Genomic DNA, 60,948 nt, shown 5'->3' with positions numbered 1-60,948 from the left:
TATACCCCCTTTTTCTTGAAAACTCACATCCTCAGGTAGCCTCTGAAAAATCAGAGGCAAACGAGTTTTTGACAGAGGGGGAACTGGAAAAGAAAGGGCTCTTGGGGTTGAAAAAAAATGTGAAATATTAGCTGCATACGTGTTTATCTCACAGTTTTGTTTTTAAACAGACAGACGTGGTTTATATTTGTGAAAATGCAAAGCTGCTCCTGCTTTGAAGCTGCAGGGCCTTTGGCCTTTCCTTCTCTTCCTCTGACACACTATGTTGAAGGTCTTAGGTTTATTAAAATATATTAAGAGATGATTTTGGACCCTGGCATGTGTTGGCGATATGGTGCGAATGGTGTGTGGACCTGTCTGGATGAAATGTCATTACCTGGCTGGATGAAACCACTGAGTCCCACAGCCCAAGTAGTCCCTTCCAGGGACAGTGTGTGAAAGACCACTGCCTGACTTAATCTGTGTCAGTTGTCCTATCAACACCTCTTGGTTTCAGGGAAATTTTCAGGAAACGTCACCAAATGACAGCAGACTGGTCCTGGAGCAGATACAGAACTGGTTGAACAAAAGGAATACAATGTGAGTATTTATGTGGAAGATTGCTGGATCAAACTGAAAACTGTTGCATTTGTTTTTCTGAAGCACCAAATCTCTCTCTTTTTGCATATGAATTATATTTAAATGATATAGCATAGCTTCACGGAGAGCTACTGAGAACACAGTGCTCAGCAGTGCAAGGCTGATACACTGGATCAGCTCCTCTGCCCCAGCACGGGCATGCTCCAAATGCTGAACAGATCTGGGGAGAGAGACATGGCTTTCTGATGTTTCTTCAGCATACCTGCCTTGGGGCATCCACAATTCCCTCTTCTCTTGCTGTCTTGGACTCACTCTTCTTCACATCCCAAAATGTGTAAATAGTAGAGGAAGGAGCTGGTAGGAGCATAGAAAGAGCTAAATTCTGGTCTGTTATTTTTGTTGCGTCTTCTGAAAGACTTGTACTATCTTCTTGTGAAGGAGCCCTTTTTTAAAGACCCAGCTTTGCAGCACATAACATTCAGCGCATGATTTATTACATACTGAACTGATTTTATAAATAAATTCAATAAAAAGATGCATTCATCATTATAAACACACTGATTACAAGGCCCAACATAAACAGCAGAGAGTGGGAAGGAGGCCTGTATCTCAGTCTGACTTTGTATGTAGGCTTTCCAATGACAGGCTCTTGCTGGTTATTTGACAGAAGCCATCAACAGGCATCCTTAGAGGTGAATATTTAATGTAGGATTCATTTTAGCGTTTGATTCAGTGGCAATTATTCCTCCAACATTAACAGTGAAATGACACTAATGCACTCTGTGTTTTGCTGTTTTCAGAGACTACGCCTGGGTCACACGATGCGGAAAAGGGAGAAAGGAAGCACTGGAACAAGAGCAACCAACAATTTGTATACAGTTAAAACTTACAGTCTGGTACTTCTGAACCAGGCGTCTCTCTTTTTCACTCACTTTTTCACTTCTACAGATATTAATCCCTCACTTGACCCTCATACTTGTGAATTCTGGTATATCTTGTGCCTGGAAATCAGCCTTCTGAACATACCAGAGTTGATAGATGAAACCTGAACTACACAAAAGTGTTTTGTCATTTACCTTGTACTGTTGAACCTATGAACCTAAGAACATGCATAACTGCATATTCTCCCTAGAAACATGATAATTATATTGAGCCAGACTCTTTTATATTTCTGGCTGAATTTATGCCCACAGAATACCATACAGAAACTAACAACAAAGAGCCACTTAATTTGTAATAGAATCTTTCTACTTAGGTACATTGATAAAAAAGTAGAAGGTTTGAAAACTTGTTGGAAGACTCATAGAAAGAAAAGGAAATTGTGGCGATGCTGGATCTAGAAAAGATGGGAATGGAGAAGAATAGGCTACCTTTGAAATCACTTTTGTCAGCTGAGATGGGCAAAGTAGCTGGATTTTCTAGCTTGTTTTGAGCCAATTCCTCCACTCATAGGCTACATCTGCTTCAGGTTCGTTTGTGCATAGTGAACAGGTTGCATTTCTCAAAAGAGCAAAGTTGGGCATCAGCTTGTAATTTTGGAGGTTGCCATGGTTTCAATATTTTTATCTTCTCTGCAAGTCATTAAGATTGCATTGCTGTCTTCAGAGTGATTACACCTGAAAAACAGGACTTCCTTGCTTATAGAAGTCAGTGGTCTAGCACACACATATAAAAACAAGGGAACTGTGTAAATATTGCAGCCCAGAGCAAAACTGGTTATCAAATGGGCAAATAGCAACAATTCTGAGTGAAAGATACATATTTCTTAAAGGGCCCATGAGTCAATACGCAAATTATTACAGATTTATAATGTAGGAAAAATGTGGAGTGAACTTTTCAAAGCAGCAGCTTGATTAGGGAAAACCACTGAAAAAGTTATTCCAATTAGCAAAGCCATTTGCCAGGAACAGAAAACATCTCAGAGAAAACATCAGTGGGTTCAGTAGCAAGCTAGCCTCTCTCTTTGGAGGAAGACAGCTCAACCTTCTGGAGCCTGACCTGGCCCATCCAGAGTGAACGTCTTTGCTGAAATACATCTCTGAGGTCCAACTGTTCCAAGAACAACTCGGGTTTACTCTTGCGGGATTAAATTCAAGATATATGGTGAAGTACTCACTGTTCTCTCCAGTCAGAGCCAACTCTGGTCATATCCTTTAAAGAGTCTGGAATTAATTGCATAGTCTCTCCAGACACGACATTATTTATCTGCTTGGGTGAAGTTTTGTTTATCCCATAAATTAAAACCTTCGAGTGAAAAATCCGAGCTGCCTCTTGGCTTGGAGAGGAAAGAAGGGAAGGAAACTGGGGTTGTGTGGAGGAGGCTACATAACACCAAGCAGGCGGGAGCAGTGACTGCTTTAAGTGAGATGATCCTCTTTGGCAGGGCAGGACAATGCTGGCCTGTCTGCATGTCCTGGTTTTGGCTGGAATAAAGTTAATTTTCTTCTTAGTAGCTGGTGTAGCACTGTGTTTTGGATTCAGAATGAGAATAATGTTGATAACACACTGATGTTTTAGTTGTTGCTAAGCAGTGTTTATACTAAGTCAAGGACTTCAGCTTTTCATACTGCCCTGCCAGCGGAGGCTGGGGATGCACAAGAAACTGGGAGGGGACACAGCTGTGATAGCAGCTGGCCCAAACGGGTATTCCATACCATACCACATCATGCCCAGTATATAAACTGGGGGGAGTTGGCTGGGGGGCACTGTGGCTTGGCGACTGGCTGGGCATCGGTCAGTGGGTGATGAGCAATGGTATTGTGCATCACTTGTTTTGTATATTCTAGTAGTAGTAGTAGTAGTATTTTCCCTTCCTTTTCTGTCCTATTAAACTGTCTTTATCTGAACTCACAAGTTTTACTTTTTTTTCCCCCAATTCTCTCCCCCATCCCACTGGGGGAGGGCAGGGAGTGAGTGAGCAGCTGTGTGGTGCTTAATTACCGGCTGGGGTTAAACCACACCGGCTGTGCCTGAGCAGGATGGAAGCCTTCCTGGGGCCTCTGTAAAGAGAAGATTTTGCTTTCAGCACTGCCTGGTATAGGTGACTCCTTCCTACCTGTGCAGACTCCTCAGTTGTTTTCTAGGGCTTGTGCTACATAGATGTTTTCACTTTGCCGGGGAGGAGTACTCATGTCTGAGAGCTTTTTGCCAAAAGGAGTTGTGAGAGCTGTGGTGAAGACAGAGTAAGTAGAAAACCATGGGAAATTGGAAGGGAATACACCAGACCTTCTAACATGGCAGCGGGAAGCCAAGCCACTCTGGCTGCAGTGCTAAACGTTGATAGTGCCTCCCTCTATGGGGTGAAATTAAAAGCCACATTTGTTCTGGAGCAGAGGAATCACAAACACACGTGTGCTTTTACACTGGGATGTATTTGTACCTTGAATCCAGATTTGTGCTTTTATTAAAATTAAGGGTACTTTAAGTGTCTTTTTAAATGCTCTCTTTGATCAGCTCTTCCTTCAAGCAAGATCTGTGAGGCTGAGATGTAAGACCTTTATGCCTGGGATATTGCATGTAGCTTTTCAATTACTGTTACATTTCTGGCTTTCTTTTCTCTCCCTCTTTTTAAATTTTTTTTTTCCCCTCCAGAAATCCAGTTATTCAGCAGCTAAAGTAAACCCATTTATTTAGCCATTAAACACCCCATATCCCTCTCACTTACCACAGTTTTAAAATGCTAGTTTACACCCACAACTGCACAAAATAGAGCCACGTATCACCTTCTAAACAGAAAAAACCCAACGTTTCAAATCACAGCTCCATGCACTTTAGGAGCTGAACACTTTCCAAAAAGACTGTGAGAGCTAAAGTGTCTCTCCTTCTGAATCTCCATGAAGAAACAGGTGGCTTTTCATGTATTGTTTAATTACAAGAAAGCTATGATGCAAAGCTTATACTTACGTCCCTCCTGGGAAAAAAAAAAAAAAAAAGGTAAGTCTCTAGCACCAGGAGTCATCATGAGCATGAGCTCTGCAGGCAGCCGCCTGGTGCCAGAGAGGCCGAGCTCAGGGCTTCTGCTGGCTCACGTGCTTTGTTGACTGATCTCTCGTTCCTGTAGAGTGCACTTATCATGTTGAATCAACATCTCAGAGAGAAAGGAGGTCTCAGAGTTAAATAAGGTCCCAATGAACTGAACGCGTTAAAAATGCAAGATCTGGAGCTTCAGTCTCAACTGATGTTTCAAAAGGGAAGCAAATGTCACGACTCAGAATTTAGGATGAAACAAGTGGTCTTCTTTTTTGCCAAGCAGGCCAAGAGCTTTATCCATTCTCAGGAACTCTCAGTTCATCCTCAGTGTGCAGTATTTTGCAGGTAGTAAATTAAGTGGCTACAAATATGTGAACTATTGTGGTGAGGTCTGCAGGTCACACAGAGGCAAAGCCCCCTTTTCAGGGAGAGAGTATCTAAGAGATGTTTTAATGCAGGGTCCTCAAGAATATCACTACAGCACAACTCAGAAATATAGGGACAGATTACTTCAATTATGGTGGAAGTGTTGTGTGGGAAGACAATAATTTCTTATTTCTGCCATTAATATAACCTACATTTACCATCAGAGAGCTTTCTTCCTTCGGCCATTGATCTCTCTGAGGTGACAGGTTCTCAGGTGAAACACTGTTTATCATAGCTGTGAAAAGTATTTGCTGCTAGATATCATCCATATACAAGTGACATACAAGTTCATGCTGTGCATCAGCTGCTCTACTGTCTGCAGATGTTTAGGCAGGGAGAGGGTACCAAAATGTGCAAATAGCAGCATTCTGGAGGCATGCACTTTAAATCCATCAGCAGACAGATCAGCAGTTGTCTAACATGGCCTGGACTTAATCTTATCACTGTCATTTCTTCCGAATTTGAGACACATGAAAAAACCCCAACAACAACAACAAAAAGTGGAAGACTCTGGTCACAGTGAGATTCCTGTTCTTTGCACAGAAATGGGACAATCATTAAACACTGAATGGACTAAAGCACTGGGTGAGTCACATCACATTGTGACCATACCCTCCATTGTCCTTATTCCAGCAGAGGGAAAGTGAACAGAATTACAATTTGTGGCTTGACTGATAAATTTCAGGGTGAACCAGATATGTACATCCTGTTCTGAATCATCCAATAGTGTCCACCTCCAAACAGGGAGCTGACAAGATGGATCAAGACTATTTCTTGATGTAGCATTTCTCCTGTCCATTTTACTAAACAGCATGATTGTCACTGTTAACAACATTCACACATCTTCATCTCAGAGAGACAAGAATTTGTAGACTGCTGAAGGTGCCATTTCACAAAGGATTTGATAAGAGATAAAAGGTTTATTCCCGTCTTTAAATGTCCTGAGCAAACCTCTGACTGCACTTGCTGAACTGAATCACCAGATTCCCTGCCAACTTCCCACCATGGGGTAATGGGATGTTACAAATTTAGAGGAGGTAAAAGCCACCTAAGGACTCCAGATATGTGTCAAAAAGCCTGATTTGCACAATGGTAGAGCAGCATCTGGATATTGCTACTCTTCATAACATTGGCGTGAGGCTTATGCATGGACTCAGGACAGAGCTGAGGCTCAACACACACCAGGATCCTGGGCAGCAAAGCCTTCCCATGGGAAAATACACCATCCCTGTAGTGAAGATAACAAGTGACTGTGTTAGGCAGCTGAGCAAATTCAACTCTGCTCTGTAACACTGCCAGAGTCACAGAAGCATAGCTGAAATAATGCAATGCACCTTCAGTAACACCTTAAGCTAATTTGGCTGGAGCCTCCAGCATGTGATGGCACTCTGGGGCAGTTAAGGTTATTTCACCAGTCACTCCCTACCTTAAAATATTTCGACTTAAGTGTAGCTTCATTTCTGACTTTGCTAGGTGTGTGGTGTTTGGTTTGGTGTTTTAACTTAAATATACTGTCACAAATACTGTAATGATACTCAACCTTGGTTTTGTCTCACAGCAATATAACCAAACCCGAACGATATTTTTCAGGCTTACAGCCAATCAGATGAAGTGCAATGTAAACATGCTGAAACTAACTTTAACTAGCTATCCTGGGAACCAGTAGTAAAATTTAGTGGCATCTATGCAGGGCTTAATGAGGGCTAATTTACTTAAATTTGCATAACTGTACTTCTCCACAGAAGTTCATGACACAAAATTAACATAACAATGAAGGAAAAAAAGGAACACAAAATATGTCAGACCAAAGGAGAAAAAACACAGCTGCATATCTCTCCTAGTTACAGTTAAACATTTAGCTTCTTGTAAGCATCCTTTAACAAAGCAATCGGGAGGAAGAAATTAGAAGATGAGGGAGAAGGAGTTAGTGAAGGAGGAGCCCATGTAAAAGGCTGCAGGATCTGAAGTTCACAGGTGAATGGTGTTACCATTCCTTTCAGTAGGTTTATCAAATAGTGATTTTTAATAAATTACTCTTTCCAAAAGGACTGCAATTAAAAAAATAAATTCAAGTGGTGAAATAACAATGTGGGAATTATGTACATTCATTTCTAATCTAAGGTAAGCATTAGGTGAACTTTTAATAGTTTTAAAGGGGTTTAGGGGGATACACAAGGTTGATATGTCCCAACCTCTGTGATAAATAGATCTCCTCAAACTTGCAACCGGAATATTACAACATCCCATCGTTGGCACCTCTCAATTCAAAAGCAGCCCAGGGCCAAATAAATGATAGCAATGACTTAGCCTTGACATTTTTCTTTTCATTTTACAATAATGACACATAAGAATGTTTCCACTGTAACATTTAAGTCAAGTGAAAAGCACATTTTAAATGTCTGATATCTTTTTTTTGAGAGAGATATGATTATTGATTTTTTTTAAAGAGCAACATTTCCTGAGCAAACAGTTGCAGTCATGAAGCAGAAATCAGGGAGAATGTCAGCAGTTCAGATTTGCAATGTGAGATCTCAGCTTCTCTTGTCACCTGCCCATTTCCAATTCCAGCACTGAGTCCTTTTTAGGAGGATGACATAAGCCTCATTCTTCTTTCGTCTAACCCAGTGTTGCACTATTATTGCTCCATTAACGCCGCTTTTGATCTATGCCTGTGTAAACAGAACACATTTACCATAGCATTAACAATAAATAAATAAATCCGAAGGGGAAACCCTTCACTGACATGATCCCATCTAAGAGGAAAGGGCATTGAATCATCCCATTGCATCAGGACCTACGAAGGGAGTGCATGGCCAGGCCAATGCCGCAAACCTTGATTTGCAGAATCTAGCAGATCCCTAAATCTATGCACTTTCAACAGCACTTGAGTTTGAAAGTATTTGTGAAAGACACTACATAACAAACTGCCTGGGGCTTAAGAGAGTTATACAGACAGAAAAATAGCCAAAGCCTTGCACACCCAGGTGCTGCCATGAAACTCAACCCACCTGCACAGAGCCTTTCCCTCTTCTTTTTCCAGCCCTGCAGATCTGGTCTTAAGCTGTCAGGCCTTAAGCACAGCTCAGAACAGCTTGGGGGATGATCAACACGGGTCTGGTTTTATTACCACTAGTATTGTTTTGCTGCTGTGGGTTATCCCCACCTGGACCTCAGTACTCTGGTAGATGCTCAGATGCCTCCTGTGTTTTATGTTGGCCTGAATACGCTGGCCTGGAGGAATCCCACTTGCCCCCAGGATTCAGTTTCAAGCCCCATTTATGCTTCCAGAGCAGTCCAAAGGAGACTAAAAGTTGCTGGTATGCTCTCTGCAGAGTTTGCTGTTGAAATCTCTATTGCCAGTATTTGAATTTGAGCTTCTGTATAATCTGAGGATTTAACTTAATGGTTCCAGAGTTAAGTTATGCTCTCAAGCTGTGACACGACTCCAGAGACACCATCTCTACACTGTGGCTTTTTGTACCTCTGAAAAGGATTCAGTAGATAGAGGCCACAAAACGTCAGGTAAGAATTGAGGCTAAATGTATGCAATAAGGTGTAACTGCCCTAAATCATTTGCCTAGAGTTACTAAAAGGGAGGAGAGAGCAAACAGCAGTAAAGCCAGTGATGTAAAGTCTACAGTTTGTCACCTGAGGGAAAAAGTTAGCTAGAACAGACACAACTATTAAAGCAGCTGTACATTACCCCGGCTTGGTTTTTATAAAGGCAGAACTCACTGTCAGCTCTACTGGACTCATTACGGCTTTACTGTTTATCTAGAGAAGGTGTTGAGGGGAGTGAGGATGATAAATAGTTGGAAACAGCTGAAGACAGTTTTCCGTAGCCATTCAGGCATCCATTTCCTTCAGTTGGGTACTGGGCAGAGAGACAGGTTGTGTGTACCTCCAGTTGCTCCCTTAACTATCGGCTGGCTGGGGGAAGAGGTTGGGTGGTTTTATGACTCAGGTTTTTGGTTTGAGAAGTGCTCTCCAGAAGACTCTTAGGTAATTGTTTGGGTTTGGGTTTTTTTTGTTTGGTTGGGTTTTTGTTTTTTGGTTTTGTTTTGTCTTTTTTTTCAGAAGTAAACAACTGCAGCTTATCTGGGAGATGACATTCATTCTTAGAAAGTAATTTGCCTTCCTACATTTTTCAGTTAAGTAATTATGCACACATTTATTATTATATTTCAATGGATTGCTGACAACCAATTCCCTAGGTGTCAAATTCTCAGCTCTGTGCTAAGAAAGTGCACAAGTGTGAGCATTTTAAGTATTCTCAACATGAGATTTAAATAAAGGATAAGACCTGTGTTGGCCTTTTGCAGAGAGGTAAAATTTCAACAGATGACTCCTGCACTGAATTCATTAGCCATTGTTCGGGATCTGTCATTCCTCATCAATCACATGGGATTTCTGTTTCATTTAGACTTAGACGGACCTTTCAAGACAGTTGCACAAAAGCACCTTCACTTTGCCATAAAAAAGCATGAGCAAATAATTTTGTTTTGAAATGTTTCTGCAAACCAGATCTAACTTATCTCAATTCTTTTCTCCTCTCCAAAACCCAGGTATTATTAAAGGAAGCTTGAAAGTTTTTAATTGGAAGGAATAAAGTTTCTTTACTTTCCAGTGGTGCCTTAAGACAATAATCATGTACCATGACCTCTTTCATCTATACACTCAAGTTTTTAGAATTCTGTCAATACACTGGTGATGATGGGGCTAAATAAATTATTTCTCTTTCCACTTCTGTGAGCCAAGGGTTTGGCATGATGTTACAGGTGGGCCTGTCTAAGAGGCTGTCTTGTGTATCCCAGCTGCTCCCTGCCCTCAGCTGTGTGGTCCCAGCCTCCCTGACATACATGCTCAGGCTTGGCTGACCTCTTGGTGAGCTACTTCACAGAGTTAAAGCAGGGGAAAATTATCCTCCTTCTCAAAGAAAGTGATCAGTATTTGCTAATTTATGTCCCTAATTAATGTCCTAAATTTATGGCCCTTTACCAGTGCAAAAGAAAGGGTGGAATTGTGCATATGGGATGGAAAGTGTAAAAGGGAATTACCTCTTTCAAGAGCAGCTGGAAATTATATTGGTTTAACTGCAATTTTAAATCTCCTTTAATATTCATGATTAAAAATAATAATATTCAATATTAAAATACTTTAAATTTTTGGCTCATCCATGAGATCTAGATCCATGGTAATTAAAATTCTCAAATGGTTCTTTGTCCAAATATTTGGTTATGTCCAAGTCTTCTGGGTGTCAGACAACAGACAAGCTCAGGTGAATTAATCTCCCCCATCCTATATTAATCATCATACCTAGTGCAGTCCTCTCAGCTGGAACAAACATAGATCAAAGAGAAAAATAAGGGCTGTCCCTCCTGCAAAGAATATAGGAGACATAGACACCACATCCTATCAGTTGCAGATTATAAATACAGAGGAGGGAAATCAAACACACAAGGGATAACATGGAGGGCAGAGAAATGAGTTATGATGCTGGCATCTGATGGAAGAGCTGCCTGGAAAAAAGGGCCAAAAGAAGAGGGGTGTATGCAAATCAATGGTAAGTTTTTAGAGCCGTTTTCACAGTCAGTATTGTCTTCAACCTACAGAGCTCTGCTAACTCCATTGGGATAGGTTTTGATGTAAGGCATTATGTGGCAGAACACTGATGTATGCTCATAAATGAATAGAAATACAAGTATTTACATTTCTCAGCAGAAGTGTGGGAGCGTTCAGGGAAGACCAATTAAATAGATCTTAATTTAGAGACTACCTTCACCAGTCTGGAATCCAGCTCTGCTTGTGGCGAGTAACAGAATTCAATTGAAACATAATCAGCAGAATGAGCATTGCTAACATTTGAGAGTTAATTAGGGTAATAATTACTGAAGAAACAGATTTGCTGCATCGAGAAGTTGCTATGGTATTCCCATATATATTTGAGAAAGCAATTAAAAAATCCTCTGATGTAGACCGAATAGCCACAAATGAGTGGAAATTTAAATGGGCAATGTGTCAGAAAATCAGGGCAATCCAGTGCCACTCCAGCCCAACTGTTTCTTCCTTCCTAAGATCTTTTTCTCTTCAAATCAGTCCCAGTTGCTGATGAGGCTTCAGACTGCCTAAATGTACCACACACAGAGACCCAGGGGTGAAGGATGCGGTTATCCTCCGTTCATAGGTTAGTTGGAGGGGATGATTTTGACTGTCAGGGAGATGTCAGGACAGGGGTTGAGGAGTATTTGATAGGGAGAAAGAAAAAAGTCTTTAGAAGGAAATGGCAGCATCAAGGTCTGGTCGCACTCACTTGCGTAGGAGAAAGTTCAAGAGACTGTGGAGAACCTGACTGACAGGTTGGATAACTTCTGTCACATGTGACAAAAAAAAAATCTAGAATTCATTTTTGACCAGAATAGGTTTTAAATAGAAATTAACAGCAAGCAATGATGAGGAGATCTCTGAGACAAAGGCTGACATCTAGGATAGGGTGCAGAGAGACAGGTCTGAAATTAGAGAAAAAAACCCTGAATTCAAAGCCACTAGCTGAACAGAGCAGAATGGATCTACACAGACTGTAGAGTAGGGAGAGGGAAAGAGCAGGAAAGCCACAGAAGGGCAAAATTGCAGCAAAGAGCATTGAGAAGCCAAAGAGGATTTAAACTGAGGGGGTTTAGCCAGGTAAATGCTACAATGATCTTGTAAGAATGGCTCTTTAAGAGCCAGATTGCAGCCAACTCGGGATAGCCTTGAAGCAGGGAGATGGGAAGCCAAGTTTCTAGGCAGCTTGTTTGTTGCACACAGAAGATGGATGGAGAGGCTGGCAGGATCAAGGGCTTCTTATTTATATTTAGTTGGACTAAGAGATAAAAGGCTAAGTAGGTTGACTAAGCAATGGCCATGCCTAGTGACAGTGGTAGTGATATTCCCCACGTGGACAGGCCCCACACAAACACACTTTTAGCAGAGCTGGATCTACTTCACCTTCAACATAATCCTGTCGTTAGAAACAGGGAGATTATGCAGGAACATTACTGTTAGAGGCACTACTTCAGCTAAAATCTGTCTCTCCAGGTATCTCCATTCTGTGCCTAAAATTGCTGCGAGAGAAGTAAGAAGCTGTAACAAAACTTGTAATTATTCCTCTCTCTACCTTCACGCATCCTGGCTTCTACATCCAAAGCAAGAGAGAAAGAACAGAGAATTTGGAAGATGAGAATAAGATACATCTTTGCTTCTCAGGATATTTTTTCTGTTCTGCCTGATTTTGTTGCTGTGACGTTAGGGAAGAAACAGTCTCCTCACAGAAGGACTGTGACCCAAATTCCCTGTGCAGTTTTTCCAATGTATTTCAAGAGAGAAACAGGAGAGTCTATGATTTGTGCATCTAAACATTTTAAGAGCAAAATATTGATTGTAAGCAAGACAAAAGGACTGTTTCTTAGCACAATGCCTCTGGCTCTAACTTTTAGGATTTTTCTCTGTTGACAATGAGCTGCTATGGCTAATAGCTGCAGATAATCACAAGGAAAAGAGCTAAACCACCTTCAAGAAGATCAGCCATCATCTAATTGCAACATGCACTCAAAAGGCTGAGAAGCTACTAAATCTCCCACTTCATTAATAAAATACTGTCCTGAATAACTTGAAAATGTTCATATTTGCAAATACCTGTGGTAGATGTGAGGTAACCAATCGTTTCTAGGCATATATTGTAGAATATTTCAATAAACTTACTCACTGCTACAAACATCAATTCACTCAACAAAAATTCCTGCTGTGTTTAAGGCTGAAAAAGTGGTACATGACGTCCTGCTTCCCACTCCATGCAGGCAAGCAGCAGCCACAGTGCAAGTCAGCCGAAGGAAAATCTGTGCGGTGAAGCAAGAATCATGCAGGACCGCAAAGGGAAAATCAGATCCTGCACCACATTCAGCCCATGGATCACTACCTGCAGAGATCTGCGTGAGCAGCCTTTCCATGCAATAAAAGGAAAAATGGGTGATGGAGCGAGCTCTAACCTGTATTTTTCAACAATTTGTGCTGGACAGCAGAGATTGTCAGAGGGGGCTTTAGTTTATTTGCACACTGTTTCCAAAACATTGTAAGTGACCAGCAAGCAGTAGACTCAGCTGTAGGATGTGATATTAGGTGCTATTATATAGCATAACATGTTGGATGCATACTTGCTACAAATTACTTTTTTTTAATATGTCCTTTAAAGAGTAACTAGAATATTAGATATTATACACAGTGGAGATGCAGAAATGCATAATGCAGTGCTCTTTCAGTGGCAGAAAATTGAGTGGAAAAAGGGTTTGTGCTATCAGATCTCTTGGTAATGTGTGGAAGAATGAACTATATTTTAACAAAATGAAGAATTTATGTAAAATGATAATGTCTTGTGTTTTCATCCTAAATGTGAAACAAAGTGCGAGACCTTCATGAAACCTTCATAAAGTTCCTTTTTTCAGGGCCTGTGTTCACAAACTTGAATGACAGTTCAAGCTTAAACTTTCTAAATCTTGCTTTCATTTGTACAGTCAAAAATCTCAGTGGAAACCTAATGTCATGCAAATTTCTGATAAAAGTGGGGCCCTTTTTTTGGTTGTTGTTTTGACCTCACCTAAAGAATAATTAAATAATTATTCCTCTCTATTTCTCCCAGTGTTTAAGTGCTGACACTGTACAAATTATTCTCAACAAAAAAAAGACCCAAAAGCCCCAAATCGAAGCAGATGGTAAAACCATCTGAAAAACAAATTCTTTATAAGATCAAGACAACAGTTGACAAATCCTAGTAGGATAAATTACTCTTACCCTAATAAACTAGGTCCTTAAGGAAATAATACACAGAATTAGTTCTCCCATTTGTCTTCTGATTCACAGTTTTCCCCACCTGGAAGATAAGAAAAACCTGTATTTCGGTGGTGCCCCATAAATCCGTCACCCTTTCCGCAGGGGCCGGGAGGAAGATGAGCAACCTGCAAACTCCCAAAGCAGCAACATCCCCCACCAGCCCCACCTTTGCGGTGTCCCAGGGTCTCTCCCTGCTCCGGGAACTCTCTTCTCCCATTTAAGCTTTACAACTTCACCACCTAGTGGAAGTCCAGGTCTTTTCTTTCCCCAAATAACATCTCGGCTCTAGAGAAATTTTATACTCATGACAATAGGTGAGTGGCAGTTTTGGGGGGGGGGGGGGGGGGGAATAAAATACAGAGAATCACCGTGCCTTAATTTTTGTTATTTGTTTCGGTTTGCCAGACTATGGTGGTTTGAGATATTTGGCGAGAGAGTGCTGAGAAATGGAAGAGAAAATATAGGAAGAATGCAGCGTTAGGGAGATAATACAAAAAGATAATATGAAGACAAACACAGAGCACGATAGTACTGCTTGTTAAGCTCAAATTAAACTCCCAGGTGGCTTTCCTAAATGAGAATCCTTAAATGCAGGGCTGGGGATCAGCAGAGGACCTGAAACCCCTCGGTCCTCTTAGGATCAGGGCAAGTCTTCCCCTCCTCTCCTTTTTTTGGTGGCAGGGTCCAGCATCAGCCAGATAACAGCAGTGAAGCTTTTGCCCCCACCGGGCTCTTCTCCGCAGTAGCTGTACCAAGAGCTGCTGAGTAATCCTGTGGGGTCCAAAGCCAAGGCTCAATGCAAAACCCCAGCACTCTGAACTCACAGGGAGGGGAGGGGGAAGGATAGAAAAGAAGAGCTGCTGGTGGATTGGATGCTTTCTTTAATCCTAGGTGTTTTGCAGAGATTACTACAGCTAAACTAGGATACGTGTCTGCACAGAACATCTTCTTCCACTTATTTTCCCTCTGGCTGTTTTGCTAAAGATGTAGAACGGCAAATGAACAGGCTCCTGGAGAACTGAGAATACCTTTAAATAAACTTTTAAAATGAATATTTCATTTTAAACTCATACCTAGATGTATGATTGCTTTCTATTATATATTTACATATATATTCTTTCCTCAGTTGTTTTCTGATCTGGCTTTAGTGAGTGTGTTTTTCTGATCATGTTACACTTTATTGCTGTCCTTCTGATGGAATACTCTGGGAACCTGTTACTTTAAGATCTGCTCTGTAAGAAGGGAGCAGCAGCTATATAAAGGAGCTTTGCACCTGCACTCTCCTCAAAAATGGTTTTTGCTGTTGTTTGGAGTTTGTATGTTTGTGATTTAAAAGTGCTTGCAGTTCTCTTCGAAAGTCGTCTTAGCCAACAGATTGAATGACTCTGCTTCAAGTGCTGATAAATTATCTGTCAATCTTTAGGAGAAAAGGCTCAAAATTGCTAGACCAATCTTTATCAATTCAAAGGTGTCAGAGCTTAAAAGACACATTTCCTTCGGCAGAAATTGAACTACTGCTAAGTACAACACGCTCTCTTCCTCTCCGTGAACTGAAGCCTGTGCAGCTGGATAACTGCAGCCATCCTTGGGGCAGTGGCAAAGGACCACTCATGTCTTCTCACACTCACAGGTGCTACCTCGGCCCCCGGGGAAAGAGTACGTACGGTTCCCGGAGCAGAAAGATGAGCTCGGAGTTGAGGTGGAAGTTGGCTAGATGGCAGCAAAGCCCCAGCCAGCAGCAGCAGTGGTTGCATGGCAAGCATCTTCCTAGGGAGACGATTCCCCAGGGACACACCAGTCAGCTGCTAGAGGGACAAATGACATAAAAACTGAAAACTGAAACTGTCTGAAATTTGATACATTTGGGAATGCTAAATACAGGGACAAAGACTTTTGGTTTCTGTTCCAGTTCAACATAAATTCCCAGCTCTCACCAGGTTATTGCTGACAGCAAAGTTGGAGAAGTTGCATGGTAGCAATGGAAGGAAAACAAATGGAAAGTCTGTTTATATCAGATACTATGTTTTACTTGTACTTCTACAAGATGAATCCCATTTAAATTTTTCACAGCCCTTTACAGAAAAGTAGATTAACGGACTATATCCTTGGCCTGACACAGACAGGTAAAATACAACCCAACTGTCATGGTTTTTAACCCCAGCCAGCAACCAACCCCCACGCAGTCGCTCGCTCACCTCCCTCACAGTGGGATGGGGGAGAGAATCAGAAGGGTAAAAGTGAGAAAACTCATGGGTTGAGATAAAGGCAGTTTAATAGGTAAAGCAAAAGCTGCGCACACAGGCAAAGCAAACCAAGGAATTCATTCGCCACTTCCCATGGGCAGGCAGGTGTTCAGCCATCTCCAGGAAAGCCGGGCTCCGTCACGCCTAACGGTGACTTGGGAAGATAAACGTCATCACTATGAACATCCCCCTCTTCCTTCTTCCCCCAGCTTTATACACTGAGCATGACGTCATATGGCCTGGAATATCCCTCGGGTCAGTTGGGGTCAGCTGTCCCGGCTGTGTCCCCTCTCAACTCCTTGTGCCCCCCCAGCCTGCTCACTGGTGGGGTGGGGTGAGGAGCAGAAAAAGCCTTGGCTCTGGGTAAGCACTGCTGAGCAGTAGCGAAAACATCTTGGCATTATCAACACTGTTTTCAGCACAAATCCAAAACATAGCCCCATACTAGTTACTAGGAAGAAAATCAACTCTATCCCAGCCAAAACCAGCACACAAACCCAGCTGGGATTCTCTGCGTGACTCTGCCACTGAGTCGCTATGGAAACATGGGAAGATCCTGGATTTCTTCTCTTCCCAGCTCTCACCTGCAGCTCCCAGCTCTTTGTCAAGCACTTTGACACGCCGAATTACTGGCATTACACAAGTGACAGTGAGTAATTGCAATAGACTTGATGGTCTTTAATGAGGCATAATCTGTTCAGCAGTGAAAATGAATCAACCAGATCTGAAATTTCAAATTTAATCATCTGTAGAAGCAGTTTAGCCCAGCAAATCAGTTCTGGTCCACTCTTGTTTGTTCCTATGGAGAATAAATCTGTACAAATTAAAAAATAAAAGAGGGCGTTTCAGAGTGGTATGAGAAAAACTTCGCTTAACATTTTTATGCAGCAGTATCTGAGACTACATGAATTTTCTACTTGAACATGGCTATAAAATCATTAACAATTTTTTAAGAAAAATTCTGCTGAAATTTCCTGAATCCCAAAGGTACTGAATAAATATGTGAGAAACGAAAACAAGTTATATTCTGAGTGTGAAACTAAGCACTCTGTTGTCAACTGCATACAGATTACATAGGGCCCAACAGGGGATTAAAACTTACAGTGGTGGCGTAAGTTTTAATAAAGGGCTGAAAAACACTGTTTAAGAACAGAATTGATTTTTAAGATGTGGATTAAGAACATGTATTTTTTATGAGCCTGTTCATATGTAAGTTGTAGTTGTGTTCATGAAGGCATGAAAATGTAAGGATAAAAGAGAGGTTTGATTTACAGGAAGAAACAACTTTTATTAGATCAAACAGATAAGTGTTCAAGCACTACAGCTCTTCTTTAAACATGTAGATCTTGTTGGTTCTTCTTAAATATTGCAGTGTGGCATGTTAATATTACCAGCTGTTTGTGTATAACCTCAAATCATCTAGCTGCAACTCTCCACCTCCCCTGTGACAGCCATGTTTATGATATGCAAATGCACTGGTAGCTAGAAGTAGAGAAAGTTTCCTAGTAAACAAACTGGTCTATCCATGAATATTCACACATGTGCTGCTGCCTTTAATGGAAACACCATTTTAAAAGCATCTTTGGTCTTCTTTAGACACTGTACATGTTGAGATGCATTTCTAGATGCAGCTGCCAAAGTATTTAAATAAAAAAATGCAAAGGGAGACAATTGACTGACCGTTGGTCAATAAACACAGAAAAATGACAGTTCTGGTCAAGAAAACCAGAAAAGCCACCGATGATAACATGTCCCTCAGCTAGGATTATGCAGCATTCCTGACAAGCAAAAGCTAGAGCATTTATGCGATTGGGGATTTTTGTGATGCAACCAGCTAGGAAATATGTAAGGCTACTGATGTTTTCATATATATATATATATGCCTACCAAAACTATCAGAGGATAAAAGTCAAGGAGACTTAAGAACTGACTGAGATTTAGCCACGATCAGTACAGATAGGATTCAGACCTGTAGGCACTGGGCTTTGTACTGCACTGCTAGTTCCTGACTTACTGAGAACAAAATTGCTTTGCTATTTTTAAATAACACTGTCTTTTGCCAACTGTTTAATCTATTAGACTCTGATTTTCTCCTTGTGGAGCTTTAAATACTGAGAGTTTTGTTAAAGATAAGGCCAGTAAAGATAATGTTTAAACTTATTATTTTAACATATGAAAACACATAGGTATTCCTTACTGGGCATTCCTATTGGGTATAGTATTTGTATGTCACTGAAAATAATCAAACTGTATTATTTTAATCAAAGAATAGGAGCAGATGATGTAAAAAAAGCACCAGGAGCCAAACCTTGTCTTATGTCAAGAGATTGAGATTTGGCTCAGTATTCGTAAACCAAGTCAATGGGGATGCATTTGACAATGTTTTCAAACAACCCAGTAAGCTCCAATTTAATACGAATAAAGCCACTGGGATCAAAAGTGATGAAGGAGAGGTTAAATATTTGGAACAGACCTTGCTACATTGAGAACAACTGCCCATTCATTTAAAATCAGTATAAAAACAGTGGGCCCAGTTGTAATTTCATTTGCTTTGGATTAACTCTGGAATAACTCCACAGAGGTCAACGGAATGATACTGTTATTAAAAAAAGGACAAGAGATCAGGATCACGTTGAGCTATGTTCTGCTTTAAATACTCTTCTACCATTCCATCTGTGAGCAGGATGATCTGCATTTTTGGTAAAGGAATTTACAATGTTTTAAAGGTTTTGTGTACCATTAAGCATGAACATAATAAACCAATATTAAACAATACTAATCTTGCAGACTGGGGTAATTTTAAGCCATGTATGAGGGAAATAGTACTTTCTCCTTAGAAGAATTTTGAGGATTTAGACAAGGTGTTTCTAGTGTAAAGGTTTTGTTTGGGCTTTTTTTTTTTTTTTAATGTATGTAAAAATAACTTTGTTTTAGTTTCAGACGACATCCCTATACTTTCACACAGTGATTGCTCTTCTGAAGCAATCTTTAAGTCAGTCAAACCATGCAAACAAGCAACAACCTACTTCTGAATTGTGCACCTTGTCTAACCATTCATGGTTACATCCACAAAGGCTGACAAAAGGATGCTAAAGCAGCTTCATTTTTAACAGAGCTTAATGATCACTTCGTACAGAACTGATGGCAGGAAGGGGGTGATTTGTTAAAGTGAGATAAAGCCCCTGAAGTACTTGCCAAACAGATGGAATTTGTGTTTGTTTGAAATTTTCAGGATGAGGTAAGTTTATCTGAAGAGCGAAGACTGATTTGCCAATTTGCCTCAACATATAATAGAAACACAATCAAGGTAGAGAACAGTGAACTCAAGCCCTTTTGTAAAAAGGCGCTAATCATTAGCACTAGTTATCTGTGGTATGAATAATTCACAGATGCACAAGATGTTTGCATTAAAAATAAAGACACTACTTCTCTTCTTCCCTCTCCAAGATTGTCCCATATTCTTTTCTTTATCCCCTCTAAAGGTGGCAGAGCTCACTCAAGTGAACCTGCCAACGACATCCCAGAAAAGCAGTCAGCAGTATTTGGGAAGATGGAGCGGCAGACAAACCTCAGTGCTATTACCCAGCTTGGAAGTGGGCCACTGAGTGCTATACAAAGGATAAAGCCAATTGTAAAGCCTAAGTCAGCGTCCAAAAGGTCAGGAAGAAATCGCTCTTGTGTTAAGTAGTGTGAAATTGTTGAGGTATTTTATGACCATTGGAATCCTCCAGAGCTAGGAAAAGTAACAACAACAAAAAATCTCTGGTAGATTCATATTCCAGAGCAATTTTTTATCTCTATGTAAAAAGGTTTAATACCACTTTGCAACATCATATAAATATTTACTTGGTTCTCAGATTCAACCCTTGATTAGCATGCATATAGTCCCTTAACATAAGCAATGAATTTAACTCTCTGTGGAATTCATTGGCAACAAAACCAATCTTTGAAATATTCTCAGATGCAGAAAAATTCATTTTAAATTCAACTACAGAATGACTGTAATGAGCAGCAGTACTGGAGATAAAGCTTCAAAATTATACTGTTCAGCCTCATTTCCTTTTCACAGCACACACAAGAAAAAACAGCTGATATTAAGGAAAAAAAATTGCATTTGCGAAGGTTGTAGTCTACTACCAGAATACATCAAAGTTTATGAGAACTCTCATAAGAAACAAATTTTGTAGAGGTCCCACTTTTGATAGTGATTTCATTTGGAGTGCGGATTAATTTTTGAGAAATACCATTCTGATCACACAGTTCTAGGTTTCTCTTTTTCATGCTTCATTTGAAGAAAATATTCGAAAATATGACTTCTCTGAGCAAATCAATTGCAACTCTGTCTAGTCAATTAAAATCCCTTCAACTGTAACCTCTCTTTTAATCAATAGACATCAAGAGGAAACAATTTGTTTGGATGCCACTGAACCATAAAGTTTATTTTCCAAGCAAACATTTTGCTGCAAGTGAAATATGTGCGTCAGAGGTCAGCTTCTTTAAAAACAATTTACCTATTTCCTTCTTTCTGTCCATAAGTGGAATAGCATTTATTTCATTAGCTAGGGCAATCTACAAATGAAACAGGAGGAATTACTCCTCTGATTGCAAATCACATGACTGTTAATGCCATTTTTTCTGTCTGAGCTCAGTCCTGTGATTACACTTACTACTAAGTGCTGAGGATCCCATTGACTCAGGGTCATATTCAGCACCTACTTTTCTTCCACCGTGTAAGAGGGTGTAAAAGTTTCCACCTGGAAGAGGAAGGGACATCTCTGTGTGGAGAAAACTCAACCTGAAGAAGTTTGTCTCAGTCACTTCAGTGTGAAGGGGAGAAAAAAATAAGAGTAAGTTGGGTTCTCAACTGCATCCCTGATTTAGTCTAATTGCATTGACCTCAATAGACACATACATGTTTACTCCATCTGAGGCTTTAGCTTGTGATTTATAAGCAGAAACAAAATTGTCCCAACAGCCTTTTATTCAAAATTGTAGATTGTGCAACTCAGTTCTGCAAACACGCTAATGAACTACACAATCCCTGAAGAATACATTTACGAATTCACTGCCTTTGCTAAAAAGTGACTAATTTTTCATCCACTGTAAACTCTCCAGATGTTTTTGTCCAGCTGCACAACCCCTCAATTTGGAAACAGGCTGCCATCAGCCTTTTGATCATTTCCCTGAGAAAACCATCTGCTCTCTGTTTTCCCCTTCTTCTGCTCTTTGTCTCCACAGGCTTCCCTGAAGGCTTCCCTCAGCACGGTGTTATTTTGAGCCTTGAGTCTAAGGAGGATATATGGTAATTTCATCTACTCTCAAAAACTGGTCAGGCAGGATCTGTTTTCCCTGATGTAACTTCATAAAAGCCACAGGGATGTCTTCCCAGAGAGCCATGCAGACATCTGTGTTTTCTATCTTGCTTTTCCTACTTTCATGCCTCAGATTTGTGCACACTTCTATACCCACAGGACCCCTAGAGACATAAAATGAGAACCGGCACATTATGGTCTCCACTGAACTCACCACCACCAAAGGGGACACCCCAGCATTGCCCATTAGTTAATAAGAATCAGGTGAGTTACTGGAGCTGAAATAACTCTAATTTTGTCTCTCCAGAGACTGATGGCTATGGAAACACACTCTTGAGGAGCCCCCTCTTGTCAGAATTTGGTTCACCCTCATCTGAAAAAGCCTCAATGAGCTTGCAAGCCAAATTTCAGCGAATAAACTGCAAGGTCCACTCAGCTCCCAAAGGGTAGCTAAATGGATGAGAGTTGAGAAATCACTTAGCAGGGGAGGTTCTGGCAATACCTGAAATATAGTTTCTTGTTTGCGTTACACTGCAGTTTCTGTATTTCAATAAGTAATCTGCATGCCTCTGAGGGGTGCAAGGGATATATACATATATATATATATATAAAATTGCTAAATAGCACTCTGAGGAAAACTCACATAAAAGATGCCCAATGTGTTCACACAAAACCTCTCCCTGCTATTTGTAAAGATCTTTATCGTGACCATCATTTTTACTGTGATCTGTGGAGATGAAGATAAACTGAATATTTTTTATTTTAACAGAATGCAGGAGGAAACGAGGTGACTGCTGAAATTCTGAGCAGGCTTCTGGGACAATAATCGGGGAATGCTGCTAGTCAGGCTACCTTGAAGTCTGCAAGGAGTCTTGTACAAGTTTATAGCAGGACTTCTGCAGCAAGATCCTGATCCCACCAGCAGCAATGGGAATTTTGCTACTAACTTCAGAGGAAGCAACTATGACATGAAGGTTTGCACAGATTAGGTGCATTCAGGAAAGCTCCTTTGCACGTGTCCCACTAGCAAGTCTCAGTGCTTTGATTTAAGAAGTTTCTTTTTAAATCAGAGGCATAATAATCATCACCATGTACAGAAACAAATTTTATCATAGGGGTCATCTGGACAAAATATGAAAGGCAAAGAAGAAAAGCCATAAAACACTCAACTGAAAGCCCCAAAATCTCACTAGCAAAAGTTCCAGCTTCTGCCTTCTGCGTAATTCTTGGTTTCTTTTCAACCTTCCACCCGTCCGCCTCATCCTTGAAAACTGTCATCAGCCATTTGGCCACAGCTCAGTCTTTTAATGCCATTGTTGACAATGCTACACCCATATTGATTGTTGCTTTTAATTAGCATGGAGTGCACGGGGAGGAATGAAATTAGTTTGTTCAGTTTCATTACACTCACAGCATTATGTGATCCAAGTGTCAATAAATTATCATTCTTCTTATTAAACAACAACAACTCTCTTTATTATCTAAATTACAAAAGACTGCATCACTTGGTTGCAAAAGAGAACTTGCACATTAATAAAGGGATGTAACAGCAATCTCTCAGCAAGGTTGAATAGGAAAATGTTAATCATCTCCTCATAAAGCATTACTCTTGGCATATTTTATTTCAATCTTGGAATGAGCTATTCACATTTGACCTCCTTGACAACATAAGTTTAAAGAAGCGATAACACCATGTGACAGAGCAATCCATTTGTAAATAGTTTATTAAAATCATGTAGGTATATACTAATTAAAAGTTACATAGAGTCACTGTCTATGACTGCCTTAGACAGATGGATTTGAAACAAAACAACTCATCAAGCCACTGTGTTTTATGGATATTTTTGCCTGCTGAAGTGGTGCCCAGGTTTAACTTCTGGTAAACACAACGGTCCCATCATTAACTCTGGCATTCCAGTATGAACTGAGAGACAGCTAGAAAATACCAGCCAGTAATTCCTTCTCCAAGGGCTTCCTCCTTACTCCCACCAAAATGCCAGGTGAGTTCTGGGGGAGCCAGACTATCCTGAAAGAGTAGGATTCATGCCTGCGCGTTGGTGTTGATCCATGCCTTGGGACAGGGCACGGGCTCCGCACTCACAGAGGAAAGGGCTGTGAACTGAGGAGGCAGAAGAGGAAGAGGGACAGCGAAAAAAGAATGGGTGGGAACTGTAAGCAAGTCTCAGGGAGAGAACCCATAAGAACTGGGTCTAGCTGAAAGCGAGACCCTCTTTACACATGTCAGTATTAACTTAAGCCACTAGACAGTTTTCTCTCTGGAGGCACAGTGTTGGATGGTTTTTGACTGTCTGATGCAGACCCAGTTATGTTTGTTTTAAATCAGGACACTACTATTGAAAGCTACCTGTGAAACAATCCTGCAGACAACATTTCTAGTTTTCTTACTAGAAAACACCACCTCTTTGCCCCACAAAATCTGCAGCCAAAGTGATGCAGTAAGTATCTTCTGGTGGTCGGTGTACGTGACTTCCCTGTTTCCCAAGATTCAGAGTACCATGGTGCCATTTCATAGATGAATAAACCTCTTTCTTTGCTAGCTAAATAAATAGTTTCCCATATCATTCTTTTCATTATTAACTCCATTTTTATTTAGAAGATGGTTCAAAGGTCAATATACTTTTCAAAATTAAATGTACATATTACTTGCTGCCATATAACAAACCAAAGGTCAACTAATATTCACATATTTATATTACTTTGGAAAACATCTCTATTTCCAGTATCAGTATTGAAATAATATACTTGTAAATGAGTTTACATTTTCCTTTTCTTTAAAGAACTGTGTTAAATTAATTGTGTTTCATGTAAACAACATTTTCAAAATTAATTACAAATAAGGTGGAAGAGAAATAGAATTAACCAGCTCATTGGGAGTGGAATTGTCCCTGGAATAGGGCTTTAAGAATCAAAAAATGACACAATAGATTAATAATGCCTGTTATAAGTGAGTTTCCATGTTCTCAGTAACATATGATTAATCAACATAATTGCAAGTCGTACTGTGAGTAATGTAGAAGTTTAATTTGTATAGGCTTGGTGATGAAGTCAAATGAGTCTTTCACCTTTGTTCAAAGCCTTTGTTTCAGACACAGGGTTAAATATGATTGTCTCATCCTATTCCCTCTTGGGACACATCAAAAAAACTGCCAGTAAATCTGGAAAAGTTACTGGTACCTACTCAGGAGAAGTACTCAGTGATCAATCTGTCTGTGAGGGTATCACCCTGGAGTGGGGCAGAATTGCATGTCCTAATGAAGACAAACATCACCAGTTAGAAACAGAATTATTCCAAAAATACACCTAGGGTATCACAAATGTTGTTACAGACATTCAGGAGTCATAAGGCATTTCCTATATTTTCACCAAAATTTTAAATCCATGTGGAAGACAGGACTACACCCCTAACTCCATTTGTAAATGTAGTATTCAAAAAGACAGTCTGGGATGAGTCCGTTCTGTTTCAGATACTGCAGAAATTGTGGTACTGTCCAACAGAGAGGCATACAAATGCTATAAACAGGAGATAAATATTTATTCTATAAATATCAATGTCCAAATGTTAATGCAGATACTTACCCCTCATCTGAGCTGTAGCTTTCAAAAAATAACTTATATTAGTGAATAGTGAATTCATCTTGAAAAACTGCCTCATAAGACTGGATGAACCTTCCTTCTCACCCTGGATTGATATATTTAAAACCAGACTGCATTCAGTATGGCTAATTTTCTTCAGGGGAAAAAGGTACCCTGGCAGGAGCAGGGACTGACAGATCTCTCAATGCTTTGCCTTCTGAGTGCTTGCTATGCGAGTCCTTTGGTGGCATTGGCACCAAAGGCAGGAAAGCACATGCATATGTATGTGCACACACACACAAATGTGTATTGGAAGTGACTTGGAAAAAAAAAAAAAAAAGAAACCTGCACGGAAAATTGTTAGGAGAGAAAAAATTCAAAGCCAATGTTTTCTGCCAAAACTAAGAAAGTAATTCTGTTCCAGCAGGCTACTGGGTTACTGTTTTTAAACGCCGGGCACTCCGGTTGGAGCAAGCAGCCCATGATGCTCAGTAGCTTCCTTCCATGGAGCAGGAGAGTGTGGACGTGAAGCAGATGAATGACAGCTCTTGTCAGGCAGCACAGCAGCACTTCCAAATGGCAATACTGACTGAAGTTTCATTACCATTTTCCTTTTCTGAGGAAAATCTGTTTTGGGAGAACATTGAAGGAAAGACAGCAGAAACAAACCTCAAAGTGGAAATATTTCAGGGAAAAATAATTTGCTGAGAAATAGCTTCCTACATAAGAGCTGATATTTTTCAACCACTCCAACTATCTGCTGGTGAGTGAGTTTGTAATGCTCATCCAGCTAGGCAGTAGTAAGTCAGGTGATGCATTATCAGAAAGGCAGGTAGTACAGGCTCATACTGCAGCATGGACAGGTAACATAATTCAGAAACTGTGATGATCCAAAGCAACAGAACAAGTCCCACAGTCTCATCTTTAAAAAATAAGAGATATCTCTCATCTCAAAACTTTATTAAATTTATTATACAGCAACACACATCAGACAGATTTATAAAAAGAAAACCAGCTCCCTGAAGATTAAGATAAATTCAACTAAGAGAAAAAAATAATTTTTTTCATGTTCAGGCATAAAATCTGATAAAAGTTCAGGCTTTACAGATTTGTAATTGGTTGAGAAAACACCTGTAGAACAGTCATGCTGTTCATATCCAAAGGAAGAAAGTTAACTACTGAAATACACTCAGCAACTTGACTACATTAAAGCACGACCAGATCTGTTGTAATTAATTTTTCTTGTCATTTAATAAGGAAAACAAAGCTATATTAAAATAAGTTTCATCAAAGTTCATGAATTAAAATGCTGTGCATTCTAAACAGTCTGTGGTTTGAGATCTTTCTGTAATAAATAACAAGGAATGTGCTTGCACTTACGGTGTTTGGGCCAGCATAATTGCTATAAAAATAATTACCAGCAATTTTCCTCTTGCATTAGATCAGTTGATGAAGATGAATAACAAAACCCTTTTCTTCTCTTTGTAGTTCCACACACACAAAACAATAGCACTGAAATTCAAATCAAATGGGCAGATACAACCTCTATGGGAGGATCAACTGATAATACATGATATTTTTTTTTAAATAGCTGTGGTAAGTGTTTATGGTAGATTGAAGTCCAGTGGGACTGGAAAGGTATATAAATGTTCATTTCTAGCTCCTGTCTGCATTTTGATTTTATAGGCATTTCAGATGACATTGAGTGGAGAGAAACATTTGTCCTAGTTAGTTAGTTCCTTCTTCAGACTGGTGGAGTACAGATTCACATTGCTGCTATTTGACGCCTACCTATTCTCAGGAGGAAAAAAAGTTTCACATTAAACTCCAGCCCAACTGGCTGGCATGTTCTTGTGCCATCTGTATTAAAACTCAGCAAGGAAAAAAACTAAACATATAGTCCAAATACTACTACTTGGCAGGGAGTTGGAGGTGGATGGCTGTAGGTGGAAGGGGTATTCAGGTAGTGAGGAGAATTACCTGGTCTCCAAACATGAGAAACTTTCCAAGCTGGGATATTATGAGAAACCAAATGACCTTTTGGAAAGAGCCTTCAATAGGCCCCATTACACTTATTGCTCCTGCTCTGAATCAGTAGTGCTCAGCACTCAGAACATCCAGCTTCCTAGGGAGCTGCTTGGCAAAGGAAATACCTGTTTAGAGGTATTATTGCAAAAATCTGTGATGTCTTGAAAGGGAAACACTTCTTCGCAAAGCATTTTTGTACACAATGGCTTCAAATTGGCATTTCAGGAATCCCCAATTGTCTTTGAAGAGCCCAGAGCACCAGTGGGGATCAATAAGGCTCTTCTAATGGGGAGTGGGTCCTGAACTGAAGCCAGCTTGGATGGAAGAAAAGTTTTGCATTGATTTCAGCAAATGCTGAATCAGACTCATAGCATTCAGGTACCTATTCCTCACAGCTGGGAAGGAGCGAGGTGAATACAGTTGCAAGCAGTTGTCCAAGGACTACAACCGCCTGGAAGCTGGGAAAGGGAGATTATTTTTGCTGTTTTCGTTACGTGGGCACAAGTAGCACGGAAAGCCCCAAGAGCTTCTCTCCTGGAAGTTACAACAGTGCAACGCATAGGATCTCACCTGACCTGGCTTTAGATGTGCTATTTCAGAGATTGCTGGGGCCACAGAGGTTTCGGATTTGCTTGGGATCCCGAGCTGCTCACCACCACGGCATACACGGTCACTACATTTTCACTCTGTTGGTAAGCACCAAGGGCAGACAGAAAGGCAGGACACAGCTGCTGGTATTTCCTATCTACACTACAGGATGAGTGTCTTGGCTTGTATTTGCACAATAAACCAGCGGTCACTCTAGTTGTCTCCTCCCAGATAATGTGCAACGTTTAGAAATGCTGTCATTCCTGGGAATAAGCTATAGCATTGACTGAGCACCTGAGTCCTTGCGTAAAGTGTTTCCCTACTGCGGAGGGAAATATTGGCTTTATAAAAGTTGCTGATGGTTCAAAACCTCTCCTTGTCAGATCTGCAGCCAGCAGTGTATATCTGAGCCATTTTGCTCCGGGGAAAGAACAGATTTTTATAGAAATGTTCTTCCTCATCCAAAATACAGAGAGGAAAAAAAACACCAAAAGAAACAGATGGAAAAGTACAAGTATTGGATAATTAGGAGTCACAGGGCAAGAGAAAGCCAAAACAATTTCTCCTGTTTCTATCAAGTGGATAACATCCACATGTAACAAAGGAAGTAAAACAAAAGAAACAGAAAGTCATTTCAAGTAATAATCTAAAAAGAAAAAATGTATATATTATATCACGTGACTCATAGAAGCCGCGATGATATACATGGAAAACGTATAAAGTCTTGAATCTCATATTAAATACACCTTCTAGATACATGTGCGAAGCTTTCAGAAATGTAACCTAAATTTATTTAATTGACCTCCAATCTGCAACTGGGTTTACCAAGTATGTAAAGGCTCATGTTTGTTTAGAAACGTAGTGTTTGAAAGACAGGAGTAGATACTTTGCTCTATTTTTTTGCTCTCCAAGTTATGGAGAAGACTTAATGAGGACCCAGACTTTAAAGAAAATGAGCATCTAGGTTCACTTCGGGTTTCACTTTTACACTTGGGGATTAAGCCTCAGAATAATCCTTTTTTTTTTTTTCAAAGAAGTGAAAATGATCCAGGGACCAGATTTGAAAACACTGCCTGTTCTTTTCAATTCCACACTTGTTTGCAGATGTAGACTAGGTCACTGGGACATGATTTACAGGTGCAATTATGGCACTTAATAAGCTGGATTGCATTCTAAAAATGCTGCCAGCACAGAAAAGCAAGCCCAATTAAGACCAGACTCCAAATCTGGCCCTTCTCCTTAGATTCTTGTGCTGTTTTTACATATAATTTCAAATGCATTCTTCATTAGCCACTTAGGCCATAAAGGATTCGAGGTAGGAAAGGCTGGGTTAGTCTGCACCAGAGGATTGCAGAGTCCCAGCTGGCATAGAAAAAAAGGAAATTATGCCTGTGCACACCTAAAGATTAACAATAAACTAAATCTCCCTCAAATACCTTTAGCCTTTGAGGAGCGGCAGGTCAAAATCTCCTCTCAGCAGCTAGCTCTGTCATTACCGTAAACCACACACTATCCTAACTCTAATCCCTCAGAATTTGGGAATTATTCAGACTGTAACGCTTTTCAAACTGTTTTCATATGGAAGTGAAGCTTATGCAGTCACACTATGCGTATGTGAACTTCCACGTGCATGCATATGTGTCTGCCTCCTAGAAACCTTTGAAGCCCTTGGCTAATATTAAACCAATTTTGACAAGAATTTGGAAGGCAGAAGGGTATTTCTTTTTTTTCCCTGATTTTGTGCAAACAGGTTACCCAGTAGTCTTCAGTAATACCATCACTGGAGGAAAAATTGTACCGAGGCACCAGATAAAGCATAGAGGAGACATGACAGAAATGTCTTTACCATGGGGAATATGTCAGCCAAAACTCTGTGCAATAGGCTCCTTAACATGAACCTGTGAGATGCAGACCCAACAGCCCCGACGCCTGTGGAGCCAGCCCAGCCCCACGGTTCTCTGCAAGCAGCAAGTTTTTCTTGTGGAAAGCTCTGTACCCAACTCTTCCCCCAATGCCCTTCCAGTAGGCCTGAAGCTCTTGTGAGCAAAAAAGACACCTGAGAGCACGGCACAGGCTTTGAACTTTGGTGTGTCACCAGAAGCTCCCCTGAAACACAAGTGCTGGCAGCACCACGGCTGACCAGCACAGACCAGCTCTCCCAGGGCCCACTGGTCCTTACGGCCAGTCTTACAGTCCTCAAACTACATTATACTTTTCTTATTAATCCCGTTCACTGGGTCAAAAGTTTTAATAAAGAAGCACAACCAGCACCACTCCAGAGCGCTTTGGAAAACCAAAGACAGAGACAGTCAATGCTTATCATCACGAATCACACACCAGCACTGTTCGTTTTGGAGATGAGCTCCAGTTATCCAGAAACTGTTACTAGTGCGTGACTCAGTTTTTTTAAAGTGTGCTCATATTTCTCAATATATGGGGAAAGAACATTTAAAATCCATTCAAGAGGCCCCCAAATTATCACTGTTTCCAAAGCTCTACCCAGCCAGAATTGCTGTGGACAGCAAAGACAAGAGACATTAATAACAATTACTGCTCAATTAGCTGCTGTCAAATCTGGCCACCAGGCTGTTTGCTGCTAGAGACAAATACATACATTTCTTCTTTCCTACTGTGTATTTGAACTATTAACTTGACATTTACATTCATTTGTACCTTAATTTATTCATGCCTCTTCTTTTTTATGGTGGGAAGAATAGGCATGTGTGCGGGAATTGCTTTTATTCAAATGTCAAATGTCAAATTTTGCCTGCTTTCTTAAGAGCCAGAAGGCTCACAGATATACTGTGGATAATTCAGCAAGCAACTCCGCACAAACCCTTTGTCATTAAAGGTTTAGCTGCAGCAGGGTGTTTTCAAAGAAGCCTATTTGTTAATATCTTCTCTTTTGTGTGAGTAACACTGCAAAGTCCTTAATGTTTAATTTCTTTGCATCTAAGGGGTATTACTCATGGTGACAAAAGCTTCATTTTCACTAAGGGCCTAAGCTAGGCAAGATGTGGTCAGACTTAAGTAGAGCAAATCACTACCTTCCAAAAATACAGAAATGCAATAGGAAATGGGGGGAAAATAACAGGCAGACTTTTTAAAATTAATATGCCTGTAGTTTTTAATGCTGTGATGGTCACCGTTGTATCTGAGCGTGTTCCAACAGTCCATAGAGGAATACAACTGCACATAACTGTGTTATGTGCCTCTTCTCTCCCTAGAGAGAAAGAGGTGTGATCTGAGGGGCATCGAAGTTTGCATTTGACTTTTAAAAATATACTTGTTTTCTATGACTTAATGTTTGTGAAACTAAGTCAGAGCCATCTCTTGCCCTTGGAGTAAAAAATACCAAGATCTGTCATGATTCTTGAGGTCTTAACGCATTATGGCTTATAAAAATCTCTGACACAAAGAGGGTTTTTTGGTGTGACAGAAGTGCTTTGCCCAGTCGTAGATTTTCTGAGCAGGGCAATACTTTGAAGATAAAGCTCAAGTTCTAGATATTTTATAGAAGCCAATGCAGATATTCTTGATAATCCCACAGATGCCTCTGTCAAGTTCAGTGTTAGGTGGAGTCTCTCAAAAACTTTCTCCTGAAAAGACATCACACTGCCCTACCCATGTGCAAACCATCGAAGACCTGAGCAACAGCAGCAAAGTCATTAGCTGAGAGGATGAGAGAGAGTGTCATCAGTGTGTTTGGAAGTTGAATATATATTGCTGTTTTAAAATGGTTAAAACATGAGACATAGGCATGAAGGTCTGTTTCCAGCATTCATTTCTCCCACTGTAAGTGTAGCCTGTTGCAACATAGCACCTGATAACTATCTCTCAGTTTGTGTCCAGAGGGTGGATTTGGAAGAAGCTAAGTAAAATAGTCCTTCCAGTTATACTAAAATAAACAAAAGGCAAGGACAAGGGGCCAGAGGAATGAAATCTCAATTATCTGCTACTCCTAAATACTTCCTGCTAGAACAATTTGTAAGTTGACAAACTTAATTAGCTTCTTTACCAATATTTTCCAGATGTTCACATTTTTGTTAGACTACTTAAAACAGATGTTTTCCATATTTAATCATATGACTGTGGCAAATTTTTAGAGTCACCAACAGACCAATAGGCTATGAAAACTAAGCTCATCCAAGCAGCTAATGCACAGACCAGTGCAATATATCAATGAGCTAATCTCTAGAAAATGTAACTGTGAACTGTAATGAAGTCATACATATGTGACTATGGAAACAAATAACTTAGTAGTTGAACAGTAAAATAAGTAAAGGCTCGAAAGTTCAGACGTATACAAATGGTGTCAGTGGCAAAAGCTCACAGATTTTAATGCTGTCAGCTTTATAAAAAAATCATAGGCTTTACAATGGATCTTTGGAGAGCAATAAAATATTTCCTTTTGAGACACTGAACACTTGAGGCAATAAATAAATAAATAAATAAAATAAAAATTTTCCCTGTGATGGTTGATGATGGGAGAGAGATTTGACACCCAAGCTAGAGAGAGAGAGAGTGTGCAGGTGCCATTTTCTTCTTTTGATAAACATAGTATATCCAAAATGGCAGTATCTTGTATTATTTTTTACCTTTCAGACAATGGAAGTAGAAGAGGTGTCAGACAAGACATGACTATTTCCAAGTAACAACAAGAAGCTATGAGCAGTTGCGAAAATAATTGCTGGCATGAATTCAAACTTCCTTCCGTTAAATGTTTCACTAATTAACATTATAGGTAAAGATTAATCCACCATTCCTTCTGTTGCTGACAAACATAAGAAAGCAAAAAACCAATGAAGGTTGTGCTGTCTCTATTTTGAAGTCACATGCAAGCTTTAGGTCAGATTGTATGGGGAGAATTCCCAAACTAAAAAGAGCAGGAATGTAAATCAGAAGTCTCCACACATCAACAGAATTTAATGTTTTCTTTCTCATCCATTGAACTGCATCATTAGCCTCTTTGAGTATCCCTACCTGTCTTTCCCAGCTCACTGTTTCAAGCACAGGCTCATACCCCAAGCTTGTGCTCATCAAGATGTATCACATGCTGAGACATATGAAGTCCATTTAGACTGCACAGAGAAACCCAAACTGGCTACACGCAAATTAGCCCCTGGACCAGAATTTATAAAGACATGTGAAAGGTTCTTTGAAAGGCAGCACAGACCCAGTAGAGCCAGAGCCATCTGAATAGAAGTGATGAATTAGGGTAGGCTACACCAGCTGGGGTCATCTTCATCATATCATGAGCCTATGGATCCTTTCTTCCTCTCTGCCTTTCTGTTGTGCAAAACCAAAGTTCTGTTGTGTTCCCTCAAACCTCCACAACGGAAGACAAAAATACAAATAGTACATCAAGCTCTCAAGCATGGACCAAGATTTAAAAAAAAAAAAACTTTTGAATTTTCAGTCTTTTTGAATTCTTGTGAAGTTACAGCCTTACAAAGGTGATCATGAAAACATTGTTGCAGGGTGTGGTGCTACATTTTACCCTGGAAATCGGAGGGAAGGAAGAGGAGAGACACAGAAGAAAAATATTTCTTTCATTTGAAAAAGCCATAAATTTTGAGTGTGCTATTGAAAAGGACTCAATTTTCTTTTGAAAGGGCATCATCATCTCCATCAAAATTGGTAGCAGTTAACAGAAAATGTTAAAAAAATTTATTTCATCTATCACTAACAAAATGTGCCACGTTCTGCAAGCATTGTCATTTTCCAAACAAAGAGTGAACTTTTCCACCTCCTCTAGGTGAAAACAGTTAACAAAACCCGAAGGCTAATGATATGCAAATTGCCTCCGTGGAAGAGTTGTTCATTTGCAATTCTTTCTCAAAACACCTTTGTTAAAGAGATCTAGAAAACAAGGTCTTCCCCTACTGTACAGTCTTTGGAGAAACAGGTCTTTTTCTTGTGCATACTAATATTCCTCCTACTATCTCTGGAACACTTCCACTGCAAAGCTGCTTACCAACTGAGTGATTTAATGATTATTTCAATCCAAAATATAGTGTCCACCCTTTTGAATATATCATTAGAATTTATCAAGCAACCTGCAGACATGATGGTCAGACCACTCTGCCAAATGAAATTACACTCCACAGCAGAACAAGTTTTGAAGTATAAGGTTAAAGAGCTGCACAGAAAATCTGGTTTCAGCGACAGGTTACAGTGGCCTGTAAGGGGTGGCAAGTAGACTGAAGAAAACAATGTTTAAATAGAAGCTATTTGATGGCATCACTGCATCCTTTAATACCATCTGCAGCCCCTTCTATAATCTGCATTGTGTTATTCTCTTGAAATGAAAGCCACAAATAACTCTGAAGAGCAAATCATAAATGCATTTTGCTGCAGTCCCACGAGCAGCTGGTGGCCTTTGAAACCTGCACTCAGCAGCCCTTCCAAAAGGTGTAGCTCTGCTGATCCAAAAGAGGAGGCTGATTTTTTAAATGTAGCATCCCCACCCTGCGTCTCCTTTTATCACCATTTATGAAGGTTCTGACAGTCATATTTAATTAGGAAAGAACAGGAACAAGAGATGGTTAATTTGTCCTCATCTCCTTCACTTCAAACACTGTGGGACATGCGTCCAAGTGGTCACTCTTTTCGAGTGTGTGTCAAAAACAAAAAGAAAGAAAAAAGCACACAATCAAAACCAGTGTGAACTGTCCTGGCTTGGCTTATCTATGTACCAGTTTCATCAATATTTTATACTAACTAGTCCCTCCTATAGCATATTCTTGAGAAAAACCCAAACCATAGTTCTATAATACATAACACTTAAGAACCAGGGTCCCATGGGCTCTACCTATATCAAATACTCACTATGGCTACAGATGTAAACTATGAAATACCAGCCCTGGTCAACACTTGAGACAGAAATGTAACTCAGATGCATTTGCTAGAAAAGACAGCAAGAGGAATTCTCCCCATACAGCATCATCTAAGCCCGCAGATGGAGGCTGCTGTGGGGAGTCCAGTTTGCAGTGAATTCCCAGCAGTTAAGGACCAACATTCCCTGTTTGCCTTAGAAACTTCTTCTTCTATGCGCATGTATACTTGGAAGTGCGTGTATGCAAACCTGCACGTGTACCAACGAACAGATCTTCCCCGCCTGTGTTGCAGTGAGACGGTGCCCACCTTTGCCTTGCTGCAAAGGTCTCCCTGGAGCAGAACCGCCTGCACAAATACTCTCTGCAGACTAGGTGCAACATGTTCATCACATCCTCTGCTCCCCCCATGCGCATTAACGGTGCTGTGCTTTGCTGAAAAGGACACTCTGTTCCCCTCTGTGTGATTTACCTCTGCCAGTAACTGGTGCTAGACTTTTTATTTAGCTGTCTGTGTGTCTTGTGAAACATTTGGGGAATTTTGAGGCACTACAAAAGTGTTTAGAGCCCATTTTACAATCCTGCTGGTGCCATCTACTGCTGAATTTCGGCTCTAACAAAGTATGCTTTCAGAAGAGGAGCTGGGGGTCTTACCTGCTCCTGAGAACAGTGTAACTGCCCCTCCGTATCATTTTTAACACTCAATCAGAATGGCAGCACAAATCACACTTCTGCACCCTGCTAACTGGCAGAAGCTAAGCACCTCCAGGGACAAACCCTTAAATGCTGCTTATGGCTAGGTAACTAAAGCAGGTAAAAGTCTTCCAGTTGTGAAAACACTGATTCAGAAGAACAACACTGATGGAAGATTTGCCCATAGAGCAGACCTGCAAGACCCTTTCTTTCCTCTCCAGGATGTCAGCACACTTCCTGCATTTTTCTTTGTGTTCCTAATCTGGTAAAAATCTGTTTGTAGAGATCAATTTTTTCACAGCCAACCAGAATGACAGGTCTCCTCTGAGTCAGGTCACTGCACTTCGGTCATTGCAAGAGCCACCTGTGTGTGCAAGGGACAGGCTGGTTCAAGTCAGCCAACTCGGGGAGGTTCAGCTACTGGACTCTGGCCCAGGACAACAAGGGCTCACTGCTGGGAGCCAGGACAAGAGACAGGCATTTACAGAACTCGTTATGCTATCACATCTGAGGCTGAACAAAAGACACAAAATACACCCACCATGAACTAAAGCATAGGCAGTTCCAGAGCCAACTCCCTCCGTTCCCTAGCGCTTGCAGCATAAGCCAGAAAGACTTACATACAGCCTCACTGTCCTCCCACCTAAACGTGCTCCCCATCTCGCAGTTCACAGGGAGGGAAGCTGTCACAATATCAGGCAATTTCTGTCCTAGCTGCTTCTAGACTTTTATAGCATCTGTAGTTCCCAGGGAAGAGCACAATCCTTCACGCAATGGATTGGAGGGGAAAAGAATTGCATTTACAACATAAATGCCACCTATTACTCCTTGAGGAGCAACAGTGTCCTTTGTGAATCTGTTTTGTGAGCCAGGAGCACAGGAAGACTAGTGGGATCAAACCAGAATTATTTCACCCTTCTACCTATTAAATTTGCAGTCTGTACTTGCACAATATAGAAAACCAGATGAAGGTTTGACTGTTGTATGAACAAGATTAACGTGGCTGCTTAAAATAGCAGGGAACTAGATTAGACCTATTAGGCTAGAAGACTTTACATCTCATATGTAACTAGAAATGGCTTTATAAGCCTTCTTCCTGAATGTAAACATTCCTGATTGCTTTCAATCCTCTATCTTTCCATGCCACCCTCCAAGAAATACAATTCCTGAGGCCTCAAAGCGCACTAAAAGGACTGATCCAAACCCACCTGAAGTGCAGGCAGGTAGCTGCTGAAATGCTCGCACCAGTCAACAGCACAACTGCTTCAGGTCTTTCAGACTGGCTGGAAGCTAAATTGCCAACAATGCTTATGGTGAATGCATTTGAAAAGGAAGCCCTTAATGACTCTTGCTGAAGAGACAGAGAATCTCTACATCCTAAGGAGATGAATTTTCATACCTTGTTTCCTTGTGTTTATAGCTACACATTGCAGGAGAAAGAGAGCAAAGTATGAAGAAGAACTGTCTGGCAGGCCAGCAGGCTTGGAGGTGCAGACGGGAAAGGATGCTTTGCTCCAGCACCCTTCTAGTGTGAGAGAGGCAGGAGCATAGGCAGTGCCCTAACCCAGCTGAAATTCCCAGGCTGCTTCATTTTGGGTTGAGTTCAGCAGTCTCCACCTTCCATCCTCAACCGTTGGCTGTTTCTCCTTATCTGTTCCCACCAGCAAAGGAGCAAAGGGAGCTGAGACACCGTGGCTCTGATGCCACAAATGCGTACTGCAAATACTTGTGTCTTATACATTTAAATAATCTTGCTTTGCCCGGGGCTCTGCAAACACTGCCTTAGACAACAAGCAAGTGAAATTGGAACAGACGAAATAAATTATCTGTTGTTGACAAAGCCACCCACCATGGGCTGGTTCAGGTGGGCTGAATGATGCTGAGAACTTAATTGTCTATAAAACTAAACATCAGATAATTGAGGCTGCTTAAATTAATTTCAGAACAACAAAAAAGATCAGCTTCCAAACAAAATCCCGGTGTTTTCAATAACAATTTTGCAGCTGATACACCCTCTAGTGGCAAACAGCCTTTTCTCTTATTGTAATATCAAACCAGATGTGAGCTTTTCCTTTTTCCTACAAACATGTCTCTGCCCCTGGGGATTAGGGTTACACCGTTCCAGAAGGAACATTCCTGATGTGCTGTAGTTCACATATTGCTTTTGTTATACTGCTCTAGATTAGTTTTGCTAGCGAATATCAACAAAAACGCAAGCAGGCAACTTGGAGCAAAAGGCTCAAACCCAAAAATAAATGAAAAAGGATTACTTTGCTGCACCACACTGTAGCTCTTCCAGCCCAATAGTAAGTAGCCCAGTAGGAGCCTTTTTACTAAGCTGTGCAATGTATTAAACTTGATCTCATTTTTAGATCTCCTGAACTATGCAAGAGCTATGTTTATTACTCTGTAACAGCACAGTCAAGTGCCGAACCAAAGGCAAACATCACAGCCAGCTTATTTAGTTCCAACAAAAGTCAAACTTGCAGCCAGAACTCCTCTTCCTCCCCATCTGACCTAAATCTGTACACTGTGGCACGTCTCTGAAGCAAGTCATGCTTGCTGTTTAAAGAACGAGATCATTGGTTTTAGAAGTCAATGAGAGTCTTTGGTACATTCACCTCTACCAGCATTCCTCTCCAAATGAATAGCCCAAACCTCCAGGCTAATAACACTAATGTTTGTAAGAGTCTACCCCTTTTGTGAATTTAAGGCTTCTTCTGCCACTTGGGATTTTTTTCCTCCCTTTCTATCATGTCCATACCATCTTCCATACAAGAATATTTATAAATTATTTTCTAATGGAAGCCTATGAGGTTTTTTAAAAGAGTAATCTGCGTGTTCTGGGCTTCATACATTGATCCCAGAAAGAAAGTCTTTATAGGGACAGTGGAAAAGCCATTTTCAAAAGGAATGCAGTAGGTGCTCACAGAGCCTACAACCCTATAGAAGTCCCTCAGAAAAATTCCTTTACTCACTCCACAGCTTGCTCAACAGACAAAGCCCACAGCAGTGCATCCAACTAGAGCCAGTCCCCACTTTCTTGCTTAGGAAAGTGTCTCCCCTGCTGCCTTCCTCTTATCCCCATCCCCGGCTGACCCTGATTCTGGCCTCCTGGGCAGGCAAAGAAACTGCTCTTCAGGGTCCCAGTTTCTCAAGGCCTCTGTTGTGACCCCTTAAAAAAAAAATCTAAGCACCTAAAAGTCTGATGGTGCAGTTATTTCTGGGCAGCCCCTCCAGAAACTTTAATATGGTGGGATCTTCATATATCAGGGAGGTAGTTTGTAACCTCAATATGCAGCATGACCAGGAGACATTGGACAGCTAGTCTGCTTAGCATAAAGCTATCCGGGGCTACCCAGGAAGAAATGACATGTACAGGAACAAATCTGAAGTACTACAGGATTTTGAATGAGAAAAAAAAAAATTATTAATCTGTCAGCATTTCTTAAGTTTCGCTGTCATAGCCAAGCTTTGGTTGCTCTTTCCTAGCCCGATCTTATCTTGCAAACCACATGCTCTCACTCAAGACAAAGTCATAAAATGCCCAGTGAATGAGGCATGCCTTGCATTGAGGCTTGAAAGCCAAATCACTCAGGTTATCCAGGCTGCAGGATGATGACAGCTTCCAGAGAGGAGAATTTTCCGGTGTCCACGCTTAGTTATCAGAACACCAGAGCTGCAAACGTTAGCCCTCTATTTGATCAGAGCATCTTGACGTTGAGGTACAAGGAGTCAGTTGGTCTCCAAGGAGTGCAGAACCAAAACATAATGAGTTTTAAGGCTCAAACCACAAACTCGGAATTATACTCCACCTGCATTTCATAAACAGGATTATGCTGGACTAGCCTATTTTGAAATATGACCACTTCTCATATGGCTGGGCCGCCCCAGTTCTGCCCCAGGCCTTGGATGTCTGCCTTCATGGGCTCTTGCTAGTTTGTTCCACCTTCATCATCGACTCATGTAAAAGAATGGTCATTAGGTTTCTTGTGAGTTTTACCTCTGCTGTGCAATGAGTATCACAGAGGTTTCTAATAGAGGTTTTTACCAGTATCAGTTTCTACTCTGGGTTTGGGAAAAAAATAATTGAGAAGGGAACCTCCTTCTCAATTGGGGTTGATTTTATTCCAGCCTGTAGGAGATCTCTCATTTGAAGAAAACCTTTCCCATCTGGAACAAGGATATACTTTGCAGCCTTTCAGAGCTGGGCACCATTTTGCCAAGTTACATTATTTGACCGAAATCATCTGTGAAATGCTTGCTAATTGCTACAAGATTTAAAAAGGAAAAGAACAGACCTGTTCAATAGGGTTCCCCTGAAGCATTTTTGCTCAGAATGGCACAGTGGTGGAACAACAACACAAAATATGCCCTGCTCACTGAACACCAAATTACTGGGATCATTTTCTAACAGTGAAAGAAAGAAAAATATGTAAAGGTAATTATGACATTTTTCATTGTTTTCAATAAATCTAAGCCTCTAATTACCCAAACTATTTATGGGAGGGTTTAGATGAAGTGTGTTAGCTCTCTCTTTCCTCAGGGCTCAACAGTTACAGGGCTTGTTTCAGTAATCCCAGATTATTCTCTCGTTTTACCTATCCCCTTGCTCCATTAACCTGTTTGCATTCAGAGATCTATTTAAAGAAGTTTGCAGCATTTACACTGGCATAATGCTATTGATACAGAAATCACTTGAGCCTGTTTCAGTCTGTCAGCTTGACAACAGAACAGAATATTGTGTTTTCAGGAGCAACTATTTACTATCCAGGATCCTTCTTAAATTCTTGATTTTTTAACATACTCCCCTCAAATTTCCATTCATTTCAAGTGGCAGTCTGGTATCCAGTTGGTTTCTGTATCAGTTTAGTAACCAAACCAGTAACCCAATTCAAAGTGAGTCTAAACCAGATCCTGAGAGGGGACACCCTTCAACCCCTTAAAATGACACAGGTCCATTGGAAACTGGTTTTCTGGACAAATTTTTCTGCCTAAAGAGAGTCCAAACCCAAAGCTGAGAGATGATGGTTCCAGTTTTGGACTTCAGGTGCTTCCATGTGTCTCTCATCGCTACACCAGACTGCAAGACTGTCTAGCTTCATTGCAAGGCGTGACGGGCGGTTGGGAGTAACGGGCAGTGCTGCTGAGCAGCACCTTTACAGAGGCACTGGTAGGAGTTACACGTCTCATCTATTCAGCCATGTTAGACAACTCCTCTATGTAGGTATCTTTGGTATACGGGTCTCAGGGACCACCCTGGTGTCACAGCAAAGGATCAGAGGAACTAGGTCTGGGCTCCAGAAAGTAGGACGCTCTCTACATTGATGCTCCCTCTGTTTCTTATGGATTTTTCATCCCCGAGGCATCCACACTGCATGCAGGTTTCTTCACATCCAGGTTCCTCTTTAGTGAACAACTGTGGCAGGGAGACAGATGGACTAAGGGACAGCACACACCAGTACCCAGACCTTGTATGCACAACAGGCAATCCACACTGCCTGGGCTGGAGGCTGCAGGGTGAAAATATGTAAAATACATGCATTATAAGCAAGGCCAATAAAAAGCTTAGGGTAGCTCCTGGGCTGTGCCTCTGGTTAAAATACAAACTCTGTGTCATGGATTAGGCTCTAACCAGAATACACCAGTAATCAGATTTTCAGAGATAGGGATCGATTTTATATGGTGCTAAGCATTCTGGCGTTGATGAAGCAGATGATTTCTGAATGACTTTAAATCAATTGGAACAGTTCCTGGATAGACCAAAACCTCATTTATGTGCATCTGAAAGATTATTCCAATTGCATCAGCTGGTTTAATAAAAAACATTGGCTCTACCTACAAACCCTGACTTGTTTATGTCCTTAGACCATCATGGCTATATTGCTGCTACCACTGTAACACAGTAGGGCATGTATATCTGCAATCATATGGAGCCAATTAGGTGACTCATTGACCATTAACACCCATCATTTGGATAAACGCACCTACATAATCCTGTGTTTTAAACTACTGAAGGGACAGGTCTGAGGGAACAGAGTAAAGACTATTCCCACCAGAAATACCATGGTCCTCCTTCACTCCTTCCCTAAGAGCCTACTGGACTCCTTGTCCCTGCTCCCAGCAAATCTCTAGGAAGCCAAGAAGTGTCTCATCTCCCGCTAGTCCTGGTCCATGCAAAGGACGCTTGAATCCTACAGCTCTCAGGGATGCTGCTGGCTCAGGCGGCAGGGCCCAATGGATATCCCTCCCATTCAGATGAAGAGGACTCTGCTTTTCTTGTTTTCAGTTTACCTGGAAGTTAGCCAAAACAAAATCAACTCTGCTTCCCGTATTCAAAGGTTATTAAGGCTGCAAAGTAAAACACTCAAAATTAGGAAAAAACAGTATTGCAGTTTGTGGGAGCATTTTGATCTGCTCTCTGTGCACATGTACTGTATATACAAGATCACAGGACATGTGCCTTATTGGTGTCCAAGATAGAATTGCTTTGGGGTTTCACCAGGGCTGAACATCAAAGCAAGAAGTTTGCAAGTAAGCAAGTAAGATCTCTGCTCCATTTGCTGCAATTGGGGAAGCTCTCTAGTGAATGAGGCAAGATGTTAAAGAAAGTACATCTTTGTGGATAAAAGCAGTTGGATATTGTCCCAGAAAACTGATTCTACCCCTGTCACTGCCAGTGATTCCCTTTGAGCAAAGCAATTTGCTTAAATGAAACTTTTTTTGAAGTGATCATCCATTATGTTGCTCCTTTTCAGGGTCACAACACACAATCTGTGTGCTAATTTGCAGAAGTGCCAAGCGCTAACACAGATAAAATCAGCAGCAATTGCATAAACAAAATGGTTAGTTGTAGCCCAGAGATATGGAGGAGCTATTATTTTAAGGAGATAGATAATTTCATGTGTCCTCAAAGCTTTGGATAAGAGAGAAGAGGATCACAGAATCATATGTCTGACAAGATCAACATTTTAGAACTTATGTTTCCCTTCTTCAATGAAGAAAAATGATGGCACTTATAATGAATAGGAATCATTGTTACATTGCTCTCCACAGGAGGAAACAAGAGTCCAAAACTCAAATACAGGGACACAGTGCACCAATTTCTGCTAAGATAGACAAATACTTCTTTGGAAAAGTACTTTTAAAAAAGTTAGAAGAAATTGTTAAGTAACTTCAAAGGCAAGAAAAAAAATCAGCAAATCTACTATTTTTTTGCCAACTGAAAAACATTTGGTTTTGTTCACCAAACTATGAAAAAAGTGTGTGTTCCTGATTGGATATACCTATCGTTAGAAGGGGTATCCTTCATATTGGAAAACCCAGGACTCAAAGAGTTCTAACTGCCATGCTCCAAAATGGTTATTGAATTTTTAAGATCTGGAGCAGCCTGGGCTGGTTGAAGAACTGGCAGCTGATTGCACGTGGAACCAGGTCACTAAAGGCCCGTCTCCCTGCACTAAATGAATTAATTTTTGTGGATCCTTTATTCTCCTTGTTGTTCTGATCCAGTTAAAGTCACTGAAGCCAAATTAAAAAGGCACAACTAGCTTATTGGGTTTGGCAAGGCTGATTGGTTAAGATTTTAAAATCACATTTTACTTAGTTTAACTTATTTTAAGTTTGCATTTATGTTTTGTTCATGGGTTGAAGTCCCGGACAATTTTTCAAAGAACACTTTTAAGTTACCACCATTTTTATTCCTGCTAGTATTGATCAGCCTCAGGGGAAATAACAAGTCATTCTCTTGTGCAGAACTGTAAATGCAAAATAGCATTCTGTTGAAATACATAAACCTTTTGTGTCTCACCATGATCTGAGAATTATTAGCAGGGGCGTATCCTTTAATAACTTTGAAAAATGAACAAACTTATAACAGCTGGGAAAGGTTTTAACATACAGCTGTTATGGGAAATTTGCTGGAATTCATGATTTACATCTGAATTTAGAAACTGGATGAGATTAAACGTTTTCTACAAATAGATCTTCATATTGAGATATTTTGGATTCTGGCTTTTGAGCAAATGTTAGACTGTCATATATAATCTAAATGCTTTTATTGGCAAATGAAAGGAAATTGTGAAATTACTTTTCATAACCTTTGTTTAATTAGGTTTCCACTTTCTCATTATAATAATACACAGTCCCCAAAGGCTTTAAAATTGGTATTTGTTTCCTTCACCCTCTGAATCTATGCAATCCCATCACACATGCTACTTCAAATCATCTGGTACAAGCAAGAGTACAGCCAAACACAGCCTGACAGAATCAGACTACTTTTACAGGTAAGTGTATATGCGGTTGAAGCTGTATTTGCTTTGTGCAAATCTGGAAGTGCCTTCCAATTTCCAGCCAAATTCTACACTAATTGTAAAGTCGACACCACTTGCAGCAAAATTAATACCTTGAGGGTGCATACCTGAGGTCATCAAAGAAGTCCTTTCCTTTTTCAAAGCTGTATGGAAATGGGTTTCATGTGCAACCAAAGCCATAACTTCAGCAGAGCCATGGATGAGGAGGTGGTAGAACTGCAAAGCTGTAAAGGTCACTGACACAAGGACTGACCTGCTGCTCTCAGTTTGTTCACCTTCAGCCCTTGCCATTCCTGATCCTCATCGTTCCTCCCCATTCTCACAGTCCTGGGGCTCAGGGATTGTCTGGTGGAGCCACAACAGCAACAAATTGAAGAGCCATGACAGTGATGGGGAGAGAAATGCACAGAGAAGAAGAAAACATTTCAAAAGGGAAATGCAAATGATGAGCAAATAAATAAGGATGAAATGGACTGGTTTAGCGACAAACTTGCTGATATACTGCAGATTAGAGAAGTTGCTGTGAACTGCTCTGAGAAGCATTTTGCTGACATTAGTTGGTGATTCTCCTCCTTCCCTCCTTATTTCTACAGGGAGAGTTGGGAATCACTGGAACTTGCACATTTCCTCGATTTATGGCCCCAGAAGCAATCAAATCCACAGTGCCTTCTATGTTGGCTCAGAGCAATGATACAGAGCTCCCCATGGCCCAGAGACATACACATGCTCTAACCTTGGCTGAACCCTTCTACCATTAGTCTTGATAATTGATGGAACCCAAGGAGAAATGACTGCAGTTTAATAACATTCGATGGTTTCTGGGTGACTAGTGGTGTGTGACTAAAGTAACATTTAGGTTAGGCATTACCCAATGCTTTTCAACAGAGGCCACAAGGGTAAAGGAAAGCAGGAAATGTGGAGGAAGAAGGTCTCAAAAAAGTGGAAAATAATTTCTCCATACTTCTATTCTGAGTGTCTTCCTTATGAACATGGCATTTTCTGACCTGCTGATGTGGCAGATGACAGGCTTTGGAGAGTGTTCCTCAGGTATGAAATTATTGATTAAAACTTGCATAAATAAGCAAAGCAATTTTACATCTGTTTCCCAGGTACAGCAGGACTTAAATCTTCTTGTCTCGTTTTCTGCTGACATAAGAGCAAAAGTAGATCCAACAATAATTATGGAAAATCTTAAGGAAACAGATTTATTAAGATCCATTATGCTGGCGACCTGTTTGTAATATCTTGCAGGACCAGAGCTCAGCCATGTGAAATACCCACCCACACACCCCCAAAGCCTCAAATATACCTAAGCAGAATGGATGATATTACTTTTTAACTTTCACTGCCATTATTCATATCTGCCATATGTAGATATAAGTGCAACATTATGCATGAGCACACATTTCACTCAGATCATGCAGAGCTGATCAATATTTAGTGATCTGAATATTCTTCCTTTAGCCTACTAATATTACTAACATTGCATTGCTGTCTTTCATCAGCATAGTGAGAAAGTCAGGCCACCTCTCCACTAGAAAACATTTTTCACTCTAGCTGTAGTTGTAAGGTCCCTAGAATAAATGCTGCTCACACTGGCCTACTAAACTGTTAAACCAGTATATTCTGTATCAAGCTAAATAAGCTATCTGTTTGTTTTTTTTTTTTTCTGGAATAACCATATGCTAATGGTATAGAAAGAAAAAAACACATTTTGCACTGACAAATTCCCAAGAGATGCTCCCCTTATGGGCAAAGTTCCATCCTACCAGAAATTATGTTTCCAAAAGGGAATATCAAAGACACGACACCCTAGAACTTTGTAATATGAAAAAATACAGCTGAATATTCTGCACCAAATACACCAAGTCTGTACCTTTTCAGCTAAAGGAAAATCACCAGTGATTGATAGCTGTTAGGGACCATTAACATACAGATTATAAGTTCTGTAACCAGCAGCATAAAGCAGTGATACCTACAGGATTTAAAGCAATCCACTGCAAAAGTTCAGTCCTCTTTAGTCTTTTACAACTATATAATAGATATTTGGTCCAGAAAGTTGGTAGGACAACCCATGTTCTGGGAGCTATGAAATACACAGCTCACAACACCTGAAAAATACCTACATAAAACCTTTGGTAACAGACATCAGAAATACTTAGCTCGTAAGAACAGAGCAGAAGATACCACCAGCTTCCTAATTTCCTGCAACACTGGAGAATGTTTTTCCCTTTCCAACCTGAAGAAATATGTCTTCATGGAAAGCAAAATATAGGATCATAAGAAATGTCAGAAGATCTCACGGTCAATATATTACCATGAGCTATGGTAAGGGGAGTGGTGGAGTAGAATGGTACTCATGGCCAAATTTTCAGGCGCTCAGCATGCAAAATGCAGAGTTGCTTTAAAAATCAGGCTGCTTCTTCTGGAGTCTGGCTGGGAGCTGATTTCTTTTGAAAATCTGGCTGTAATAATGCACAAACAATGTTCTTCTAGTAAAAGAGCCACTGCTGGCTGCATGTTTAATTTATGTGTATTTAATCATCCATGATAATACAGTAAGTCTTGTTGAGTACAAGATGTGAGATCAGACTGCTGCCCATATGTAGAGAACAAATTCATATTAACCACAGTAACACATATGCCTAACTTGGCTAAACCTTTTAGCCAAAATCTGGGACTTGCTAACATATCAGTATGGAAGACATATGTTCTTCAGGGTATAAATTATGATGCTTTTCATCATATTACTTGTGCAGTCCAGTTTATGGAGTAAAGCAGCTTAGCAGGGCTTGTTTGGATGGATGGAAAAAGCATGAATCATAAGTGAAATTCCCATAGCTCTTGTTTGATAGGCACCTAGTTACTCTGGGCAATGTGGATTAATAGAGCTAGACTAATAGTCAAGGTGAGCAAGCCTTTCCATACTGTGTCCCATCTGGAAACACAGGTGACACAACTTGTCTGTCACAGACTTGCTGTCTTTATTACACTCAATTTAACCAGAGAAATCAGAGCTTCTATAAAACAGCTGTTATAAAGACACTTGTATACATTTCACTAGACAATTATGAGCCTTCCTTACATTATTTCAATGGTTGCGGCAAGCATTTCTCAGGCAAAGCAATTAATTAAATTAATGGTTTAAAATACACAGGTGCTATGCCTGGATTTTTAAAATTCCTTCTTTAAGCTATTTATATGCTGAATATTATAGTGGTGGGACAACGGAGTTCCTGGATACTACTGGGAGTGTATGCTCATTTCCAGGAAATTTCTAACACCACTTCCTTTAACCAGCATTGCTTCTCCAACCTGAAATCCAAAAGACCATTCCTCACAAACAGCTGTTAATTCTAAAGTACTTACAGATACCATCAGCAATTCCTATTACCTTAGTTGAGTAAGGCCATCAAATATGGATAAAACACATTCCATGTCACATTTATGATTTGAAAAAAACAAGCAGTGCAGAGCTTCAATTTGGTATTAACTTGAACAGAAAAATGAGATTAACATTGTGGGTACTGCCAACTCCACATTGTTAAGAAAGGTGGGAGATTACAGTTTATCCAGCCCAGCACTACGGACCTTATGCTCATTATGCAGGATTTGCAGCGTGAAATTGAAAGACCAGATGGGCAGTCCAGAACTCCAGCCTGTATTCAACAGGAATGTATCTATCAGAGGTTCTTGTTGAAAGGCACAGAGAGATAAAAAATATTGATTTTTCAGTATCCTTCACTGTAGATGCTCAGCAGATGCTTGGGTTAAGACTGGAGGGGAAATGAGACAGTGTTGAATGTGCTCTCCTCATTGCAGATATCTCGGCGGGAGGGATTGCGGGCAAACTACAACTCATCCTCCAGCACCATCCCAGAGCTGAAAACGTGGGGCAGCTCAGAGCAGAGACCCAGGTACGCTGGGTGTTACAAGCCAGATTTAGGTCTGGATGCAATGTACTTATGTTAACATGGCATTAATAGGAACTATTAATCCAGAAACTTCCTCTAGCTCAGCCAATGGCTTTCCCTGTGCACTAATGAGACCTGCTGAGCTGCAGCTAAGCCAACGAATCTACGTGGTGCAGGTTCATCACCTCTTATCTCTGCTGCTTTGGGCAGCTCTGTGCGATTCCCAGCTCCCCAGCACTCGGTGCCCTTGAAAACTGACACGTCTCCTCACCCTGCTCAGTGTTTCTTGTTGGAGATTGAATGCGGCAAGCTTTTAAGCTCGAGTTGTTTCCCTGGTACAGCAGAAGAGTAGCCTTACAGCCACAAAAATACCTGGCATTTGCTTAGGTGTCCAGTCCACCTTCGGCGCTTTAGTTGAGGTAGGAAACATCCTGAACACAACAGGGTTAAAACCAATCTGACAAATGAGGCAAAGCATGGAAAATATGAAGACAGCTATTTGGTAGCACATCTGAACCCTAGCACAGCAATACCATCTGCAATCACTTAGAGGTGCCCCAGTAAAGCGCAGCCCGGAATGCCTGGCTAATAAAGTGTCAGCAGCAGGGGGATTACGAGGGAGATTTACAAGAGTGCATGAGTTTAGTTGCTGCTGGAGACATCCGATACACTCTGTGTTTGATTCCAGGCTTTGAGACGGCAATGAAATAAGCCTGCGGACTTGTGTCGAAAAGTATTTTAAAGTGAACACTTCTATCCCACTTACCTGCAGGAGTCCAGGCAATGCTGCATCTCGGCACCTTGCTTGCCAGATGACTCTGGGGTAGGGTGCTGCTAGCATCTTGTTTTTTAAACAGCAGCAGAGGTAGGCAGAAAGGCAAACTGCCTGGCTCCCCAGCTCCCAGGATGACAGTCCTAAGGGAAGAGCCAGGGTTAATGCCCTGATGTGACATGGAGCTTTCTCCTTACCCACTCCCTCCCTTAAAGCTTGTGTGCAATGGAGTATAAACCATTACGTTTGGGCCAAAATTTGCAAGAGCTATGGGGAGGTAAGATCTGAGGGTTTTTCTCAGGCTCGTTTCTAATTTTTAAATAATGGTCTTAAATATATACGTGATTGCTATTTAAATCTAAATTAGATGAAGCGTGAGTAAACATACTGTAGTGAACATATCAACCCTGGAAAGCTTGATTAGAGGAACAAATGCTGCTTTTTCAATCCATAAGTGATGAACTTCCCAGCTACGTTTTCAAATGTGTTTGTTTTCTTTTTATGAAGTGGACTTTCCAGGAGGCAATTAGAATGATTTGGGCAAAAACAAAGAGCAAAATATTTTCCCTTCATTGTCTAAGGCAACATAAATAAGTACCGAGCTTATTACTCACTCCCTTAGCAAATGAAAAGAGAAAACATTTTGTGCTTTGTTTCTGCATCTGACACATAGATGTAAAATGGGTAATAACCTCAGCCACAGCTATGTCACTTATGACAAAGCTGGCCTATGGCTCCAGTGGAATCACCTATATGATAAAGCTTTGTATGTGCTGAAGTGTTTGCAGGATGAAGCTCCTCACCACCTATATATCAGACTGTGTCTTGGCAGTTCATCAGACTGATGGCCCAGCAGCCCAAGTGCCCTATTGAAGATGTGAGTGACTATGAAAGCAGAAAAGGAATGGGAACAAGGAATGCACTTGCCCAACCTAAGAAAGTAATTGGAGATATTGTTCACTCTGGATATTCATCAAGCCTGGAGGCTAAATTCTGGCCCCATGGGAGCTGGTGGCAAACCTCCATTGATTTCAGTAAGGTCAGGATTTCACTAGTGATTTATGGAATGAACTAACATGACATTTTAACAATCAGTTTTAGTAGTTGGAAGTGTTATTCATTGCAGAGGTAAAGCATTGTTTGATTTTATGTGACAGTGTACCTTTAAAAACAGGCAACCTGCAAAGCAACAATATAAAATGCAGCACTTAAATTACATTATGATGAGGAATGACACCAGGGAATGAAACCAAGGAAATGTTCCCTTTCATTCCTCTCATACTTTCAAAAGTCAACAGTTATGAAGATAGTGTAACTGGTAAATTTAAATCACCTTTCCTCAACTTCAGAGCTGTTTGTTTGCAGTTTCTTCCATTCCTGGCAAAACACAAGGGCTTGTTTTTCAATATGAACTATGGACTTTTCAGAGAAAGCACGACGATCGACCAACACATGTGAGTTGTTCATGAGGTGTTACAGGACAAAGAAGAAAAAACAAGTCTCCTATCCAAACACATGTCTGGCTGAATATATACATTAATAATAGCTATAATAGTATCTTTGTAAACTCTGTTGTTAACTCTGCCATTCTAATCATTTCCATTTTCCGTTCCAAGTTAAAACACCAGGAAAATTGTATAGTAGGTCTTGCGACAACTTAAAAAATTTTCAGACCTTTATAAAAGAATCACTTGCTTCCTGTAAAAATCAGATCTCTATGGTTTGAGATTTTCTGCTCTCATGAACAAACAATGTTCTAAGCAAGGGCATAAGGGCATATTTGCAAATAGACAATAACTGCTTTTATTATAATAGCATGTTTTGATTTCTGATTTGATTTTCCTTTGCTCTGTTTTATTTTGGGTTTGGTTTTTTTTTGAGAGCATATATTTGTCATTAAAAATGTGACTGCAGGAGAAGGACTGGAATGTAGCTCCATTTGACTTTCCCAGCTACAGATCAGGACCAGAACACATTTATCCCATAACAGTAGGTAAACTTGCCCATTTCTCCATGCTCAGGGTAGGTGCTGGTTTGGGTTTGAAGCTTTTCAGCAGACTTTCTTTCCAAACACTGTCAGCCGTGCTGAGTTCTGGCTGCTCTGTTCCTGCCAGTCTCAGCCCTAGCTCTCCAAAGCAGTGCTTGCGTGATTACAGCAGCAAGACGGAGCAGCACAGACTCAACCAGCTTGCAAACATGCTTTGGCATTTGAGAAGTTCAAAGCCCATTTTTCCTTGCCTCCTGAAAATCACCCCTTTAAATTGGAGAACTTGGTCTGAAGTCCACGGAGGATAATAGACCTGATGAACAGGACTGTCCACTGGTGTTTGTGGGTTTTGAAGGGACTCTGTCGGTGCTGCGTGTGATGCTTTCTTGGCAAGTTTTGTTTTGAGGGTTTTAACTTGCAGTTCTGGGGAAAAAAAGCCTGTCACAATAACGGGGGATGATCATGTTTTTTCACATTTCTTTTCTTAAGTGAATGTTTTGGTAGATTAACTTCTAAAGAAACTTAATCAGGAAAGCCCTTCATTCTGCCTTAATTTTTAAAAGAAGGCAGCAGTGTTCCCAGTTTTCCTTTTCCATGCCTGTTAGCTTTGTTTTTGTAACCCCACTATCATGCTTTTGCGTGTTAAGCCATTCCCGATCATCTATGCTGCATTTTGCATCAACACAAGACAAAGGAGCCAGCCCTGGCAGAGGCTCAGGCTTCCTCACTCTTAATAAGCACTCTCCAGCCCAATTTAGCTGTTAGCTGCCATCAAAAGCAGCCAATGATTCAGAGGGTGAAGCCCTGCAAGCATGTTGATCTGTTAAATTGTTCCTTTCTACCAAAGCAGGAGCGATTCAAAGCAGTCACAGGTATGCCTGGATTCATTCAACAGACCCGTTCTTCCAGTCCTTAAGAATTGTCATTTTGTAATTGTCTAGGAAAATTTATTGTTTCTTTCAAAACAATGAGGAAAATAAAGCCTCGTTCAAAATCAAATGAGTTTTAATAACCAGCTTTGCAGTAAGTAAAACTGCAGCCCGGTCCTGCCATCTTGACTCAAGTCCTGGGTTTGCATTAAAAAAATCAACTCAGTTAGTGGGTAAGTGACCTCTCCATAGTTTATATAATTAGAGCGGGTTGAAATTTTCCACTTAAAATACTTTTATTTCTATTTAAAATGACCCTTTGGAAAACAGACAAAATATCCTCAGAAGATTTGGGTTTTCTTTGTCAAAATCTAACCTTCATAATTTTTTTGCATTACCAATATCAGGAGAGAGAATTATTTATTTATTGACATTTTATTTACTTGGCCACTTTCCAGCTTTCCAAAATTGGCCAAGTTTGGAACACTCACCAAACACGAAACAGAAAAAGGGAAATTATCTAAACACCATCCATTTTGTGATGTGGAATAACAAAAAAGAACAAAAGAAGATGAAGTAGTAAGTCCATGGCATTTCAAATCTCAGAAAACTTTCTGAAATACTGAAAACATTATTTTTTTTCCTGAACTCCACAGAATACAAGAAGTTTTAGGCTTTCAAAACTTCCCATAAAATTTTCTGTTTGAGAGCTGCTGGGATCATAATATTAATGTAATTTCAGGTAATCTATTATATGTTCAGAAAGAAGGAGACCTGTGTTTGAATGCATCGTAAAGGTGGAAGTTTTCTTCTGTTAAACAGAAGGGGAAAAAAATGTTATCACAGAGGCTGCTTGGTCTGGGACTAGGGCCTGTGTGGGGTGCACAGCTTTTTATACCAGTTACTGGGGTCAGTGGGGTGACTTGTAGCAGGGTCAGGAGGGATGGAGACACTTGGCTGGTGGGTTTTGAAGCCGTATGCCAAACGGCCAAGAAGCGCATCCCCTGCTTCCCCCCATCCATCTCCAGTGCCTGGCCCTCACCCAAAAACCTGTCCCCTGTGCCACTTTCTGCCCTTTTTCTTGCACCTTTGGTCAGGCTCACAAGCTTCTTCAGATCTCCTAGCTCATCCCCCAGCTACAAGATCCTCTCTGCTGTATTACTGGAAGGAAACATTTACATCTTCTTCATGGCTCAGTCCCTTTGGAAGATTTTTTCCCCCCGCTCCATCTTCCTTATCATCAGGAGTAAAAACGAACCCAGCAGTGCCTCAGCACTGCTCAAAACAGACGTTCACCAAGGGAGACATTTCCTACCAGAGGCTGGCAGACAGCCTTCACCGCCGTGCCGTGCAGTCCCTACCGATAAGACCGACACGGCTCAGGCCAGCGGGTAGCTCAATACTTTCACCTCTGACACCGCCTGCTTCCTGGCCCCCGGGAGACTTTCTGACCACCCCAAGGCATTTAGGGAGCATCCAAAAACTAATCCAGATTTGTTCGTGAAGTTTCATTCGTAGTTGCCCTCCGGCCAAGGAAAGACCGAACGCAAACCCAGCTTGATGCCAGAACAAAGTGATTCAGATGAGCCGGATTCCCGGTGGCACGAAGCATTGGCACCATCGGGAGATGACACGGCAGCTTGCCGTGACTTTCACTATCTGATCAGACAATTTCTTAATCAGCAGAGACAGTGCTCGCTGTCAGAAAAATGTCGTATGAATCAGCTTTCATCTGCAGGGAACAGGTTCTGTTTTTGCAAAACTAATGGGTGTCCAGTTGTTTTCCATATTCATTGTGCCGTACAGCACTTTCTTGCCGTTCCCAGGCTCTCCTGGCCCTCGTGGCTGCAGAGGCTCAGCACGCAAATGCAAACGAGGTTTCAGCAAGGGAAATCAAAGCTAGCCAGGGCAAAATTACTCTTGTAAGTGGAAGCTGGATATTCAAGCACAGTGGGAAGGCTGTGATTATAAGCACCTGAATCGGCTTTTTTAATATTTCAGCGATAGATGTGAAAAATACAACCTCTTATTTAAAAGGAGCTTTTCAAGTAACAGATTTGGTATTAGAAGAGTAATACATGCCAATAATTTCCATAATAAACATCCTCCATTTAGAATTAGAAGTAGAAACCGTCAGCTTCGTTAACATAAAATTAAGACACAATTTCTCAACTCCTCACGAGCTTTGGGTTTTGCTGAAGTAGTTAATGAACCACGTTTGCTTCTAATAACGTACATGTATTTGCATATCACGACCACAAGAGAGAGCTTTAGTGTTGGATGTCGTGCACTGCTGTGACAGAGGATTCAGGCAGTTCAGTAGCCCATATTTTTAACTGGCATTTTTTAGGCATGATGAGGATACCAAAGCAAAACATCTAATACAGACAGCAAAACAGTTCCCCGTTTTCCACAATACAGGCAACCTCCACGTGTCCTGAAGAACAAGCGTTTGGGAGGCAGGTTTTCAAAACCGTGACATTTAGAAATTGCCATTTTTTTTCCCAGCAAAACAAGTTCCTCTGAAAATCTGATCCTAAAAATTTATGAGCAGCCTCAAGGAGGTAAGATTTGATGGGATGTTTCCAAAAAGAAGGTGTGACATCCATTTTAGCTCTCTCTTTACAGACTGGGCTGGGTGATACCAGCTTCTATATAACCTTGTATATAAAATTTGTATATAGCCATATATAAGTGTGTGTGTGTATATATATATATACATGTATATCCAATCTTATCCCTACACCACCCTTCTCTGCTTAAACAGCCTCCCAGTTCTGGCCTCCTAAGCAGCTAGTCTCATTCCATTCAAATCCTTACCTAAGACTAATTTCTCCCATGATATCCATAAGGACTTTAATAATAATGATTATACTGCAGTCCAACCATCTCAAGCTCTCCACCCATCTCCTCCCTATTGTGTATTACCTTCCACTCATTTTCTCCCAGATAAAACAAACTCTTGAGGGCAGAGACCTGCTGGCTCTTCTAGTCTTCTTCTGGGTGTTGTAAATGTAATAAGGCAATATCACACATAAAGCACAGTATTCAAATGATACTGAGTCAGATGTAAATGAGGAAAAGCAGGTCATTCAGAGTTACCTCACCATGAAGTATCTAGATGCATTGCATTCCTGCAGCTTCCCGGATATGGTATGTAATGAAAATGGTGAATAATCTTGTGTGTGTATTATACCTTTCATCCCAAAGAGTACTCAATTACTTTACTAATTGACTGTGCAAAGTGTCTACATGAGAACCTCTTTGCTCACAAGTGAAATGCAGCCAGAGCGCCAGCAGCAGCACAGGGCCAGCACGATTCCCAGAAAGTCTTGAGACAAAATCATAGACTCTGGGTAAGGCAGAACAGAGGAGGAAAATGAGAGATTTGGAGATGACCTTTAACTTGATGTTTCTCTGCCTTTGCCCAGTTTCAGCAGAACAACCGTTTGATTGTGTGCGAGATGTGCGTTTGCACGCAGTCACCATTAAAGAGACCACACCTGGAGGAGCTGATGCGATACTGGGAGTCACTCCTTCCCTTTGCACTGAAATAAGAGGTCTGGGCCTGATCCTGAAACATCTGAGCACTTACAATTTCCTAGGATTCAGCAGGACCAGCCCTAACTGTAGCTCTCGAAATACTACACTACAGAGAGTATTGGCAAAGGTCGCTACTTGCTATAGCTACGTATTCGTTTGTTTTTAAAACATAGCCTCTAGATGTTTCTGAGTTACTTTTTTTTATATTGTTAACTATTTTTAACTAACACCTCAGAAAGCTTCCTTAAACTTGCAGTGGCCCACTATGCATCCAGAAATACGAGAACAGTAAAACCTTTCCCTAGATAGAACATTTTTTTCAGTACCAAAGCACTTGATGATTCAAGTGATTTTACTATCTGTCTTACAAACAGGGAAACTGAGGCACAGAAAGTGAAATGACATATACAAAGCCAATCATCTGCTAAAAGCAGACTGACCACCCAGGGCTGACACCAGGTTTTGAAAAGATATGCTTCTTCCAAACATGTAGAGTACCAGCAGCTGCTTCAGAAAGTGCCTCCGTCTGTTGCTCAAGTCCTACTTACAGCAACAGGATTTTGAATAGTTAAAGGAATCTGTGCTCGCAGATCTTATTGTAAGCATGGAGCCAGATACATCTTCTCATTTTATAACATGCATATGCATCTTCTAACAGGCATTGTCTATCTCTTCATCTGTACCACACTCATCAGATTACACTATCTGAAACTTCTTTTTCCCCCCAAGAGATCATAAAAGTTTCAGCATTTACTCAAAATGTTTTGTCGTGTTTTCAATTTGACAGACCGTGCAATGGCTCCAAAGATAACACAGCAGCTGCCAGTGCTTCTCATGTGTTGAGCTGAATTGTAGATGCCTGTCTACAATGGCATGTTTCCTCAGTAGTTTTAGATACTCTGAAACAGAATTTTCCAGTCTCCTCAAATATGTAAGATACGGGATGGCCAGCAGCTATTCAGGTTACACAACAGTGACATTTTTGAAAGGCGAGACAAGGCAAAACAAAAGTCCTTGCGGTGCACAGCCTCCAGCAGAGCCCTCCTCCAAAGCGCCTTTGGTTTCCTCACCTCTGTACTCTGCTCAAAGCCCTGAAGTAGCTGTTTGTTGCCCCTACTCGCTGCTTTGCCTCCTTTCTTGCCCTCAGAGGCTACAGTTTTTCTCACTCCTATGGCTCTGGGTGCTGAGGCTTCGGCAGGAGACTCGTGGCCTTGAGCTGAGGCTCTCCAGCAGTCTCCTTCCGAAGGTGCCTGGGAGTGGGATGCTCAGAGGATGAGACGTCAAGAGCCAGAACTGCCTGGGACATTTTTTTCTGCTTCCCATCCCAATATAACTGCCCAGTAATTTCTCCAGCTCCTGGAAGTCCTTCTGCCATCACATGGAAAGGGACTGTTTTCATTTATACGTCTCTGGTGCAGGCGGTTCAGCGCGGAGGCAGAGGGCAGGGTGCAACAGTAATTTACACACTATAAACTTTTGTAGGTTTTATTCACCTCATTGGTCTGGTATTAAACAGCATCGCGTGGCGACTGTGTAAGCTGGGAGCAATGGTGCTGACTGTTGACTCGGTGCGTGCTCTACCACGCAGGAGTTTACACCTCCCTTCCCCGTCAGCTGTGGCAGAGCAGCAGGCAACGGGAGAGCCGCTGAACGGAGGAGAGGCTTGTGATGGAAATGAGGTGGGAACAGCGCATCCACCACATAATCAGTTTTATATATTTATTACTGTAATACTTAAAACTCTGCTAGGAGCTGTACGCATGTAGCTAGCTAGCTATACGCAAAGACGCAGTCCTTGCCAAAACCCCAAACTACGCAGAATCTTCCAGGAGCTGGTGAAGGTGAGGGAAAAGCCCATTAGGAAGCATAAGACAGTGACTTTTATGAAAAATATCTCAGCATAGGTCTTTCCTGATCGGTGCAAAACCACTTGGGAATAGCAGTTTTGTCCTCTTATCTGAGGGCTGTAGAGTGTGTTTGAAATGGGAGTCTAGAGAGGTGAAGAAAGTGTGATTCAGACTATTTATCCAAACCCCACAGGGTACACGGTGATTCACTTTCAGGGAATCCATGTATTGATTCTTTTGTCCCATGAGTGACACAGAGAGTTTAATAACAAGGCCAGAAAACTAAAAGCAGAAGCAAAACAGGCTTCATTAAGGGGCATCCTGAGAGGAGCAAACCTGCAGAGGAGATGCAGAGCTTTACCATCTGCAAAAAACAACGCAAAACTTTCTGCTGGAAAGGCTCCTGCTCCAGCTACTGCAGTTCCTCTTGGGGTCATTCCCCTCCAGTTCCCCTCCAATTCCCATGGAGAAAGGTCCCAAGAAACATTGTCCTGACTTAGCTGGTTAGGGTTGTCTGTGGGAGCTGTAGATGATCTTTTCAGAGTTTGATTTTGGCCAGTAGCACAGATAATGAGTTAATCCATCAACATAGGCTTTATGCTTTTTTCGCCTGTCATATCCTAGCTAGCACCAGAAGGTTCTTTTGTGAACCCTGAAGAAATTCTTGCCTAGAAGAAATTGCACTGGATAAGTGTATTTTTTTATTTTAGGCAAAGAGAGGGAAAATGTTCAAGCATTATTAACAGCTCAGCCTTTTCTGGACCAGAAAACAACTCTAACGTAGAACAGCTGCATCTGAAAACAAAGTGGTTTTAATGCTCCTGCATTGCCTCACCTGAATAATAGCATTCAGGGCTTTGTTTCAAGACTTAATTTGTTATAGGAAGTTAAAAAAAGACGCACACGCAAACAACCCTATGGAAACTTTTGCCTACAATAAGTGTCAAGCAGAAGGAATGTTATTGATTGCAATAGATTTACACCCATAATGAATTTGGCCGGCTGGTCAAAAGTCTAGTGGGTGTGTAAATGGGGAGGTGAAGTGGGGAATGACGTACGTAGTGGTTTATCTGGAGAGCGGAGCCGCAAAATGTTGTAGTTACACTTAAGTTTTATTAAAAATGCCATTCTAACGAGCCCTAGTGGCCCCAGCACATGGAAAGTGGCTTGCTGTGTTTTGAATGGCACTGAGTAACACCCCAGGGCCTTAAATCAGTTCAAGATGTGTTGGTGGCGTCTGATGTTAAGCATAGAAGGGAAATTCAAAGCAATATAGATTTAACCTAGGGACCCTTCTTTTGCCTGATGCTTATCAATAATGCAAGCGTAAGTAAGAGCCAGGAGAAATTTGGTACCGAGGCAGAGTATTATATGAATGTGTGATTTTATTAGTAATACTTTTTCTGTGAGGTTTGGATAACCAATCCAAGCAGCAAGACGTTGAAATGTGGACAACAAAGAGATAAAGCCAGATATTCCATCCTGTGTATTTCTGCAGACACCACTTGCTGTACTGTGCTCTGGGAAAATTAAAATGGGGGGAAAAAAAGAAACAACTTTTTTTACAAGGCAAATGGAGGAAGAAGAAACAGCCATGGAGTGAGCGAGCAGAGAAGTCCTGCTACACATGTCAAGCCAGAGAGGTGGTTGAGGGATTTGTTACACTGCAACAGCTGACCAGAGGACACTAAAGACAAGGAGAAAAAGGAAAATGTGAAAATACCACTAATCCCAACTATAAGAAACTCACCTATTCCCTTGCATTTATGTGCAATGCCTTGCTAAGAAATTTAAGTGGAGTCCCCATGTCACAAAGGGTGGGTAAGACGAGCCCTATGTCTTTAATCCAGGGCTGTGCTTCCAAACCTTGTCATAGCTGGGACACTTCTACAATAATGTCTCAGTGTCTCACCTGTTTTGATGGGACAGTGAAAATGATGGTTTCAGAGGTATTACTAATGCCAAGAAGGATTTCCCAGGTATTTGGATTTCACATAAGCTGCACATATTTGCCACCTGCCAGACTCAAACCTTTGCATTCCAGGCTCTGGAATGAAAACCAGAAGACTGAGGTGCACCTCTAATGCCATATGGATGGCACGATGAGCTTGGATGGTTTAATTTGTCAATGGCCATAATGGCAGCAGGAACTTGAAATCTGCTGAAACCCTGTATCTCTATCTATGTGGTCTGGAGACAGACAGCCACTGAGTCATGAACAGCAATCACTAACTTATGAGACGCAATTAGAAGGGAACCCCAACAACCACCTAATGAAATGCCAAGGACTTGGCACAAATAACTCTGGTGATACAATGAAGACGGAGTCTTAAACTCTTACCTTAAGCACTGCTTGCTTCCTTCCCACACTGACAGCTTTAGCAACAACGTGACTTAGAGTGTCTAATTATAGGATAATTATTGTTGTTGCATTTGTAAAGGTCAGTCAGTAGAAGCTAGGACCCTAAGGGAATGGAGACAAGAAAGGCGAAGAAGGAAATGGGAGGAGCAAGGCTCATGGACTTTTTGACCAAGTGGAAACAAGGAGATACAGCCTTTCGCTGTAACTGGACCACAATTTGTAGTCATGTAACATTAATGGTTTGTGCTCACAACTAAAGGCCAATCCTCTCCTGGTATAAATGTGAGCTAAGATTCAGGCCATGTGTCTCACCTTTCTCCATACCTACGATGCCAAAGAATCAAGCCACTGTGGTGATATGGCCAATTACAACCCAGATAGGTTGTTGCATCTGAAACTGTCTGCTCTCCTTTCCTGCTTCCGCGCTGCCTCAATACAAAGGAGGCAGTTTCTGGGCTGAAGCTTGATTTTTGCTCCTAATATTAAGGAGAAGGGAAGAACTGGTGAAGGGAGGAAAGACAACTCCAAAGGTAGCTGGCATAAAAGCATGGGGAAGGTGGACTCAGAAACTGAATAGCACAGTATGACTCCCCTATTCAGTGACTACCACCTCAGAAAGCAGAGGACATAGTTCACTTTGATAAATTCAGTCTTCTTTCAAATCCACAAGAAAGAAATCAGCCATGCTACAGACACACTGTTGATCTTCTTCCCCTCCGAGCTTCCTGCCCATATTTTGACACAGGGAGGTGGGGGCTGCCAAGCAGAGCATCACCCATACTTTTCAGCACATTTGCATTTGAGTCTGCGAAGGGAAGGCTGACATTTGTCACCCAGGTACCAAGTGCATCCTGTAAGCACTCGTATATTCTTAAGCACCTGTAAGCACCTGTATATTCTTAAACACTATGTCATCGGAGGGAAGTCTTCTGTGATCCTAACCAGTAAGTGATTAAGTAAATAAATAAATCTGTGCAGAGATGCTGATCTACATCCACCTCAAGAGCTTCAGATTTCACTAGGAGAAAACATGAAGCAAGACTGCAACTAGCAGAAAGGAATACTTGGATTCAGGTAATCATCAGGACAGCAGTAGGAGATACTCATTATTTGGACTCCTATCCCCTGTATGAGTAATTGCCTGATCCTGGAACAAAAAAATTCATTTATTTGGTGGCTATAACAAAATCATAAATTGGCAGCTATAGTGTTGTCAGGAATCTTGAACTTGTCCTGTGCAAATGGGATTGGCACACCTAATTTATTTTTTGTAAGACTTCAAAGAAAATAGGTCAAAATTCCTCACTGCAATTAGTTCAACTTAATATATGCATCTTTGATCTGTTAAAATATAATTATACTTCTCTAAATTATCCTTATTTCATTGAAACTGGAAAGATATGAAAGTATGGATGGATCTGAACCCAATTGAGGTTCTCCAGGGAATTGTCTTGTTATAAGCGTGTGAGGTGACAGCCAGGATAAGTCCATTGCTGATGAGCCAACACAACTGCTTTATTCCTGTGGTATTCATTTAGTATTTCTGTCACTTCCACACTAGTAGGATGAAAAAGCTTTCTAAAAAAGCTTTCTAAAAAAGCTAAATATAGATTTTAGATTTGTGAAAAATAGGTTGAACTTTAGTTTAGCTTGAATCCATCTGTACAGTTTTAGCCCTCTGTAGAATCTCCTTCCTAAACACAGAGCAAATTCAGGGCATGGTCACAGAACACTCGTCTGAGTAGCTGATTTCAGAGCACCTTAGGAATTGACGTTAATAAGAATTATCAGATCAATCAGACATAAATCCTAGCCCTGCTGTTGCCCTCTTCAGGCATCCTAAACTTTATTCCTAATTCCAGCTGCATTTCTAAGGACATTCCTAACCTTCAGCATTGGACTATATTACACAAGAGAAGAAGTCATCACCATAAAATTAAGAGAAAGGAAAGCTTCCAAGGTAAAATTTAAAGGGCTAAAAAGACTCAGTGTGAAGAAGACAGAAGAGTTCTGGGTAGATCGGGGAAGTCCAGGAGAGAAAAACTTATTTTCAACTCTCATGATTCATGGGGAAGGTACAGGAATGAGACCTAGAATGGAGAAATAAATTGAACGTATATGTACAAAGAGGATAAACCAAGGGGATTAGAACTCTAGGTGAGATACAAGTGTCCTCATTTCCAAATATCAGAACCTATTTACCAAAAGATGATAA

General features: G+C 40.9%; 1 long non-coding RNA gene across 1 annotated transcript; it reads left to right on the top strand.

Moving 5' to 3' along the window:
* Window positions 1-12,881: 12,881 nt before the first annotated feature.
* LOC115334173 lies at window positions 12,882-22,902 on the top strand. The gene is made up of 4 exons (XR_003921063.1): window positions 12,882-13,078; window positions 19,559-19,733; window positions 21,548-21,652; window positions 22,158-22,902. It is a non-coding gene; the product is annotated as an uncharacterized LOC115334173 (long non-coding RNA).
* The last annotated feature ends 38,046 nt before the right edge of the window (window positions 22,903-60,948 follow it).

This window comes from Aquila chrysaetos, chromosome 22, assembly GCF_900496995.4.
Source record: "Aquila chrysaetos chrysaetos chromosome 22, bAquChr1.4, whole genome shotgun sequence".
Lineage (NCBI taxonomy): Eukaryota > Metazoa > Chordata > Aves > Accipitriformes > Accipitridae > Aquila > Aquila chrysaetos.
Note: the sequence above shows the minus strand (reverse complement) of the source record. Positions and strands in the feature narration are given on the sequence as shown.